This window comes from Amblyomma maculatum, chromosome 1 (assembly GCF_055883805.1).
Source record: "Amblyomma maculatum isolate TAMU_Amacu chromosome 1, ASM5588380v1, whole genome shotgun sequence".
Classification (NCBI taxonomy): Eukaryota; Metazoa; Arthropoda; class Arachnida; order Ixodida; family Ixodidae; genus Amblyomma; species Amblyomma maculatum.
This window is the reverse complement of record NC_139344.1, coordinates 426,131,836-426,203,924: the sequence shown is the minus strand read 5'-3', so window position 1 is coordinate 426,203,924 and position 72,089 is coordinate 426,131,836. Positions and strand designations below refer to the sequence as shown.

Here is a 72,089-nt window from a genome sequence, read left to right as displayed (position 1 = left end):
CTTGTAACTCCTCACTCGTCTGGTAGCCCCGTGGCTCACACACCCCGTTAAATAAAAGGAGTGGCATGGCTAGGGGTCCATACAGAGAAGTTGATTATTCCATTTGCCTTGTCGCTTACTACAGTCCTGTTGCAATATTCACGAAACGCTCCCTTCTTCTGAGACTTCGACTATGGATATAATAAGCACATAAACCAAGTACAAGTCTGTTTTTCTGTCGATCAGTCCATCCTGCGACTTAGCTTAAAATAATGTTGCGGGAATTCAAGCAGCAAGTACTTTTTGACAGGTCATCTCTTAAAAGGTAAGAGTTTTGCTCCTGCAGATGCTCATGCTAGTCAAAAAAGACCTCGGTAATGGATGCCAAACATTGACATTTCTGGCAAACGCAATCACATAGTCACGGATATGGTGTGCCGTTGCAATCTTGAACGAAAAACGTTTTATTTTAAGAAATGTTTTACCTAACTCCTTCCATTTCAACATGTTTTCATACTATGCTTCAAAAGGGGTGAAGTAAAATCTCACTTCCTACTCCCCTGCTACTCTTTCACAACCCTACCGCAAAAAGGAAGAGCAAATATACTTACTGTGCATGGTGTTCCTACCGGATAATACCCATATTGTAGGTCCCCGTTAGGAGAGGTACACGTGTATGTACAGCCTATCTGGGGATTTTTGGAGCCCTAAAAAGTAAAACGCGCTTAGAATGTATGATTGGCAGTGAACTTCAAGGGCCCATGAAAAGCTATTTACGAAAACTAGAAAACGTTAGCCATCCCAGTAACCGTCACAGCATCGCGAAAATTTTCAAACTACTTTTATTAGCCCTGAAAATATAAGCCATCGAAAATAAGGCTCCTTCTCCCCCTCTGAACTTAACCCACGCTGGCGTGAAAGAGAAGTAAACAAGTCGCGACGGCGCGTCATGACGCCCCATCCCTCACGCGTAACTTGGGAGCGTCTAATGAGCGGGCGCGCCCAGGAGGCCCGCGTGACGTCACATGGGAGACTCGCGTAGTGCGTGGCGGGATATGTCGCTCCAAACGGTTGAGAGCGGTCACCAGGAGCACATTTTGAAAATTATTTCTTAATTGTAGACTCCAAGCAAAGCTTTCAAACTTGACTCACTTACTCATAAGGATAACCTCTATGGATTTCTTACTTTAGATTATTACCACAAGCAGTATTTCAGGGAACCTTCAAGCTAATGCACTTTTGAAGTGGCTCGTTGATATTGGACACTGCCTCTTTTTCTAGATTTAAATGCCTGAAAGCGGAAGCAAGCAATTTTTTCATGTAATTATTGATCTGTACCTACCTTTTCTCTTTGTCGGAGTTACATTTCACATTACTTTGGCTACAGCGTTGTGACTTGGCAACTCTTTTATGCCTTTATATTTATTGCATAAAGCAATTTTCACCAGATTTTGGGGCGCCGTGTAAGGTCAACCAGTGAAGCGTGCTCGCTGGCACTATTCAAAGGTGTGCGGTAGACCTAGATGCCATTTTCGGTCTCTCTGCTCTCGAAGCTCGCACTGGGTCGCTGCTAATTCCCCCTGTGTGCCTTTAACGCCGAATATTTTTTCATGAGTGACTAGCGCGTGGGAGTGTTGTCGTACTCTACTTATGCCTAGGTACCGTTAGGCTTCGGGAGTGTAAAGCTAAAGCGGAAAGGAGGGGAGGGGGGCGTTTAGGGCTTAATTTAGTTTGAAAGGAGGGGAAGGGGGCGTTTAGGGCTTAATTCAGTTTGCATTGACTTTATTTATTTATTTATTTATTTATTTATTTATTTATTTATTTATTTATTTATTTATTTATTTATTTATTTATTTATTTATTTAGAATACCCTCAGGGTACAGATGTACACGTTACAGAGGGGAGGGGCGCATACAGATATATATATAAAACAGAAGGTTAAATACAATCAGCGTAAAAATATCTGAAAAAACAAAGCACATAAACAAGAACAACGAAAAACCTAGCCGATAATTTGATGCCTCAGGCATTAGATCTTTATCGCAAGTGACCACTGAAAAGTTGTAAGCCACGTACAGACACTCGCGTGGCCCTTTTTTCTGTTTTCTTTTTTTTTTTGCATGAAAACGGAATAAATCAAACCAGCGTTTTGCTGTCCGTTACAAATGCCACTGCCTTATCGCCGCCGAGCAGCTGGAATATATCTCTCTTAAAATTATTGTGCGATGTTTCCTGAAATAACGAATACAACCCCCGATGTCGCCCAGAAAGAGACTTGCTTTGGCATACACCACCTTACGTGGGCAAACAACTCTGTGGGATTATACTGTGTTCACTACGCGGCAGCATGGTGACGTTTTGTTCTATACTTCCGGAAAGAAGTAAACCTTTAAATCTGTTCAGCTTTGAGCATTCGCGGGCCCACTTCCTCGCAGGAGGTACGTAATAAAGACGCTGTCTTGAGACGCAGTGATATAGTCGCTCGGCCACTAAGCAGGGGCATCTGGTTTTTATCGCGATCGTGGTGGCCGCGTTGTGATAAAGGTGAGAAGCAAGGCGCCCGGTTGGTGTCGAACCTCAGTAGAGGGTAACGAACCTCGTGCAATAGAACTTATTACCTGAAGTTTTCCACAACGGCGAACTTCATAGCTGACGTATCTTTGTTACGCTAAACCCCCTACAAACATAACAATATCAGATGTTCATTGTTCTCTACTCATTAGGTAAGGCATGCTGCACTGATACCAAACCAAAACCTTAACTGAGCGCAGCTTTTACAAAATTATGAAATCGCATTAGAAATTTTTCAGTGTTTTTCCTCTTTTCTTCCACTGAGAGAAATTAGAGACAACGCATTTTTCCCCAAATTTCCTGAATGGTTTTTGGAGGCCCGTCAGTTTCGCTTCCACCCGAGTTAAATATCGATTCAATTTTATATAAGGAAAGCAGCATGCAATCGAGGTAAAACTGAAGTGCTAATTTGAAACATAAAGCAACCCTTGCATCTGTAGATTTTTAATAATACTCAGTTCAGTTCAGTCGTTCAGTCGTGTCCTACTCTTCGTGACCCTATGGACCATGTCACGCCACGCTTTCTGGTCTCTCACTATCTTCCTAACATCACATACCTTAATCTGCAGTGCCTCGAGAATGCCATCTAACCATCGCAGTCGCTGCCTACCCCTTCTCCGGCGACCCTCAACCTTTCCCAACATCAAATCTTTCTCCAGCGACTCCTCTCTTCTCATCAGATGACCAAAGTAGCTGAGCTTTAACTTTAGAATTTGACTCTCCAATGAGCAGTCAGGGTTTATGGTCGGCAATATGGACTGATTTGATCTTCTGGCAGACCAAGGAACTCTCAAGAGTCTTCGCCAGCACCACAATTCAAACGCGTCAATTCTTCGGCGGTCAGCCTTTTTCACAGTCCAACTCTCGCATCCATACATTACAACTGGAAAGACCATAGCACGAGTTATACGGATCTTGGTTGGCAGACTAATGTCTCTGCTCTTTACTAGGCGGTCAAGGCTAACCATTGCTCTCTTTCCGAGAAGCAGCCGTCTCCTAATTTCATTGCTGCAGTCTCCTTCTGAGGTAATCTTGGATCCCAAGAAGAGAAAATCTCTCACAGCTTCCACTTCTTGTCTCTTGATGCTCCAGGACTTGATAGGGCAAGACGCCATGATCTTTGTCTTTTTAATGTTTAGTTTAAGCCCAAACTTCTCACTCTCTTCTTGTGCGCGCGTCAGAAGTCTCTTGAGTTCCACTTCACTTTCTGCCATTAAAGTGGTATCATCCGCATATCTAAGGTTGTTGATACGTTTTCCAGATATCTTCACTCCAGCTGAAGACTCGTCCAGACCGGCCTTCCTCATGATGCACTCTGCATATAGGTTAAATAGGCAGGGCGACAGTATGCAGCCTTGCCTCACTCCTTTCTCAATCTGAAACCAATCAGTAAGACCATGCCCAGTTCTGACTGTGGCCTCTTGTCCTTCATACAGGTTCCTGAGGAGACATGAGGTGAATTGGAACTCCCATCTCTTGGAGAGCCTGCCATAATCTGCTGTGATCTACGCAGTCAAACGCTTTCGCGTAATCAATAAAGCAGAAGTAGATGGGTTTTTGGAACTCTCTTGCTTTTTCCATGGTCCAGCCAAGGTTGGCAATTTGGTCTCTAGTTCCTCTGCCCTTGCGAAACCCAGCTTGCACGTCCGGAAGCTCCCGATCCGCATACTGCTGCAGCCTACCTTGGAGGATTTTCAACATCACCTTGCTAGCATGCGAAATAAGCGCGATCGGGCGGTAGTTGGAACAATCTTTGGCACTGCTTTTCTTTGGAATGGGGATGTAAACTGACCTCCTCCAATCCTGTGGCCACTGCAGGGTTGTCCAAATCTTCTGACCTAATGTATGCAGAATGTTAACAGCGTCATGGTTGAGGTTTTGAAGCAACTTAGCTGGAATGCCATCAATTCCGCTAGCTTTGTTCTTAGCTGGCTAAGGCCAATTCAACTTCACTTTTCAGGATGCCCGGCTCGAGATCAGTAATCACAACCGTCTTATGTTGGGTTTGCACATTCGGGTCCTTCTTGTACAGTTCTTCTGTGTATTCCTGCCACCTCTTCTTTATCTCTGAGGCTTCAGTGAGGTCCTTGCCTCGTTTGTCCTTTATCACGCCCAGCTTAGTACAGAAGCTTCCTTTGATATCTTTGATTGTCTTATACAGAGCTCTTGTGTTCCTTAATTGACTGTGGTCCTCAACTGCTTGGCACTGTTTGTGCAGGAAGGCATTCTTATCTCTCCTTGCTATTTTCTGAAAATTCGCATTGAGCACCTTGTATCTTTCTCTTTCCCCCATAACTTTTGCCATCCTTCTTTCCTCAGCTATTTGCAAAGCCACTTCAGATAACCAGTTTGCTTTCTTGCATTTCTTTTGCTTTGGAACTACCTTAGTAGCAACCTCTTGTATTATATCACGAACATCAGTCCACATCTCTTCGGGCTCTCTGTCTTCTAGATATAATTCTTGAAATCGATTCCTCACTTCCACAGCATATTCTAAAGGAATTTGATCCAGATCATACCCGAAAGGCTTTCTAGTTTTCGGCGTTTTCCTCAATCGAAGCTTAATTTTGGCAACAAGAAGCTGATGATCGGCCCCAGGCCTTGTTTTTACTGCTTGTATAGCGCTTCTCCATCTCTGCCGGCAAAGAATATATTCGATCTGATTCCTGTACAGAGCGTCCATGTGACAAGGCGCCTCTTGTGCTGTTGAAAATGAGTATTCGCTATGGTCAGGTTGTTTTCTTGACAAAACTCTACTAGCCTCTGCCCAGCTTCATTTGGGTCGCCAAGACAGAACTTGCCTATAATTCCGGATATTTCTTCACTCCCGACCTTAGCATTCCAGTCTCCTATGAGATAAACGGACGTCTGATGATGGGGTGCGGTCTAAAAGGCATGGTAGGTCCGCATAAAATCTCTCAACGTCAGCTTCTTCAGCAGTAGTGGTCTGTGCATAGACTTGGATAACTGTTATGTTGAAAGGGTGACCTTGGATCCGAAGTGAAATCATTCGGTCGTTTTTGGGGTTGTACCCCAGCACTGCTTTGCCCATTCTTCTGTTTACTATGAGAGCGACCCCACTCCCTCTCTTGGATTCTTGCCCACAATAAAAGACATAATGGTCGCCGGAGTTAAATTCTCCCATTCCGGTCCACTTGAGCTCACTGATATCCAAGATATCAATGTTCAATCTGTCCATTTCTCGCTTGACGACATCCAGTTTACCTTGCTTCATAGATCTTACATTCCATGTTGCTATGTGATATATCTCTTTGCAACATCGGACTTTCCGGTCACTTCCCGACACATCCACAACTGAGCGTGCTTTTGGCTTTGGCAGCAGTACGCGTTACACCACACGGAAAGACTGGGAATTAATTCTCACAATTTTTTATTGCCGAACCCTCGCACACGAAAAAGAGGAAAGTTTTAATTTGACCTCCGTCGAAATGCAGTCACATATAGAAGTAGGTTCGAAACTCCGAACTTCCACTTTGAAACTGAATGCTATTGTTGTTAAGCGCTCACAGCAGGGCGAAAGCACTCGCAACCAAGATTTCTTATTAGAGCCTACTTACATTTTGAGGCAGCTTCCGATGATCACATCCCCGTGAAATTGGTGGTAACTGACATTCACCTTTTAGGCATGTACCAACTTTCCACGTTGCCTCCCGGTCATATCCCAGGACTAATATCTGCTTAGGGCGGGAAGTAAAGCATAAAATCTTGCTGAATAATGCTACAATTCATTTAGTATATTGCGAAAACGTTTCCGGAAATCATCATTCCTACAATGTGCATGAGTAGCTAAACGAACAAAGAAAAGTCGTATTCGTTTGTGGCACTTAACTGTGTTTCTGCCGTTATGTGGGAAGCCAATTCAGCGTGAAAATTAAGGTTCAATTTAATCATATTGATAGGTGCTAATTACCTTTTTTTTCACAACGATTACAGGGAAAGCAGCCCAGTAGTTGTTCTATTCCAAGTGGATAAAAATCACCACTCTCTCTTCATATTACACTATTTGAGGGCTGCCTGTTGTTGCCGTCGCGTATTTTTGTTGAACGAATTCTCAGTGCAGGAAATTGTTATACTAAAGCATAAGGTACTATGAGATATCTGCTTCTATACAGCGTTCTAAGACTGCTTTTTATATCGTTAGTGTGCACATAACTTCAAAGGCGTCACAATAAATGCATTTTCATTATATTATATACTACAGTCTTATTAGGTCAAATCATATTTTTATATGAGTGCTTCCAGCAGCATCCCTGAACCAATCATCTAAAAGTATGTTACTTTAATGTAGCAAAGCATTTCTTCCTGACTTCTACCCTGCAGGGTGGAATGGGTCGCTGCATTCAATGCGCTTTAAGGAGTGCCTTATCTGCGTCATTCGAAAGCCGCACAGTGAAGGCATTGTTTAAAATATACATTATCATGTCGGCTCGACTTCAAACGCCAATTATGGTAATGTCTGCAATAATACAGAATTAAAAACCCGCTTTTCATCATCATACATGCCTAAGAACCAATATTTCCGTTAATAAACTAGAGATAACTCAAACGACATACGTGACACTTGGTGCTGCTTCTGTATTCGCAGTACTTTCCGTTTTCTAATTTAGAAGTGCAGTTTTCCACATAGGTTACCTGAAATGCAAACAAGAGCTTCTCTCTCTCGTTGTGACATGATACCCAAAAGGAAACTTTTATACACATTAGTGATATTACATCAGCCACCCAGCATAAGTCGGTAGTGCTCTGTCCGCGAAAATGGCTCTAAGCATTGGGAAGAGAGTGCAAACGTTTAAACTTTACAATGAACGTTATTGCTTAAACCTTATACATGTCCCATTTACCTAGTCGATTCTTAATAATGGCTGGCTCTAAAATTCGATAACAACGAAAGTCAAGCGCAAGATGAATAGAAACGGGAAAGTGCTTGGCTTGCATCGTGCTCCCGGAAGTTCTAAGCATAGCCCCGAATTTCTGCTTTATTACACAGTTTCCCTACATTCTGCACCTTTTTACTCTTGTCTCAATGTAAGTGACTTGCTTGACTGCCTAAGAGTGTACATAGCGACGTTTACGCTTCGTTCAATAAAGCATGTTTATTTATCTCAAGTGTTTATTGCTGGGACCGGTCTTCTTTCACTTCAGTCCTCGAAGTGCCGACTGAAATAAAAATGTGTCATTTAACGAATTTATATTCCAAAATCTAGACAAATAGTATTTAAGGCAGGCGAGGGAAAGCATTAGCACGCATCTGCCAGCCGTCTTGACTACCCCAGGAAATGTTTGTTTTAGACTTAGTTAATTTGTAATTGTGATCCGCAAAGTTAGAGAACGCTTTCAGAAACACCGGCCTGTTCCATCATTTGCCATAAAGAAAGCGTCACAAATTTATTTTTTTCTGAGCTCCAAGAAAAGCTCACGATACAAAAAAAAAACATTACTGACAATCGGGTTCCTGCACCATGATTGTGCTGCTCTCAATCGTGGTTTAGTTGCACGAAATCAGGTGCAGCCGTGGCTCCGCGCCCTCGTCAAAGCGGCAAGCCAATACGTCGGCGATGGTTTCTTCGGCCGCGTCTGACACACGGCGCACGTGACGGTACAATTAAGTTGCAACGGGTGCGGCCAGATCGCGGAAATCATCGCCATCTACCAGCCTACCACTAAAATGATAAAATAAAATAAAATGTCCAAATTGTCCTTCATATCTACCGCCTTCTTCATTAGAAAATTTTCAGGACAGCAAACATATACCCAGCTTTTCCAATGTGCAGCTCGGGCTGGTAAGGCTACTTTCTGGATTATGGCAGACGACACGAGTAGCTAAGGCCGGAGATAAATCTACACTTTACTGGGCCTGGGAAATGCGCTCAAAGCGTATTTAACCGTGTTGAAATTCAGTAAATTAGAGAGACTGGGCTTTGTATATTCAACTAGAAAGAAAACCATAGAAATGTAATGTCACCGCTTTCTTTTTTCCTTTACACTTATTTAGCATTTGCTTAAGTTTTGTGAATCTATCCGCCAAATTTTTGTTTTGCTTTGGTATCGCAGTTTCTCGGTAGCTGCGATTGGATAAGTGTTATTAATTTTCACGTATGGCAGCTTTTGTTAGGTCATTTCATGAGAGTCGTGAAAAAAGGACAGCAGTAAAAATGACCCACAAGTGAAAGTTGGCAAAGGAGAATCATTTTTTGCTTACCACTTGTCTCCCATTTGCTGTAATTGTAAGTGGTAGAAGGCACTCAGGTGTTGAATTGGGAGGCTCTGTCTTGAGTGCGACTGGCGGCACACCAAGCACTTCAATACCGGAGGAGTAGAATGCAAGACAGCAATGTAGCCTTGCTCTCGTCATTTACGCGCGATGAGACTGTACTTTTCTAATAATTAGTACACCAAAGTTATCAGGGGGAGAGAAAATAAAATAATTTCATTAGCACGCACAAGCGTTCTGGCTAAGGCAGCAATTGTAATTTCTCGCTAACGAGCATGCTCCACCATTATACCGTTCACAACCGCGTATTCTGCCCATGGAACACATTGCATCTCTTGTAGGCGCTAGGTGCATACACACCACCTGCAAAGGCTCAGAGCAATGACCTTGCAGTTAAGTACAAGGCCACTGGTTCGAATGTAAGCCTAAATTGAAGAGGCGGGAAATCCAACAGACGCCTGAGTGCTGCATGATGCCGCGGAAACACACATAATCCCCAAAGGGATAACATCCCCTCGGCGCTCACTCTCATGTACCTGATAGTCAGTCTGCTGTTTAGAGTAATTAAGAGTCGCATACCGCTTATGGTATAGCATACGCCCTTTACCAGAGCAATCAGTGTACTGTACTCAAATCAATTCAAAAGGCATTCTTCGTGTCCTTTAGAGGTCTAGCCCTCGACCTGGCGATGGTTATTTCTGTCAGTGAAATGTGTTTGTTCGAGTATTAATTTGTGATTATAAATAATATAAAATATTATAAAGCTTTCGAAAGAAAGAGCATGTCAATGTGCAGCAACATCATATAACGATCAGCTCACTATAAGTCACATACAAGGTATTACTGAAGGTGACGGCTAATAGAATGAGAGCATCCTGGGCGTCGATTCAACAAAACAACCAGGCTGGCTAGACTTCTGGACAGTATAAATCACTTTACCGCCATACATAAGGCGCAATATAATTGGGCAGTATATAAACGAAGGCGTATACATAGACTTTGTAAAGAAAGAGTAACCAGTTCATTCAAGCATATATAAGAGTCGCTGAAGATATCTAAAGAAGCTTAATAGCTACAATAGCCCCCTTAACAGAGCAGTGCTATTCCCTGCTTGTTTAGGGACGTATTCAAGGACCTAGATTGGAATCACTTGGAGACAAACTTAAAGAAGAATTCTTTAGCAATTGCGATTTGCTGATGACAGGGCCCGATAAGTAACTCAGAAGAAAAGTTGCAGCCTGGCATGCGGGACCTGAATATGGGTATAGCTAACTGACCGATTTACAATATGGTGTCACGCGTGACGAAGCTGCAATAAGGCATTAAACGCCGTAGGCTGACCCCAATTCGGATGTTGGCACTGCTACGTAGACGACCGTAGGAGTTTGCGAGCTTTTATGTCACTGACCAATGACGGCTTTTGTAACACTGAATAGCATTTCTAAAATACGCATACTTACAACCTCTTACAATGTTACCCCTCATGTAAAACCCCGCACTCCTGGGGTCATTGAGGTATTGAAAATAAATAAATAAATAGATATTTTATTAAAATTAAAACGCAAACAGAGGAGTTTTACAAGGCCTGATTAAAATGTACTAAAAAAAAGTGATCATAAGAACTGCATTTATTATTTCTATCGAAGAAATTAGAGAAGCAGTGTGCTAACGCATGCCCTGCAACGTAGTCAAACTCAATCCCTGCCACTTTCTTTACGACTATCTTCAATGCGACAGTAGTGAAGGCGTGTTTGCAATCAAGCGATCTCCATTGGAATCAGAAAAAGACGCACTTATCGGTCATTGCTAAGAAATAAATAGTGATGCGGTCATCTTCAGCGACCCTTCATGTACAGAGCTTGAAGGCATCTCCTATGTTATTTCACTAACATTTCATAAGATTTCTTTTTCTGACCTTATCGTCGTACTGTGTCTGAACCTCAATCGTATGCCACCGGAAAAAGTGTCACGAATAACTTTAACTACAAAATACGGCAAACTCCGGCAAAAGTAATCAATGCCTTGGAGATTCACGCACAATGATCAAATTTTCAGAAGGATTTGATTTATTTCATCTTAAATATTTAAAGCCGCGTGTAAGTGACTGAAACAACACCTAGAAACGAATACAAGACTCATATAGGCTTTCTGTCCTCGCCCGCCACATCCTTGATGTGAAATAAACATAAGTGATTGATTGATAACTGAGTGCTCGACTCAGGCAGAATGCTAAATATATTTTTGGAAAAATTCAAAAATCTTTGATGGAAGGTCCAGGCGCATATTTAAGCGGATGCGACCTAAATGCAAAAAACAGCGAACACGCGTCAGGCTTGCTTTGTTAGAGTATCGCCATTTTATTTCATGCCTTTTTAGAGACTTCTGGCGGACTATGTCGAACAAGCAACAGTAAAACCGTCTTTGCGATAAACAGAGCCGTGTTAAAAATGAATACATAAATATCTGAGCACATTCAAAAGCATTGCATTTTTGCAAGTATCAATCTGACGATAAAATAAATAACCAAAGATGCCAGTTTTTGAGCTAGCTGACGAACTTTAAATGAGGCATCTAAAGTTTCGGCAAAAAATAAAAACAGAAATACATCACTAATTGTACTACTCTTTGTTGTTAAAAACAAGAACTTACCTGTTGTGATCAGCGCGCTTTCTAACACTGTCAAAATTGTATGAGCCATGCCTTGTGTCCCTATACAGACGACAAAGAAAAGAATCTGTGATTTCAATGGAACTTTATACCATAATTTATTATATCTTCAGAGTTGGTGTTTGGGTTTATTAGCTCATACGAGAGAATACAATCTAGGTACAAAATGCATTTACCGCCGTTCACGGTAAATTCAGTTAATCGCTCTTCAAGCTTAAAGATGCGCATGAAGATTTATTTATTTATTTCAGATACTGTCAAGCCCCATTGGGATTTTTACAGGATGGGCATATACTTGAATAATGACTACAATAATGGCGATACAAAAGGGTACAAATACATGAATACAGAAAAACAAACAGGTAGCAGGTGATAAATAATGTCATACACAGCATATCTAGGTAATAATGCAGTTAAACAAGGTAAATAATGTAGTAATACGATAGCTTTCAGTTAGAGTATTGTAATTGGTTTGTTATATTTGGTTCGAAATTGTTTACGTGTTGTGTAGTAGTTCTTCTAGAAGGGTTACAAATTTCGGCAATGATGTGCTGTTGGTGATGTGGGAATCCAAACCGTTCCATTCGGTAGTTGCACGTGGAAAAAATGAATATCTAAAGCACTCGGTACGGAAAGAATATTCTTTGAGAGTTTGTGGGTGTTTATGGCGGGAAGGTCTGCATTTATCTAAGGATATCTAAGATAAACTGATCTGTAGCATCAATTTCTTTTTCTGAATGTTAGGAAGGGGAGAGGAACGTGGCGAACTTAACCGTTGAAGGGGATGCTTTATTTTTAAATGAAGAGTTTCTCATCGTTACATCCTCTCGATGTGCGTGTCCAAACGTGCAGCGTTTTGAGTGGCAAATTAAATATATCATTCCTCTGCTTTAGTGGATGTACTGGATGTTTCAGTATGATCTTTATCTGGCGGCATATGTCTTATTACAAACGAGCCAATTGATTAAAGAAGCTCGAAGTTCCGTCGCCGTGCCTCAATGATTAGGGTACTCGACTGCTGAACCCAAAAACGCTGAACCCAGCCGCGACGGTGGCTTTTAGAAAGATAGAGGGGGAGTCTAATTCACCTGTGTGCTACGTGATGTTCGTGCACTGTACATAACACCGGATGGCTGAAATTTCCGTAGCATTCCACTGCGGTATCCATCATCGGAAAAAAATTCTTTGAGACGTTGGACGCGGAGATCCGGGTGTTTAGCATAACTGCTCAGAACTGCGCAGAATGTCACTCCCGACCTCTCAAGGGTTATCAGCGCATGTTCTCTCACATATGCTCGACCAGACATCTCTTGCGAAGTAGCGCACGCCTGCGCAGTTTTATATCCTTATGTACACTATTTACTACAAATCCATCATATAGCAAAGTTTCAATCTTAGTTTCCTTCATATATAACCCCCAGGATTGCGCTGGGCCAAGTGTTCTCATCCTCGTTCTCTTCCTTAGCTTGTCACTTATCTATCATCTAGCATTCGCAGTGGTCACTTTGTAAGCCAGATATAGCCACAGGCCAAAACAACTAAAGAGGTTTCAATTACTAAAACGAAAGAATATTCCGGCCCCCGCTGCTCTGTATTTCAAACTCGTGCACCACAGAAGGATTCATAATTGAACCAACGAGAGTAACATTTATTGATAACATTGCTTTGCTTTTGGGAAGCGAAAGTATGCGGTTCCTAGAAAACGTAAACAGTAATATTTAGACTCTGGCCTATTCCACAGGCTTCTCCGTAATCTAAAAACGTTCTCTGATACGCACCAGCAACCCAAAAGGAAGGCGTTGTCGTAGAGCCTCGTGACGCACTGCGCCTTAATGTCGTATACTGAACGAGCCGACTATAGTGCATATAGATGCGTATCACAGCGCTGCAGGTTTGCAGAAAATGTCGTACAGTGACATCCATCAGCCGTAAGTTCAAATCACGTCAGAGGTTCTCCTGGTGTTGAACAACTGCAACATGAATAAAAATTGAAAATGAAAAAATACCGACATCTCTCGACAAGATGTAAAGCGCTCCGGGCACAGACATTATACCGTAAATTTATCAATTAGGTTTATGGTCAAACTGCGCAATACAGTGAAGGCCGCGAACGCAAAATGTTTCCATTGTCGAAGCAACCTTTGAATAGTAGAACTACAGAGCTGTTAATATTTCAGTAACGTTAAAATCCCTGTCGGTAAAAATTGGTTTTGCGCTGCACTTCGCATTTTAGCGCATCAATAAGCGTGAGCTGCGTGACATTTGCAGCATAAAATTGTGTAGGGGCAGAAGGCTGTGTTTATTGGCTGCAAGATAGGCAGAGGCGTTGGTTCCTGCCCAGCTATTTGCCAGACCATCCGCGTAGCAACCGTATAAAGTGGTTAGCGCTCGCGCCTCGGCTAGTTTGACCAAGAGTCCTGGGTTGCGGCCTCTGCCCCTTCCGCCCGCCCTACATTCCGGCCCACAAGGCAGGTGGCACGTTTTTGCGCGACTGCCGCCACGGCCTGGCGGCGGTGGGCAAAAAAGGCGTGCGCCGAACCACTTACGCGACCACGTAGCTTCTGGCACGTGGTTGTTGTGTGATCGCGGGAACGAGGTGGGGTCAAGCAAAAATGACGATAACCTAGCAGAGGGTGCCGAAGTGATACTTCCGCGTTGGCTACAAACGATTATAACAGCCTCCGTGAATAAGTTGTCTTTTTAAAAGTTAGTTTGCACGAAGCGAAGAAAAGAAGTTTACGGTCGCGCAATTACTATTGCCCGTCAGCAATGACACCGCCTTAGAATATTTTACTTCGGATATTCCTGCAATAATGATTATGTGATCGGAGAAACTGTACCGCCACTAACGAGATTTTTTCACGATTGCGAGATTGGCGCATACATGGCATTTGCAGCCATGCGTTGACATTTCGGCTTGTAAGTGCGTACGTGCTAGTGTCCCCGCTCTCTTGCTTTTGGATGTGTGCGAGTGTCCTCATGCTCTTGCTTTTTGGCACGTGCAAATGTCCCTATCCTCTTGCTTTTGGGTACGTGAAAGTGTCCCCTTGCTCTTGCTTTTGGGTGGGTGCAAATGTCCCCATACTCTTGCTGCTGTGTACGTGCATGCTCTTGCTTTTGGGTACGTGCGTGCTCTTGCTTGTGGGTACGTGCAAATGTCTCCATGCTCTCGCTTTCGGGTGCGTGCAAATTTCCCATACTCTTGCTGATGTGTACGTGGATGCTCTTGCTTTTGGGTACGTGCATGCTCTTGCGTGTGGGTAAGTGAAAGTGTCCCCATGCTCTCGCTTCAGGACCAACGCGCTCAGATGCAGGTTGAAGACTATGGCCCAGAGCACTAGCGAACAGCTGTTTAACACGCGGGATGCTCCGCTGTGGCGATGGCATGGTTCTTACTGCGAATGCACAACTTCACACGGATAAAGCAAACAACAACCTTGTGGCTTGCATGACCATAAGCCAAACTAGCATACCAACATCCCACCAATCGGTAAGCCATGTATAGCATAGCGTACCCCTGCCATTACAAGGTCACCTTGATAACATTTGAACTTTGACATTAACATTTGACCTTTTAGTGCATCGAGGTCAGCTATTATATGTGATCCCATTGAGATCAACTGATTAACAGCTGTCATGCGGTAAAGTGATAACATATGCTTTCATAAGGCTACTAGGTTCAACTGGGCTAAAACAATATCACATTTTTTTCTGAGCACATAAACATACAGATAGTCACGAAAATGTTCGCTAAAAGCGAGAATTTTCTCACAGACATCCTGTGTACTCAACTGCAGTCATTCCAGTGGATGAACGAAGTGGATAAATCATGTACATTTTGGTTAAGATCAAAATATTATAACTCATTGCCCTGAACAAAATATCTGTAGCAATATTTTTTTCTGCATACCTTCTTTATCATCACTACGAAAAACGTGCCACCGGCACTAGCAGCGGCTGTGGCCCACATTTGGGCACACTTTCCTGCCGTAGTACTCTGATTTTGTTTTGACTATTGCCATATTATCAGTGTATGGTTGCGCTCCATAGGCAAAAGGAGAAAACTAGCACAGAAGCAAAACTGTCGCTGGATCTGACGACGACGCACAGACTTCGCAAAGTAGACCCTTGTCTATGCGCTGCGTTGTTCTTTTCTCTGTTCTTGCATATGGCACGGGCCGTCCTTATCAAAAAAGCTGCATGTTTTGTTTCTCGGTTGCGTAGTGTAGCCGCTCATTTCACTCTCAAATCTACGAATTTGGCTACGTTAAGGAGAACCCATAACCTTTCCTCTGAAGCTCTTTTGACCTTTAGGGAAGTAATTAGGGCTCCGATATACTACTTATAAACATACCACGAAGCCTATCTTTTTTTGGCAAAACAGTGCGTACTGCACAAGACTGCTGAATTGGGCGAGTTGGTGCATTTGCATTTTAGGAAACGTAGTGCAAAGAAGACAAGGACAAAATGAGGGATACACACATACGCGCTTGTGTGTATCCCTCATTTTGTCCTTGTCTTCTTTGCGCTACGTTTCCTAAAATACAGTACGTACTATCGGGAGCAAAACTTTAGGTTGCGCGTGCTCTCCAAAAAGAAACTCTTTTTACTTTGTCCTACAAATTAATCGTTTCGAATTGTTATCCGTGGTCAGAATGTCCAAGTCCATGATATATTAACACCTTTCAGGTCACTGGCTTACGTGAAAGCGTTGAAAAAATCTACCGAGGACGTTTAAAAATACTTGCGCCCTATGAATGCGAAAACATTTGTTCTCATCGTGAGCTCGTTTGTGAGGAGCATTGATATCTAGATAGTGTGAGCACTGTGTGGCGCTTGATATTCCACACGACTGAACGTGCTGCTTCATCTTCATCCTGCTCCCTCTTGTAGATACCCATCGTCATCGCGGAGTGTGGTTGGCTGCAGTGTGAGACCAAGGCTTCAGCTCTGCGATAAAACCTGATCCCCCAAATCCGACCTTCGCGTTACCTTACACGTGATGGAGGTGCGCCTTGATTTTCCCGCAGCGTCATCACCTGCATCCACCTGGAGCTTCGTTCTGGCCGCCGTTTGACCCGACCACCATCGCCATGACCCAAGAGGGCCACTCCGCTGTTCTGGCTTCTACTCGACCCCAGCTCCCCTCGCCACTTGGACTGTCAGTAGCCGTTAACGCGCACCCGCAGATGTTCGCCGGTCTCCGCGGCGACGACGCAGATGGCTGGCTTGACAGCTACGACCGGGTCAGTGCTTTCAACCGGTGGGACGATTCTCTTAAACTAACTAATGTGTCCTTTTATTTCACGGATGTGGCCAAAACGTGGTTCCTAAATCATGAATCGACGATTCCAGACTGGGCTACCTTTACACAAAAGTTACGCCAGATTTTCTGCGCTCCTACTGTTCGCACGGAGTCCGCCAAGAAGAAGCTAAAAGCCCGACTTCAGCGGTTCAATGAGACCTATACCTCTTATATAGAAGATGTTCTTCACTTTGTCGGCGCATAAATGACACCATGCCAGAGGCCGAGCGGGTTCGGCACATCCTTAAAGGTATTGGGCCACTCGCCTATAACGTCATGGCCGTGCAGAACCCTACCACGATCGACGCCATCATATCGACTTGTCAACGCCTTGACGAACTACTGTCAATACGCCTGCAGCCTGATCCCACTTCATTTGGTTTCACTGCCGACACTCACCTCCGTGCGCTTATTCGTGGACTAATTCGTAAAGAGCTCTCGGTTCAAGGTAATTTGTGCCGCCCTGCATCTGAGCCACATCCTTCAGGTGCCGGACTGCGAAGCATTGTCAGAGAAGAGCTGGCCTGAATGACCTCGCCTCTCCGCCAAGCTTCTCTGACGACCCCCCGCCTATCGGAAAATTGACCACCGCAGTTTTAGGAGGGAAAACTGCACTCTTCGACCATCCCAAAAATCCTCCGGAACGTCCTTATAATATTATTTTAGTTCGGGTTGAATGTTTATCTGTTGAGGCTTTGGTTGGCACGGGCGCCGCTGTTTCTGTGATACACACTGACTTGTGCTCCCGCTTGCGAAAAGTCAAAAACGCCCTACGATGCACCTGAACTCCGTGGAGCTAATGGTGCAATAATTCGGCCTTTTGCTAAGTGTACTGTGCGAGTTTTTGTTGACGGTGTCCGCCACCATATACAATTTGCCGTGATGTCACCGTGCGCTCACCCAATTATTTTAGGCTTGGATTTTTTGACTGCCGCATCAGCCAGCATTTCGTGTCGTGACAGGGTAATTTACATGAACGAGAGCGATCCGTCTTCTGAACCTCCCGAGCCCCGTCATCGCCTGCTTGCCGCTACTGTCTCAGTGTTGCCCCCTGGATGCCAACAACTTGTCGCGCTTACTTGTACTGACATTGATAACGGAGATGTGCTAATCGTGCCTTCTGATTGCCATCTAACCCGTGGAATCGCACTGCCACCAAGTCTTGTTCGGTTTGAGCATGGCACAGCGCTTGTCGCTGCTTCGAACACTTCCCCACAGCCTATTGTGCTGACTAAAATGACATGTTTTCCTTGTGCCCTGGACATTCACCCGGTGTCCCTCACCACCCTTACCGCCCCTCTTCCTCACCGCCCCCTCTTCCTTTCTCTGTGTTCTCTGTGGCACCATCAATCCTGACCTTCCTGCGACTCACCGCCAAGCTTTGCAGGAATTACTTCGAAAACACCAAGCCTCCTTTGATGTCACCTCTCCGACCTTGGGCCGAACTTCTTCTGCACAGCACCGCATTATTACGGAAGGTAGAATCGAGCGCGATTTGAAGGTTTCGCGCGAGCGTCGACCGGGTACATGAACAGCGCCATGGCCCAGAATTCTCTGCCGAGGCGAGGGAGGTATCAAGCCAGCTTTCCTCACTCTTTTTGCTGTTCCTTTAGTAGTCGTCACTCCCTGCTGGGACATCACTTTCATTTTTTTTTCGTTTGGTTCTACGAACAAGCAGTTATCGTTGTGAGCACGACGTATTCTTCGGTATTATCTGAAATTGGACACTTTATCGCAACAAATGGAAAGCTTAGAACAGAGACAAATGGCGGTGAGTATGTCGCGGGGGTGATGGTTGTTGCATGGAACAGCGAACGAAGGAAAGAAGAGTGCGAAATCATGATTTTTCATATTCCAAACACGGCCGCCAGGTGCCTGGAGTGCAAGGCTGGTCGATGCTCGCGCGATAACCTTCGAATCGTGCTCGACTGTATTTATATTGTTAGCAGCCGCCCTTATCGTATTTCCTTATCAGAACGTAAAATCATAGAAGATAATGTGCATGATATGCTCCGACGAGACATTATTCGGCCCTCAGCTAGCCCCTGGTCATCACCTGTCATCTTGATCAAAAAAAAAAAGGATGGGTCCGTGCGTTTTTGCGTTGATTACCGCGCACTTACCAACGTCACTCGCCAAGATGTTTACCCTCCGCCACGAATTGACGACTCCCTCGACTGTCTTCAGGCCGCCGAATATTTCTCAACGTTGGATTTGTGTTCCGGTTACTGGCAGATTGCGATGCACGAAGCCGACAAAGAAAAAACCGCATTCGCCTCTCCCGATGGGCTTTACGAATTCAATGTCATGCCTTTTGGACTTTGTAATGCCCCCGCTACGTTTGAGCGCATGATTGACACTGTTCTTAGAGGACTTAAGTGGAAAACATGCTTGTGCTACTTGGACGACATAGTTATTTTCTCTGCGACTTTTTCTGGTCATTTTTGCCGCCTTGATCAAGTATTAGGTTTCTTAAAGAGTTCAGTTCAGTTCAGTCGTTCAGTAGTGTCCGACTCTTCGTAACTCTATGGACGATGTCACGCCACGCTTTCCGGTCTCTCACTATCTTCCTAACATCACATAACTTCATCTGCAGTGCCTCGAGGATGCCATCTAAAAATCGCGTTCGCTGCCTACCCCTTCTCCGGCGACCCTCAACCTTTCCCAACATCGAATCTTTCTCCAGCGACTCCTCTCTTCTCATCAGATGACCAAAGTATCTGAGCTTTAACTTTAGAATTTGACCCTCCAATGAGCAGTCAGGGTTTATGGTCGACAATATCGACTGATTTGATCTTCTGGCAGTCCAAGGAACTCTCAAGAGTCTCCGCCAGCACCAGAATTCAAACGCGTCAATTCTTCGGCGGTCAACCTTCCTCACAGTCCAACTCTCGCATCCATACATCACAACTGGAAAGACCATAGCACGAGTTATACGGATCTTGGTTGGCAGACTAATGTCTCCGCTCTTTACTAGGTGGTCAAGGCTAACCATTGCTCTCTTTCCCAGAAGCAGGCGTCTCCTAATTTCACGGCTGCAGTCTCCTTGCGAGGTAATCTTGGAGCCCAAGAAGAGAAAATCTGTCACACCTTCCACTTCTTGTCCATTGATGCTCCAGAACTTGATAGGGCAAGACGCCATGATCTTTGTCTTTTTAATGCTCAGTTTAAGCCCAAACTTCTCACTCTCTTCTTGTACGCGCATCAGAAGTCTCTTGAGTTCCACTTCACTTTCTGCGATTAAAGTGGCATCATCCGCATATCTAAGGTTGTTGATACGTTTTCCAGCAATCTTCGCTCCAGCTGTAGACTCGTCCGGGCCGGCCTGACTCATGATGCGCTCTGCATATAGGTTAAATAGGCAGGGCGACAGTATGCAGCCTTGGCTCACTCCTTTCTCACTTGGAAACCAATCACTAAGACCATGCCCAGTTCTGACTGCTGCCTCTTCATACAGGTTCCTGAGGAGACAGATGAGATGAATTGGAACTCCCATCCGTTGGAGAACTTGCCACAATCTGCTGTGATCTACGCAGTCAAACGCTTTCGCATAATCAATACACCAGAAGTAGATGGGTTTCTGGGACTCTCTTGCTTTTTCTATTATCCAGCGAAGGTTGGCAATTTGGTCACTAGTTCCTCTGCCCTTGCGAAACCCAGCTTGCACGTCCGGAAGCTCCCGATCCACATACTGCTGCAGCCTACCTTGGAGGATTTTCAACATAACCTTGCTAGCATGCCAAATAAGCGCGATCGTGCGGTAGTTGGAACAATCTTTGGCACTGCCTTTCTTTGGAATGGGGGTGTAAACTGACCTCCTCCAATCCTGTGGCCACTGCAGGGTTGTCCAAATCTTCTGACATAATGTATGCAGAATGTTAACAGCGTCATGCTAGAGGTTTTGAAGCAACTTAGCTGGAATGCCATCAATTCCACCAGCTTTGTTCTTAGCAAGCTGGCTAAGGCCCATTCAACTTCACTCTTCAGAATGCCCGGCTCGAGATCGGTAATCACAACCATCTTATGTTGGGTTTGCACATTCGGGTCCTTCTTGTACAGTTCTTCTGTGTATTCCTGCCACCTCTTCTTTATCTCTCTGGCTTCAGTGAGGCCCTTGCCTCGTTTGTCCTTTATCACGCCCAGCTTAGCAGAGAAGCTTCCTTTGATATCTTTTATTGTCTTATACGGAGCTTTTGTGTTCCTCAATTGGCTGTTGTCCTCAACTGCTTGGCACTGTATGTTATGGAATGCATTCTTATCTCTCCTTGCTATTTTCTGAAAATCCGCATTGAGAACCTTGTATCTTTCTTTTTCCCCCATAACTTTTGCCATCCTCCTTTCCTCAGCTATTTGCAAAGCCTCTTCAGATAACCAGTTTGCTTTCTTGCATTTCTTTTGCTTTGGAACTACCTTAGTAGCAACTTCTTGTATTATATCACGAACATCAGTCCACATGTCTTCGGGCTCTCTGTCTTCTAGATCTAATTCTTGAAATCGATTGCTCACTTCCACAGCATATTCTAATGGAATTTGATCCAGATCATACCTGAAAGCCCTTCTAGTTTTCTGGGTTTTCCTCAATCGAAGTTTAATTGATCGGTGCAACAATCGGCCCCAGGCCTTTTTACTGCTTGTATAGCGCTTCTCCATCTCTGCCGGCAAAGAATATAATCGATCTGATTCCTGTACAGACCGTCCGGTGAAGTCCATGTGTACAGGCGCCTCTTGTGCTGTTTAAAATGAGTATTCGCTATGGTCAGGTTGTTTTCTTGACAAAACTCTACTAGCCTCTGCCCCGCTTCATTTAGCTCGCCAAGACCGAACTTGCCTATAATTCCGGATATTTCTTCACTCCCGACCATAGCATTCCAGTACCCTATGAGAAAAACGACGTCAGATGATGGGGTGTGGTCTAAAATGCATTGTATGTCCGCACAAAATCTCTCAATGTCAGCTTCTTCAGCAGTAGTGGTCGGTGCATAGACTTGGATAACTGTTATGTTGAAAGGGTGACCTTGGATCCGAAGTGAAATCATTCGGTCGTTTTTGGGGTTGTATCCTAGCACTGCTTTGTCCATTCTTCTGTTTACTATGAGAGCGACACCATTCCTTTTCTTGGATTCGTGCCCACAATAAAAAACATAATGGTCGCCGGAGTTAAATTCTCCCATTCCGGTCCACTTGAGCTCGCTGATACCCAAGATATCAATGTTCAATCTGTCCATTTCTCGCTTGAAGATATCCAGTTTACCTTGCGTCATAATCTTACATGCCATATTGTTATGTGATATATCTCCTTGCCACATCGGACTTTCCGGTCGCTTCCCGACACATCCACAACTGAGCGTCCTTTTGGCTTTAGCCCAGCCGCTTCATTCGTTCTGGAGCTACTAGGAATCGCCCTTTGTTCATCCCCAGTAACATGTGGGACGCCTTCCAACCTGGGGGGCTCATCTTCCGGCGCCATATCATTAATGATATTGTGACTGGCCATAGGGTTTTCTTGGCAGGAAATACTGGAGTGGGTTGCCATTACCTTTTCCAGTGAATCACATTTTGTCAGAACTCTCTGCCGTGACCTGTCTGTCTTGGGTGGCCCTACACAGCAGAGCTCACGACTTCATCGAGTTTCGCAAGCCCCCTCCGCCACGACAAGGCAGTGATCCATGAAGGGGTAAAGAGTTAGGGATTCTAAATCAGCTGTAATTTTCTAAACTTTTCATTTTCACTCATAAAGAAGCTCAGCAACCTAGTGTTTGGCGTATGATGGCCTTAGTTGCCTATGTGCCAAAACAAGCAACCCAACCTAACCCTATTAACGTGCCTGGCATCCGCTGATCTCCAGCTGAACATAGAAAAATGTAATTTCACCAAGAAAGAAATCAATATCCTGAGCCACCTCGTCGGCCGCGATAGCATTCGACCCGACCCTGACAAGCTTGCTGCGGTTTTAAACTTTGCACGCCCTCAGCGGACTAAAGATCTACGCAGTTTCTTGGCCTATCTTCATACTTTCGCCGTTTCATTCGCAATTTCGCTACGATTGCTGCACCGCTCCACAATCTCATTACCGACCGTACTACTTTCAATTGGTCCAGAAGAATGCGACAAAGCTTTTCAAACCCTGAGGATTCCCTCACTTCAGCCCCTGTTCTCGCTCACTTCGTCGACACTGCTGCTACCATTCTCCACACCGATTCCAGCAGCCTCGGTATCGGCGCCGTACTTCTACAACGTGATACCGCTTCTCGGGAAAAGGTAATTGCGTTTGCCAGTCGAACTCTAACACCAGCGGAACGCAACTACTCCATCACTGAGCAAGAGTGCCTCGCCGTCGTTTGGGCAGTTCAGAAATTCCGGCTCTACCTCTACGACCGCCATTTCACGATTGTTGCCGATCACCACGCTCTGTGTTGGTTCAGTTCAGTTCAGCCGTTCAGTCGTGTCCGACTCTTCGTGACCCTATTGACCATGTCACGCCACGCTTTCCGGTCTCTCACTATCTTCCTAACATCACATAACTTCATCTGCAGTGCATCGAGGATGCCATCTAGCCATCACGTTCGCTGCCTACCCCTTCTCCGGCGACCCTCAACCTTTCCCAACATCAAATCTTTCTCCAGCGACTCCTCTCTTCTCATCAGATGACCAAAGTAGCTGAGCTTTAACTTTAGAATTTGACCCTCCAATGAGCAATCAGGGTTTATGGTCGACAATATTGACTGATTTGATCTTCTGGCAGTCCAAGGAACTCTCAAGAGTCTTCGCCAGCACCACAATTCAAACACGTCAATTCTTCGGCGGTCAGCCTTTTTCACAGTCCAACTCTCGCATCCATACATCACAACTGGAAATACCATAGCACGAGTTATACGGATCTTGGTTGGCAGACTAAGGTCTCTGCTCTTTACTAGGCGGCCAAGGCTAACCATTGCTCTTTTTCCCAGAAGCAGGCGTCTCCTAATTTCATGGCTGCACTCTCCTTCCGAGGTAATCTTGGAGCCCAAGAAGAGAAGATCTGTCACAGCTTCCACTTCTTGTCCCTTGATGCTCCAGGACTTGATAGGGCAAGACGCCATGATCTTTGTATTTTTAATGTTCAGTTTAAGCCCAAACTTCACACTCTCTTCTTGTACGCGCATCAGAAGTCTCTTGAGTTCCGCTTCACGTTCTGCCATTAAAGTGGTATCATCCGCACATCTAAGAATGCGACAAAGCTTTTGAAACCCTGAGGAATTCCCTCACTTCGGCCCCTGTTCTCGCTCACTTCGTCGACACTGCTGCTACCATTCTCCACACCGATTCCAGCAGCCTCGGTATCGACGCCGTACTTCTACAACGCGATACCGTTTCTCGGTTGTTGGTTATCAACCCTCAAAAGTTTGACTGGACGCCTAGGCCGTTGGATTCTGCGTTTGCAGGAATACCACTTCGATGTCACATGTAAATCGGGTCGCAAACACCGAGATGCCGATGTTCTTTCCCGTTGCCCGCTCCCAGAATCACCACCTAGTGCTTCTTCGCGCCTTCCTGCGTGAACCCTTAACGTCCCAATGTCGTCCAGAGCTCCAAACATCACCTGTGCTACTCCTGCCGCTGCTCCAGATTGCTACGACATTATTTCCCACCAGCGAGCAGATCCCTACTGTCTTTCCCTAATCGACCTTCTCAGCGGTGCTTCTCACCCTCCTACCGCTAGGATGCGCAGGCAACTCCAAAAGTTCAAACTTGACAACGGCGTGCCCTCCCGTTATATTTATTGCTCTGAAGGCACCCGTTGGAGAACACTTAGCCTTCATGCTTAAGGACCGTGAACGATACGGTTATAGGGCTCCCAGGGTCCCTTTGTCGCTTTTTTCCGTGTCCGAGACGTCAATATTCTGAATGACATTGCAAGGTTTCCGGCGGCTGAGGATAACCTTTCTCCCAGGTACAGGCTCTAAACTGGACCTGTTTGAATCAATTTGTGCTCCTAACAGTATTTGTGACGCCGGCGGGAGTCCTAGCCGGGCACGGACAAACCTCTTTAGGACCGGCAGCTACAAATTTATACGAATTATATGAATTTCTTTTTTTCCCAGAAAACCCGGTTTCTTTGGAGAGGCGATTTTTTCCTTGCCAAAAGGCACAAAAAAAAAGCAACAACGGCAATTTATGCAGTGCTTGCTTGTTTTGGCGAGTGGGGTGGTTCTGTTGCACAGCAAGCGATATTTTCATGCTACTAAAAAATGTCATTCTGGCAGACCAACATATATTTCTCAATTTCGAACGCGTGTGCTTCGTTACTCCGTAAGACTGATTGTTTATTGTGGAATCGTGTCGTCAAAGTCAACGCCTTGGTTTATAAACCTTCGGAGACTGCTTTTCAGAGGTTAATGGAGTCTCAGTAGGACGCCTTTAAGTTCGTTCGGTTTAGGCACCCATTTTCTCATTTTTGTTTTGACGTTAGGTTCACAAATATACGAGGTGGAAACAATTTACTAGGCGAGAATAAAACGGCGCGATATTTTGGGTATTAAGAGCTAGCGCACTTTTCTCCAAGCATTATCTTTCTGCAAATTCTATAGTAATTATACTCTGGTCAATGCGGGGACAAATTTGCGGAGGGAAAACTATAATTGGTAATTTTTTAAGCGTGGCCACCGAAACAGTGTCGAGATAGATTTCCTACCGACACCTTTTATATGAGGTAAAAGATACGGATAAAGCGAGGTTGAAACACATGGCAGCCTGTGTTTGCTACTCTCTCGATTTCTGAATACACCTGCTGGCCATACGAAATACCTTCGAAGTGAAGAAATCATAAGGATACGAGGGACATTAACGGAGCATGCGCAGCAGTTTTTCTACGTTCGAAACATTGCGTTCAGTCTACCGTCAATATAAATTGACGAGACACATGCAATTTCGGGACCAAAGGCAACAATTGAGCCGAACATGTTTTATACTTTCCACGAATTCTCAAACATTTCCACTGATGCCCACTAGACTACACTAGGCAACAAATTTCCTTAGAGTATTCGCAATTAAAAAGCAAATTAAAACGTGAAGAGTGTAAAAACAATAAGTTGTGAAAAATGATATTGGGTTACGGAATGGATGCTTCAGGCGCAGGTTTTCTTGCGTGGCAGGTTCTCTCAGGTGCATATATAATGTAGGCCGCCTGTCTTTATCAATATTATCATTTGGTGACTGCCAAACTCTACAAAATAGTGCTATTTAAAGGACTCTTCAGACGCTTCTATACTCCCAGAGAGCACAGCCAGACTTCGACGTGAAGTTTACTATACAGCCACTGGAATCCCTAAAGCTTATTTGCTTGTAGGTTTCTAACTCGAGGTTCCATTTATGCGGGTAGAGAGCACAGAGTACTCATGTTCGAGAAAATTTGACCAGCAATAACAGTGACAGTATTTTAATGTATGAGTATATAGGGCTCCAGATATTGTATAGAGGTGCAGGGTCGATATAATTGATAGGGAAAAAAACGTACTCTTAATAAATACAAATGGGTGATAAAAAAAAATAAACGTAGCTTTAACGCAGGAGCCTCACTTAGCTGAAAATGAAATAATCTGATCGCACGCTCTATTTTGGTTAAGTATTGAACCTACGAAAAAGGAATACTAAAATGTGCAAGCATTCTCTGGGCCGTACTTAACATTGGGCTTGTATTGGTCGGGCATTAGCTCCTGCAAAGGTCGGTTGGTCGAAAGCGCAAAAGGCAGTAGTGGATGACAACTTCACCTTTAAAATTCATCTCTCATGTCACCCAATCTTTGCAATGGACATAAAGCAGCCTGACAAACAAAACACACGCTTATACAAAACTTTCATTTCAGTGACCTATGCTGCACATAAATCTCGCGACATTATAAAGTTCATTGCCCTGTCATAAATTTCATCGCATTTGGTAAATGCCTAAGCAGTTCGTGCATTTGGCTCTTGATATTTCTTTCTACAAAAATAAACTATTCGCGCACTCTTTTGTCGTTTTAATCTTAATGTTTTATGAAGTGTGCTGAGAGATCTACAAGAATTAAATTCTGCATTAGCAATGGCTATCAGAATATTCAGGCAGCGTCACCAAACCTATTTATGTTAGCTATAATGCCATATCCAATATACGTTTCTGCCAACTATGTCGAATATTTTTGGAAATGTACCATTTTGATCTGGTAGTGCGATTTTAAACGCTGAGAAAAATACTACCCATTGGAGAGCGTAACTCGATGTTTTAATAATCTCACACTACTGTGGCTACGTTTTCTCCACGAGAGGAAACTATCTCCATAAAATCATTAACTGTCAATGCATGCAATGACGTGTTTATTTCTGTAGCCTATCGCAAACAGAGGGGGTGGAGGGGGAGGAATGAAGTTGTATCTAAAACTCGTAAGCCACCTCCCCAAAGCACAGCAGTATTTTCATTGGAGTCGTGTGTTTATGCATGTGGCCTGGAAGGTCTTTGTTTGAAGGTTTGCCACCCCCCGTCAGCCTCACTTCTCATTGCATGTGGCGAGCACCTGATTGGTGAACAGCATCAACATCTGATTCTTCTGTGGACACGGACGTAGTCCGTACTGCCAGACATAAGCCACTGCGCAAAGCGTCCCAGAGAAAGCCACAGCTTTTCTCGAAATCAAGGAGAAGGGTTTGGTTTGGTTTGGGTTTGGGAGAAGGGGTTGTGCCTGAAAGAAGGCTTCTCCTCATTCTCGGCCCGATCTCATGGATGCGCAATTTAAGCGCCAGTAGTCCACAATGGCGTCAAAGTACCTGGGTGTGCATCTAAACGCACTCAGGCAGAATAAAGCGATTGAAAAGATCACCTATCGCCTGTAGAGCGCTGCATGTGCACACATTTCTCGCAGATGATCTGTGAATGTTTGATCAGGCTGTAGCATGTAATTTGTTTGCAGCAACATCATATTATATTTTGCTTACCCATTACTGTTCGATGATATTATTCGCCGCCTTCAGAGTTTATATAACTGTTCTTTTTTTGCCTTTTACATTTTCCCACCAGGCAGGGCCAGTGGATTAGGTTCATGTTTATCTGCTACGGTGTTGGCGGATTTATGTATTTAGCCGAACGTGTTTGCAGGCAGATTTTATTACGATTTGCACACATTGCGTCCTGTAGCTGCGCTGCGTGTCCTTGCATAAGGGGGCTTAAGTAAGTAATACACTTTTGTGTGCGTTTTCTGGCAGCCCGTTTTTCAGTAGAGGCCACAGTTTAAATATAACGAAAGCCTTTGTGCAAAGACGATTCCGTTGCTTTTACTTCCGCCTGTTTACAGCTCGAGGTACTTTGGGCTATAAAAAAAAAATATGTACGAAAAGTGTTACTTTAACCTTGCACTGAAGCATTCTTCTAAATGTTACGTACCGAACAAACAAAAAAGGGCACCTTTGTATTTTCAGGGAACTGCGCTTCTGTGATATATTTGAAATAATTCAACGTTGTTTCATCAAGTGTAAGGACGCATATCTGCTCTAGGAAGCCTCGCAACGGCACAGGAATCATTTTCTTTGCTGACGACACACAAGCGACACATGCAAGGAAGAAAGACCGCCGTGTGTTGCCTTCATATGAATCTGGGTTTTTAAACAGTTATGAAAATAATTTCTGCAAACTGTTACCAGTTAGCAAAACTTGAAGTTTTGAATAAGTCTTGCAATGCATCCTAAAAAAGCGAATTATTTTCACCTTCCATACCATCGGTAATTGACAACAGTACATTGTGTTGATGCACCTCTTGATATTCTATTTTCTGATTGAACTAAAGTTATAGGCAACCAGAATGATGGACCAGCGCTCTAAATTAGTTGTTTCGATGAAATCTCGTTTCTTCGAAATGATTCTCTAAATGATGACGCAAGTGCACGAACGGACCAACTTTTAACATCAGTGGCACTCTATCATGTTGAAATGTTCAGCCTTATCTCCAGCCTGGTGCTCTGTTACTCTTTTTTTTTAGATGTCTTCTGTGGTGTTTTGTAAAGCATCTGAAAATAGTGAATGTAAATGTAGCACATTTTGAGCCTAATAAACGGTCAAAATGGGCCCTTGTGGACTGCTTTCAGCGTTCACGCCTGACATTCAGACGAGCTGGGTTGGATCCCCTATGACGAGAAATTTATTTTATTCAATCGCCTATTTTAGAGCAGAAGCGCCACTTCTACCATTCCAAACATAAATGTCATCTGGCTCAGAATATTTGTACTTGCGCTGTGCAGCATTGCCGTCTTCATCAAGTTCCAACTGCAACACAATCTAGCGCAGTGCTGTGAGCATCATTGTCTTCATGAAAATTTATCAGTACCGCCCCTTTATCATAGACATTGGCCCCCTAGAAAACTGCGAGCGAGGTACGTGAGCTCAATGTCGGGCGAATTCACTAGGTGGTGCGGCGTAGAGGAAGCCACTCTCGCTAACGACAGAGACCGCAGCCTATCAGGCCGCCAGTAGCATCGAACAAAGAGAACTATAACTAGCCCTTTGCGAACACGCTTACCAACCGCAGAAGCGAGCCAAGGTCGAAGCGGCTGCAGGGACTGCGGCCGATGGCTAACGATCGTGAAACTTCATTCAAGTATAATTGAACCACTGCATTTTTTTTTTCTAATAGTATTTCTGCATTTTTCGTCCCTTGGAGAGCAACGCCTTTTCGCCCGAAAGAGGTAAGGAATTGTAGGGAACCACTCGGTAGAATTCGAACAACATTTCCCGTACCTACGATTTAATTTAAGAAATAGGCTTAACTACGAAAGTTGCCCTTGTTGAAGCACATTCTTCGGCATATCGTCAGATAAGTACTGCAACTGGAGCCTAAATACCAATTTAATTTTTTTGCGGGTGTGTAACTCTCGATGGCACCAAGGCACAATTGTTCCCTATTATTGTCCAGCTGAGGGGATGCCTTGCAATGTTAAAGGCTGCTGCGAGCTCCTTTGACCTCAGTGTACCATGTGGTCACTAGATTCGTGACACCACTAAGGCGTCCCACGAGCTTACTGCCGAGAGTATACATTATGCCGCCATTGCTTGCCGCTCGCCTTCACTGCCAATACAAGGCTGCTTTGTTTGCCAATAAGCTGGGGAATTTCCCTGCCAGCCATATTTCTATAGGTCCTATGGCGTTGATTTCCTCTGTGAAAGCATGTCTTCGGTTTGCAAGGGTGGATATAATATAATATACAATTTCGCCCCTCGAGTTTCCATATGGAGCTAAAGGGCCTTCCGCCGGAGATGTTTGACTACATCGTGAACCATAGTATACGTCAGCCGTTTATTTATTAGGAACTTTATATCTGTACAGCTTGTGCAGCGCACGTTCTTTATTTTGCTCAGCGTTCCTGCTTGACCATTTGAACCGCTTTGAGAATTACTTATTCCCAGAGCACCGAGTGTCATCAATTTTTAGACGGTGTCACATAGCCGACACAGCGTTTGTTCAATTCATTTTGTTTTATTATCATTTTTATTTCTCCAGCTACAAACACACTTCGCGAACTTTGAGCCTGCTTTTGAACGACAGTCACCATACGACATTTTGTGCGAAGCTACGCTGCTGCATTAGAAATTAAAAGATTAAATCGGTCGTTCTCAGCAATCTATTGTAAAGCCCAATGCTCAACGATTTTTCGCACTAGAGGTCTTTTTCCCGTGCTGGTGCGTATCACAAAACCTTTTGCAGTATAGAGAAAAGTGGCGAGTTGTGCTAGCAACCCAGAATTTCGCATTCTCAAAAATCAAACATCCGTATCATTCTTTTTAGATTACCTAGAGATACCGGCGAGTTATCTAGGTCTTCTGAGGCCGCAGCAGTAACAGCAGCAGTAGAAAGAGCGGAGCTTAATTGGTGGGTACTCTGCGGAAACCAAATGGAGGCTGGTAACACTGATAAAAGAAGAGGTAACTGTGGTATTTTGAGAGTAATTATGCGCAGCCGCATGGTGCTTGCTCCGTGAAACAGGTTAGTTATCGCTAGCACATTAGAAGCGCAATGTGTATAAAAGAAGAGAATAGCAGGGCGCAGTAATGCGAAACTGCATTTCTCTTGCCATGAGAACCACTCTTCAGATAGCAACCACGGAAACACTAGAGTTTTCCGGCAGTTTAAAAGTCCGAACTAGACGAATGTTTACCGTATGTGTGCGTGCAGTGTCGGGAGCCCGGAACTGCAGGTTAGCTGCCACGGCAACCGTCCAAATAGTGATATAATAAGCCACGAAAATGAAAATACCTCAGTAAACGTGGCTAAACCAGCCGTTGTGCAATGGTGAAATTCCTGGAAGCATTTTCTGCTAGGTATCTAAATCTAAAACAGTGGCATCTATCGCAGAGGTCATAATATCGCTTGAACGTCGACTGACAGGTCTATCCTCAGCAGTAGTTAGGCGTCAGGGTTACCGCTGCACAGCTGAGCCCAAGAATGCGGGGTAAGTCCTTCGAAACGCAAAACAGCATTTTGTGCGCTGAAATTTCTTTTAAAAGAGCCCCAATTAGCACGAAATAGCAGAGCCTCCACTACTGCGTTACTTATGGCACTTTTGAATTTTGAGGTCCGCATACCATATACAATTATCGTTTACCGTTCATCAGATTTTTGCGCTACCTGCCGTACCGACTGTGGCCAACCGCGCAGTATCGACATTCTGTAACTTGAAAGCTACTCGGAATACAATAAAAATAGGAATAAGCCTCGCAGCGATGTTCTTGGATAAGAAGTGTGGAATGTTCTAATGCGTGCCGTTATTTATCTGTATTTAAGCACCAGCTCAGTTTCAGCAATCTGTCACGACCGTCGGCAGCTTGTCAAAGCTCCAGCTTGGCTTCCTCCAAAAGCTTACTGCAATTCACTCCAATTTCTAAGTTCGTAAACCGGCACAGTATACAACAGTTGCACCTTACCTGTACTCACCTATGGGGCTGAAACGTGGAGGCTAACCAAAAGGGTTCTACTTAAGTTGAGGAACTCAGAGGGCTATGGAACGAAAAATGGTAGGGGTAACATTAAGAGATAAGAAGCGTGCAGAGTGGGTCAGATAAATAACTAAAGTTACTGACATTCTAGCGGAAGTTAAGAAGAAATGGGCATGGGCAGGACATGTAGTGCGAATAGAGCATAACCGATGGTCGCTTAGGGTAACAAACTGGATTCCAAGGGAAGGAAAGCCTAGCAGGGGGCGGCAGAAAGTAAGGTGGGCGGATGAGGTTGAGAAGTTCGCAGGGGTCAAGTGGATGCAGCTAGCGCAGAACCGGGTTAAGTGGAGAAATATGGGAGAGGCCTTCGCCCTCCAGTGGGTATAGTCAGGCTGATGATGATGATGATGATGATGACGAAACCGGCATGCCACCTTCGCTTCAGGCTCTACCTGCCTCATGCCGAGCGTTATTTTTAGCCTCCTCAGGATCCGTCTTTCGAATTCTTCTGGCCACCAAGCATACCCATCACAAGGCATATCATTAAACAAAGACCCCGGTCTATTACATGCATGGGGCACAACGCCAGACGACATTATCACACTAGTATCAGCCGCAGGCCATCGCACAATCCAAATTCCCCAACACACACAATAGATAATTTTTCTATGCCACGCTGGTTTCAATCACTAATCCTCAATCACCACTCACTAATCAATCAGTTAACGAGTGATACTATCCATCAAAACAAAAAGCATATCACACACACTCCATTAAAGGCATCTATCATTATTCTGGCATCTCTGTTTTGACTCGACCTTGATGTAGGCGCGCAGTTTGATGATGCGCTAGAACTCGGAGGCGCTATCTACCTTGGCGAGCATGCATCAAGTATTTATAAAGTTCCGGTGGCTGCCGCATCGTATTATAGCACCACTGCAATGTTTGTACAAGCAAGGCAGAAGAGGGACATGAGTTAAATTTATAAAGAGAGGGGAGATATGATGCATGCGAAATCCTAAAGACTGATTAGCATCTATTATATATAGACTAGAAATGCAGGCGGTGAAATTAAAAATTCAGTAATGTGTAAAACGTAACTTTTTACTTTTTCCGTCTTTTTCTTTATACTCGAAGATGCTCAGAACTAGTTTAGAAATGACAGGCGCTTAGATGATAGGCTGTTCGTGATTACGCTATGCATAAAAAAGCTGGGGAGGAACCATACCTTTGTATTTAGCCTTCTTGGACATTAACTGGGCATACGACAACCTAAACAGAAAGATGCTATTAAACCTATTAAAAGAGCAAGACCCCGGTGTTGAGATAACAGGTTTCTTACAGTAAATATACTGGGAGAATCCAGTAGAAATTACATGTTAAGAGATCAGAAGTACGAATTCAATTTATTCAGACGAGGTTGTCTTCTATCATCACGGTTGTTCCTGCTTCATATGACAACCACAAAAAGCAGGCTACAAGAAAGTAATTTGTGTTTGAATCTCTTTTTTTTTATGGAGTTTTGGTTTGAATGTGGCGTGATTGCTTGTAAAGCAGCGGTTGTCCAGTTTACCACTAGCAAACTGTAGTATAATAACTGTAGTATAATTCTGGTTGAGACGCAGGGGAATCATTATGCTTTACGTTTAGTGCAATCATATCAGGACAGATGATTTTCAACAGTTCAACCGATCAGGTTCTTAAACCGCAAGGTCATAAAATACTCATAGTGTCAGAATACCAGCATTTCGGAGTATTGGTAAACGAAGGACTGCCATAGAAGAAGTACGAATTCAGTTGGGGCAAAACGCGAAACGATGCCGAGATAATGACACATAGGGCCTTGTTTGAGTACAGCAGGTATCAGGTGTATCTGGAAAGGAATAGTGGTGCCAGCGATTACTCCTGGGAATGCGGTTATATGCCCAAGGGGTGAGGTACAGTCGAGCTAAGAAATAAATCAGTGAACTGTTGGACGATTAGATCCAGGCGTCCGAAGGAAAATCACAAACGAGGTGGCACAGCTGTGCCACCTGAGAAAATCGTCTGTAGTTTTTTCCGAAACGAGGTGGCACAGCTGTGCCACCTCGTTTCGGAAAAAGCTACAGATCATTTTTCGGATGTTACGAGAGAATTTCTGTGCGGTTTTTGACGGGAAATCTGTTGTGACAACAGAACATGCTGTAGTAACATCAGATATTTCTGTAGTTACAACAGAAAAGTGCTACAGAACTGCAGACAACAGAAATATACTACAGAAAAACTACAGAACTACAGAAAAGTACTACAGAACTACAGAAAAATCTGATGGTTACGAGCGAACTACAGAATATTTTGTCGTATTTTTGACACAGTTCTGTAGTTTTTTTCGACTGGGAGTGAAGTAAAGGTTGCGCGCCTTTCGAAGCACTGTAATTTTAGTGTAAAATATTATATGACGAATTACTGAGGAAGTTAAAGCAGTGATAGGTGGGCACCTACAGTGTTTAAAAACCTGTACATGAAAAGCGTTCACTCTCAGTGGATGAAATGAACTCGAAAACTAACCATGAAATATGTCGGACACAAGTGCAGAGAAACAACAAGCGTTAAACAATCGGAAATAAAACAGAAGGCAAAATGGATACATTTTGTGCAAACCAAGCAGAGGGTAGATTTATATCGAAATAGCAAAAGCTATCTTTGATAACTGAAGAGATCATGACCTATTTTCGAAGCTAGTTCAGGGTTCCTTATAACACGTGGCTACAAAAGGAAATTTAACCACGATGACGTATTTGTAATCCATTGTCAATTATTAGAAACAATTGAGGATCTTGTGCTTGAATGTGATGGTATCCATTTTGATGTCTATGGAGGCAGTCACTCTTTCTGAGACCTTAGGAACCAATGGTAGCAGTGGGGGGGGGGGGGGGGGGGGGTGAATTAATCTTCTGTGGAAGTTAGCAAACAGCGATTGGAATAATGGCGGCTGAAGTGCAGAATGATGACATAAGCTGAGAGAGGTAGAAATAAGAATTTAATAATTTAGAATTCGAAATAGGACATAGATTCATAACAACATTCCGGATGTATAAAGAAGAAAACGAATATTGTGGCATCTGCCACACCATCTGTTCAAAGATTCTCCTGTATTTAATCCGTCCATGCTGGGCATGTGCGCTGGCTTCCAAGATATTACCGCATCTAGCCAACATCTCGGAGGCCACACGAAACTCGGTCTCGCGTGCTTTCGCTCGTTATAACCGGCTTTCAGCTGCAAGAGTTATACCTTCGACATGTGTTTCAAAATCGCAAATTTTCGCTTTCTAAAACTAGAGATTGGAATTGCCGTAAAAACTCCTTCTCTGCACTGAATAGGAAGAGTTTTGAAAATTATCTTCCCATCCTATCACTCGGGTCTCTTTTCGTTTTATTTCCTTCTGCTTCTTTGCCACTTAATACTAACGGTCTATATTCTTTAAAAACGTCTGCAACCCAACGACGAGCCCAAGAGCCACCAAATCTTTTTACAACTTTACTGAGTTGGTTCTTTACAAGCCGCGTGTAGGAGATGTTTACGAAGAAAAAAAAAGCACGTTTAGGGCCCAGTTAAAGCTGAGAAATGTTCCACAAGTTCAGATTAGTCTGAAGCCAAAAGTTTATTTGCCTGTCTTCTTTATGTTGTCTTTTGTCTCCAGTTAAAAGTTGGTGTCTCGTCTGAGAGGTGCCCTTGATAATGTTTGAGATCCATTTTTGTTCGAGAAGCAATTTTAAATCTGGTGAAATAAAGGTTAAAGGCTTTGTACATTAAAGGATTGCCACAGTTCAATGTAAATGCAACATTATTTTACTAAAGAGCATCGCATACCGAAAATGCACCCTCACTAGCACAAAAATGAGCCTGTTTTCAGTGTCAGTGCTTTATACTCTCCTTTCATGCATTGCACACTGTTGAACATTTTTACAGGGATTGCTCAAAATGAAATCAGAAATAATGACGGCGATTATAAGCACACTCCTTGCCATGTGTACTTCTGTTTCGTGCACTTCTGTATATGTGAAAGTACGTAAGTAGCTTACACTTACACTTCAGAAATAGTTTTCTCAAGCAAAAAAGTCATTATTTATGAGTTACATAAACTGACAAGAAATGTGCCGCTTCATTTTGCGTGTTTATGTGGCTAAAAGATGTTTTGTGCATTTCTTATCAAAGCTAACGTTTATTTTAGACATTGTACCTTCAAAACGGCCGTTTTACTTTTGCATACCAATTTTTATTAAGATACAGAATAGGTTAAGCAAGATGCCGCTATTTCAAAGCTGCGAACACGTAACAGGTCTGTATTTGTTTTTACGCTGGACGCGGCTCTACTTTCTACTAATGGAAAAAAAGGGCTTAACTAATACAACAGCCTAAGCAGTTCATGTATAGTCACAAAAAAAAACATGCAACTCCCGAAGCAGCCATTAGTTTAACAGCTAATGAAAGCATCATGGCAGTGAGCAAGTCAATAATTGAAAAGACGAAGGCCGTGTTCTTTCAGTACTTTATGAAAGTCGACGTTTAAGTCAGCAATTAATTGTTGTCGCTGGTGGTTCCTTTCTCAACGCTCTCGACAAATCGATGAGGTCATTGTTGCCCTGAAGTCAGTTTTTACATCCACTGCGTTGCTTGAGCTCACCCACCGGAAGACGGACATTTTTTGCCGCCATAATCTCCTTAAGCGATAAATATTCAGCAGTTCCCCAAAGGGCGCATTCACCTTATCAATGATAAATACTAGCTTTATTTATGTATAGGTTCCTTGAAGGTGTGATCGGGACTTTTCCAGCATTTAATTCCAATACGTGAGCTCTACGGAAAACAAGGAACAGTTCTTACTGGTATGCTCATTTACTGAATTGAATTCCGCAGCTCATTACCTATAGGAATATATAGATTTATAAGACATTTATATCTAGTCGATTCTATTAGGAATATTTGTTGTGGAGCGCTCTCAGCGTCATTCTGCAGTTCAACCAATTATAGATATACAGCCGCTTTAAATGGAAACAACATGGTTTTCTATTCTTCTACATCTGTATATGGCACTCGGTGGCCGGGAAAAACAGGGCAGGAAGAAGTGGCGATGAGTCTTAAGACATGATGATCATAAAATATAGTTTATTGAACGCACAAGTAAAATTGCGTGGAAGACACTGAGTGGGCATATTTTAAGATCCGTCGGGATTGAGCTGTATCTTGCCTGAAGGTGCTGGCTAAACTTGTCTCCTCCCAATATTCATTAGTCGAAACACCTGTATTACACAACCTAAACAACCTTCAGTTCCTTCGACAAGCCAACACCATCTAGTGCAGCTCAGTCATTGTCATGGAGTCAGCACACTGGGTTCGTGTCCTTGGGGATACACTGCATGTTGCCATATTTGGAGCACCTGCCAAACATTTTCATGTTCTTTGCTTAATATGTTGTACTGTAGTGCTAATGCCTTCTGTGTGAGTACTTGATGCTGAAGCACATGAGGATAGGTTTGAGCCCATTGTTAAAGGTTTCTTGTCTATGATGAGTGGCTGGATCGATATATGACGTGCTCTGACTGCTGTGACGGCACCGTCAGTCTACTTTAAAGCGGTCAGACTGCACACATCAGACAGCCCGGAACATTATCGGTTTCATTTACAAAAAAACCGGGAGGTACGGGAATGTAGAACCAAGAGGACAAACACTGCGCTTATTTACAGCCTCAAATGAGGATGTTCTGCGTGACTCAAAGGCTAATAAACTGTTTGATATGAAGCATGGTAGCTTTTTCTGTTTGCTGGCACAGTGAGGCTCCCAACGAGCTACGATATTTGAATATCATGGATGTTTTTTAAATTTTGGTTTGGTTTCTGGATTTTAATGTCCCAAAGCGACTCAGGCTATGTGGAAGGAAGTGGTGGAGGGCTCCAGAAATTTTGACCGCCTGTAGTCTTTAACGAGGATGTACATCGCACAGCGCCTTTCTTTTCGCCTCCATAAATAAGTGGCCGCAGCGACCAGGGTTCGATCCTACGTTCCTGAGTGCAGTATATAGTCAAGCGCCCTAACCGCAGCACCGCCGCAGCTGGGCTTGATATCACTTCCCCAATGGCGGGGAGCACGCTTTTGTACATGCTTTGGATTTATCTTTAAGCTGGGTATGGTAGGTAGAGTATAGATTAGCTCGACAGTCATTTCCTTCTTCTATATTACATTGGCGCTGCCTGTAAAACGTTTTTTTTTTTTTTGCGTATATATTCTTCTTGTAAAAATTTTTGTGCTGCAACAATAATACCTCGAGAGAGCGCGAGGTAATTTGTGTCCTTCTGTGGGTAAAATAAGGCGCCAAACCACCGCGAATAAAGCATTTATTTGGATATATTGCCGCAAATCCTCGGCGTTACTTAAAATGGCAATTACATCTTTGCTCGCTTCTGAACAATGCGTCAAGAATTGAAAAGCACGTTATTCACGCAAGAAAGAAAACTCATTTTTACAGCTTAATTGGCGTTCGGCACAAATGTTTTTTTGCTGGCAGTTACAAGCCTATGAACATTCAGCGCTTAACTTGTTCTCCCTGAACTTTTCAGAAAACACCTGATGACAGTTGCATATGCCAAGCACCAGGGGGAGAAATCATGCCCTTTCCGGATGGCACACCATGCATCGTGCGTATAACATACAGCCAAGATCCTTATTGGTGCAAGTATATAATTTCGCTTGACGCTTTACCAGATAGCAGCCCTTCTTTACTAACGGTGCCCTAGTCCCGCTTTTTCCTGTCCTTTGGTGAAACGTACTCCATGCGGCAATCTATTACCATTTTCGTAAAAAGAGCCCTCTCAAGCCAGCCTCTCTTTAAGACCCCTGTACTCTCGTACACCATAAAACAAGGAAATGTGGAGAGTGAAGTACTTTAAATTGGAGAGGCGATGCGCTCCCCAAAACAAGGTTGAGGCCCTCGTCTTTCGTATACAGGCAACTGTTACAATATGGATTCGCAGGCAAAAGGATCGTATACTCGAGAGCTTCATGTACAACCTGACCAAAAAAAATTAAAGAATGCACTTATTCTTATGCCAAATATAACTTTTGTACTACAGTTCACCACAGCTAGGCTTTTCAAACCACTATATCGTTGTTACAGGTATTTTAGGCATATGAAGTCTTTCACCTCAAAACACTGCTTTGAATCGAGCGTTGAGCGTTGTCGGCACTGAAAGGAAATTTAAGACACATTGAATTTTACCTGTTTAAACAGGGCACTATGTCCTAACCGCAAAGGTTGATTGGTTGGTTTGTGGGGTTTAACGTCCCAAAGCAACTCAGGCTATGAGAGACGCCGTAGTGGAGGACTCCGGAAATTTCGACCACTTGGGATTCTTTAACGTGCACTGACATCGCACAGCACACGGGCGCCTTGCTTTTCGCCTCCATCGAAAAGCTGCCGGTCCGCCCACTCTAATCTAAACTCAGTCAAAGGAGAACGATAGGCAAAGCACTTATATCGCCATCAGCAGCCGATTATAAGGATGCTCTCTATGACAATGGTTAGGCTCACACTGCATTGGTTTTTGTGATAAATTAAAATAAAATCTGTTTGGTCATCTCGTCGTAAATTATGATGCTAGGGAACATAAGTAACAGCTGTCGAGCTTAAAGGTTTCGCCTCTGATGCTGCCTCTGATGCGTATATCCCACTGCAGTTTCCTATATGTATGGTTTCTCAAAACACTGCTAGTCTCAGCCCTTGTCTAAGGATTCCAAATGATATAAACAAAATTCCATTTGAGCAATCAAGAACTAAATAGGAAACATACACAGATCATATACAGTAAATACACAGACCATTAACAGTATTAAGAGACGCACACTATATTGAACAATTAACAGTATTAAGAGACGCACACTATATTGTATAAACTTCTCATAGTCCTACTATGTTGAAGCGTTGTCAAATATGAAAATTGTATGTATGGCAGACAGTTTCTGCAAGTGCTGTATGGCATCACAGATTCTTACATAGAGGCACAAAATAACAAATGTTAACAGCATGCTGCGCAGCAGTCGCATCCACTCAGTACCCACTCATCAAAGGGCACCCCTGTATGCAGAGATGCCAAATTAAAGGGCTCTGTCAACTGACTGTTCACCGAAACTACAAACAAACATCGGATATGAAGCATTCAATCCATCAAGACATAAATCAATAAGAACTTAAATATTGATTGTAGAATTGCCGCAGCCAGAATCCCAATCCATAAAAACGCACTAATGGTACACCATTATTTACACGAAATCGAGAACCATTTGAGCTGCAATAAAGTCGCCTTGTCAGTACATGGAAAGGTGAAGCACTACATGCATACTTCTAGTATTTTGTCAAGAGTTTCTTCCATGCGTAACCGATGCGCCCGAGTTCATTACTTAGAACGACCAGACCATAGTGAGTCACTATGTTTCATATTGTTCTGCTTTTGCCTCATTTCACACTTAGCGCACGTTTTGTTTTAGTCAGAGAAGTGCGACATTGCAATCAACGGTAACTACAGAGCAACTCATCAACGGTAATGAGGTACTGGGCCATTAACAAATTTCCTTCTGGGTGCCACCAGTCTGAAATTCCGGGTTTCGCGCAATGCTCGACGAACACACACACAAAAAAAACTTGTTTTCTAAATCTCTGTTATATATATCACTATACTTTTTCGGAAGAGGCAGGCAGCGACATCATGGTTAGTGCCAACACAAGCTAAGAAATTTAATCATTTAGTAATTTGGTTATTTGATAATTCCGCCCATAATTAAACCTGAAAAAATGCTTGCGTCATATTTTGAGTACATAAGTTTGGTAGAACTGCTCAAAACGTTTAAATTAGCTCGCGATGTATCTCAACAATCTCAAGATCACAGAAGCATCAGCACACTACGTAATAGAAATATGGGGGCAAACACCATCAGCGGCTGCAATATTCGATTATTTTAGACGGACAGTAGATGTCATTCAGGGATATAAAATACCTTTAACACCTTTGAAATCTTGGCAGACCTGGCAACGAGGATATGACGGAGAATGGAACTGGAAGCAAGGTACATGCCAGAGTGGCCTTTGCGTATTGACGGAAATACCGTTTGGCTGCTTACATCAAACCGTCCCCGATGTGGTGAGTGAAAGCCAGCCGTATCCGCCTCTTTCGTTCTCTACTGAAACAAATCGAGAAAGTTTTGACGAGTGCGATTTCAAATAATTTGACGAGTGCGATTTCACCTTCTTCACCAGCAGCCTTAGTATGCACGCTTCACAGCAAATATATTTGTTTGTTTATTTATTTCTAAACGCTGCTGCCCGATTCAGGGGCTATAACAGGAGTGGGCACATAAAATGGTATACAACGCGTATATCAAGGTCAAATAACAACAAATAAACACAACACACAATATCTTGAGATTCTACGACTCAATTGCCGGCGCAAAAACGGAAGTTGGAAGTGAACGAATGTTTCCATGTAGTGAGTTCCAACTTTACACAATGCGAGGAAACTATTTGAAAGCGTTAGTACGTGCAAAATAGTTGATTGGTGGTTTGGTGGTTTGTTGGGTTTAACGTCCCAAAGCGACTCAGGCTATGAGAGATGCCGTAATGGAAGACTCCGGAAATTTCGACCAACTGGGGTTCTTTAACGTGCACTGATATCGCACAGCACACGAGCTCCTTGCTTTTAGCCCTGAGTAAAAAGCGGCCGCCGAGACCGGGATTCAATCCCGCATCCTTGGGCACAGTAGTCGAGCGCCGTATCCACTGCACCTCTCCTTGGACATTGAGATTATGATTACTCCTAGTTGCTTACGGTTCTCAAAATTAAATATGCTGCCCATCTGAAAGACAATTGGCAGAAGATACTATAGAATGGAGGAGTTTTAGCGACTCAAATTTACGGCGGGATGAGAGTTGTTTTAGATTTAGGGAAGACATTGCATATGAGGGTGAAAGAGAGAGAGAGAGAAAAACAACTTTATTTGCCCCAGATGTCGTGAATTAGGGCAGGTGGCAAGTGAAAATCGTAGCTGCGGCAAAGAACCCTTACAGCTTTCATTTTTACAGATTCGATTTGATCCATTTCTCGGTGTTTATATGGAGTCCAGATTTTTGAATTATATTCAAGAATAGGCCGGATTAACATTTTTTACATGAGCAGTTTGGCCTCATATGAGCAGCCTTTGCGGTGATTTTTAGGTAACTTACATTTTTATAGCTTTAAAAATGATACAATCAATGTGCTTTCACTACCACATATTCTGAGTAAAGATGACACCAATGCAATTGCATTCATGTACTTTATGCAGTGATTAATGATTGTAACAAGAAAGTGACAGGCGGTGGACGAAGGACATGGCATCAGTTTTGCTGAATTAAATATTCCTCTGCCATGTATGGCTACAGTCAGAGAATGTAACAAAGGTTCACTCAGAAGGAGGGGATTATGTGAAGTCTTAATAATGTGGTACAATATTCAATCATCGGGATATAGACGGATCTTTGATGATATACCTTTTAGGCATATCATTAACAGAGTAAAAATAGCTGAAGACCAAGGACGGAGCCTTCAATAACTCTTGAGGTTACATCCACTACCAAAAAATCGACGGAATTGTAGCGAACAGACTGGAAGTGATGTAGGAGGAAATTGGCAATCCAATTAACGAGTTAAGTATTCTTGGGAGGAATTTTCAGTCTACATAACAATTTGGTGTAAAGAACCGTATCAAAGGCTTGAGATAAATCGATGAATATGGCGTCAGTTTGGTTCCCGGCACCTATGTTGAGAAGAAAGAAGTCAGGTGCAAATTTGGTTAACTGCGTAACTTTGCTAAAACCACTACTAATCCCATGTCAAGCCCTTGACACCCTTGACAGAAGAATATTTGTTTTAAGGAACTCCATAATACGTTTATAAATGATGTGTTCTAAGATTTTGCATGAATTTGCTGTTAAAGGGAGGGGCGTATATATTAGAAAGAATTTGTTTGGTGCCGGATTCATAAAGTGCAAGCACAGTATCGAGTTTCCATGAGAAAGGAACAATGCAAGTGGGAAGAGTTTTTTTTTTTTTTTAATTTAGTGAGATAACGCGATGACCAAAGGGAATAACGTACAAGGAAAGTGTTTGGAATACCGGCCTCTCCAGAACATTTTATTGTATCAAGGCATAAGGTCAGGTTGGAAATGCCCTGAGCACTAACGCAGATATCAGAAATTGATCGGCCATGATTAGGAAGACTGAAAAATTGAAATTTGTCATTATCACATGCAAAACAAATTTAAAGTACCCATTAAATATCTCAGGTATTTGAGCAGAGTCAGTACCAATGTTGTCGTCAATAGCAGAAGAGGAGGAGGTAGTATTTGAGGGTAGAATAGAGCTTAAGAATTTACAAAGGTGATTTCTTAGCAGGGCTGGCAGCCGAATGCGGAAGTAGAAGTATTTAGTCGAGTGCACATTATTACCGCGCTCATTTTTTTGCAGCTTGAAAGCTAGAAACACAGTCAGGATTAATATTGTGTACCATGCGCCTCAGCTGCGAAACACTGCGTAACAAGTGCAAAATTTAATGATTAATCCAGGGGAGAGTAGGATTTCTTTTTTGTTTTAATGCAAGATTCAACCTTCTTTTCAAAATGTTCAACAAGATCATTAACGTTGCTATCGCGGCTAAGTGTGCAAAAGGAGTCGAGACACCACCACTTTGTCGATTTTGGAGTAGTCGTCAGCATGTTATAAATCCGGAAATGATGTAATGGTGTACTGCGGTTTACTAGAGAAGCGGGGCAGGGTGCGAACTGGTTTATGATTCGACCTGCCATCAACAACCCCACACTTAAATATGGTTTGCGTTAAGTTGCGGCTTATAAAAATAAATCTACCAAATAATTTTATCTGGTGGGTGACAAAACTTTTTGGGTGAATCCAAAATACTGTAACATCGCTATCAACTGATTCGCTGTGAGGCGCCGCGCTCGGAATAGGACATCGAGAGCAGGTCAATACTAGGCACATTGAAATCACACATGAAAATGATGTTTGCTAGAGGAAGGCTGTGTAAGAACTGGCCAATAGTGTGCAAAGTATCACGAAATGAACCATGGGGGACGTAAACAATACCAATAATAACAGTCCATTTTTTTTAAATAAATAATGCACCAAACTGACTCAATGTTGTAAGGCGCAGGTGGTATCGAAACTTTAAGATATGAGCGAAGAAGTACGGCTACACCAGCAGCTCTGCTCTACTACCAGCCGGCACGTATCACACCATAACCAGATGTGGCAAATTAAGAGACATATGTTAAGCTTTAGCCAGGTATCAGTGATGTCAATAATGTGGACGTCATGGGAGGATGCAACTACAAGAAGGTCAGAAAGTTTATAACACATTCTTAAAGCGTCAAGACTTAGGAGATGGAGACTGGTTGAAGGGAAAGGTAGCCGTCAACGGGACAACTGAGGAAGCTCAGCAGATTAGGACACCACATGGCAAGGGTCCCGTTTCAGGCTACCTGAGGCTTCATCCCATCTGTACCTGACACCGTCAATGAAAAATAAGAATTCCTTAGCTCCTCAATGCCAGGATATATATAGCGAGAGCTACTTTCCTCTAATTTCAGCATGTTACCCAGGCTGTTGTCGAGATTATATTGATTAGCAATGAAGAGCATTCGTCGTCACAAACAATTTTTTTCATGTGCAGAAAGACTGCCTGGTGATCAGTATAGTAAAATGAGGCCACATTCCTTCACACATACTGCTTATGTGTCCAAACGTATTCTTCACGAAGTCTGCTTCAAATGTTCGAGTCGCAGATGAACTTCCTGGTAGCCGATTGACATGATCAGTTACACGAGGGGCCGTTACATCCTCTTCGGTTGCTGTCGTCGGTTCCCCTTGATTTTCCGATTGCTCCATCTGAGCTGCTATGCGCCGCCTATTACGCTATGCATTCTGCGTCTCCATTTGGTGAAAACTTCTCTCTGTTCAGGCGTCTGTTCTGCTCGCTTGGCCTTTCGGTATTGATTTTTTCTGGGCTGAACGGCCAGTCGCGAGTTGAATTCAGCCTTTTCTATCTATACCAACGCTGAGCAGTAACGCGACAGCCCTTCTCTAAACGAAACAACTGTGCTTCGACCGCCGTGTCGCGCCTCCGTTTATACAAGTTGGGCATGCCAAGTTTTGCGCATAGCTAGCACCTGGCATCCGCGTGACGTCACATGCAGCAGCGGCGGCCGCATCTGGTCGGTCGGTCGGTCGGTCGGTCGGTCGGTCGGTCGGTCGGTCGGTCGGTCGGTCGGCCGGCCGGCCGGCCGGCTGGCTGGCTGGCTGGCTGGCTGGCTGGCTGGCTGGCTGGCTGGCTGGCTGGCTGGCTGGCTGGCTGGCTGGCTGGCTGGCTGGCCGGCTGGCTGGCTGGCTCGCTCGCTGGCTGGCTGGCTGGACAACTTTTATTTCCATCGGAAATGAGCGTGCTCTTCCCCGCCTCCAAATCGCGTGCCGGGGAAGACAAGGAGTCGTGCAACCATAGATTAGAGGCTGGCAGGTAGCCCTTAGCTTATTGCAGCCTCTTCCGCCAGATGGAGGGTGCGGTGCTGGATCGCAGGGTCCGCTCTTCGCAGCAGTGTATCCCAAGTTTCTCTACTGCAGCGGAGCTCTGATTCTTCTTCTTCTTCCTTAATATTTGGCACATACCCACGAAGGGGGATTGGCCAGGGTTCAGTGTGGACTGCCAAATGTCCTGCACGAACTGAATTAGTGTATTAGAGTAATTGACAACTAAGCAAAAACGTAAGATTTAGGATCCCAAAAGTTTTTGAAAAAAAAATGAAGCAAAAATTTTGAATTTTGTAAATTAGGAGTACAATTAGCAAGGGAATCTCTGATGTCACGCCCCTAGCACCTCTTCTTCCTCTCCGCGGTGCATTCCACACATTCCAGAGCGTTTCCACAGCGAAATTCTAGACTGGTATTCGAATGTAGCTCTCACCACAAAAGCGGGGTCACACGGATGCTTGTCTTTGAAGCCACTGAAACGAAGAGGCATTCGGCATTTTATTATTGCGTAAGCATTGTATGGCTATGTAGGCAGGTTTCGCATGGGCATGACTTTTTCGGCGCTGTAAAATAGGAACTATGTCGGAGCAGTGACAAAACTGTTGATATGGTTTAATTAAGTAAATAATCAGAGCTAATAACAAGAATAAATGATTCACGAAAAAGAAAAAGCGCTATGTCTACCACACTTGTTCTGTGGAGACCTTAACCGCGCCATAAAAAAATTGGAGTAAAAGCGGAAAGCGCGAAAGGGGTGCCGTAATTGAGGGCTTCGGAATACTTTCGACGGCCTGAAGATCTTTACAGTGCACTGATATCGCACAGCACACAGACACCTCTTCGTTTCACCCTTATCGAAAAATTAATTAGTGCCAGCTATATGGTTTAGAGGAAAGGAAAGGGCAAGCATCTGTCACTCGCGGAAGAGGAACTAGTTGGCATACCAAAGAAAAAATGGCACCATCGAATATCGCAGAAATGAGGATATGCAAGGGACAAAATGGTTAGTGTGGGGGGATTGGGTAGTAAATTAGAGACAATTAGGTGATTACAGAAAAGAAATAACCCAGTATCTATCACTCGCTGAATCCCGCTGACTCTTCTAATGGACAACACAGCAACAGTTTGACTTACACATTTCTCAAGTGCAGATTCTGCAGTGATCTCGGAATTTTTTTTTTTCGAAAGGCTGCTAGATTCGCAGAGAAATACTCAGTGTGATGTACATTTTTTTCCTTATCGCTCCACGTAGCTGTGTGCACCGTCAGGTGCCACCATATTAGACCTGCAAATTTCCTAATCTCATTCGTCCACCTAACTTTCGGCCTCCCCTGCTGTTCTTACCTTCAAAATCTGGTCCGTTACCCTCACGACCGGCGGTTATATTGCTTTCTCGTGCATCTGCTGCCTGATTCTGAATAGAATGTGAATAACTAGCGATTGTTTCCTGACCGCTTCACGCTTCCTGCCTCTCAACGACACCCTATCATTTTTCGATCCATGTTTAATATGGTTTAGTTTATAGATTTAATGTCTCAAATTCAGTCAGGTCATCATGAATGTTAGGTCAGGTCATCATGAATGTTAGGTCAGCTCTCCGGATAATTTCGACCCCCTCCCGTCCTTAACATGTACTCACATCATGCGCTCTGCTCCTACGCGAAAGCTATATATAGACACCCACAAAAAGGTCTAAAAGCCTCTGTTTATTTTTGTACAATTGTTCCGCACAAAAGTCTGGAAACGGCGCTGCCTCCCCGAAGCACGAAGACATAGAGCATTGTACCCGGCGCTGCAGAACCTGCGTCTCCTGCTTTAGACTTAGTTGTCCAGCCAGTTATAAACAGACGGAGAGGCGCGTTTTCTGCGGCGCTGGCTCACAAGGTATTTCGTTGTAAGAGGGAGCAGACTGCGAATTCCAATGGTTCGATAGGCACCCTCCTCTGCCGCCTCCCCTCATTCACCTTTGGGCCATTGTGAGACATGTCACCTGTGTTCTGTCCAATACATGCCACACTAGGGCAGTGAGATGGCTCTTGAGGATTTTGTTTCCTGTGGAAAAATGTATGTTGCATTTCTTTGTTGTATCCCGGTTGATGCAAGTAGCATAGATGCGCAGGCAAAACCTTCTGCTGATTCAGAATGTAAATGCAGTGTATTTTGCAGCATATGTATGTTTTATGTGAATGGAAGTCAATAAACTTCTCTTTGTAGCATTTTCAATTTAAACGATTGTACAACACGAATTTGTCTGGGAGTAGATAGATATATGAATTTATTGAAAGGATAGGCAGAGAGGTTGGTCGGAATGATTAAAATCTGGCCTGCTACTCTGCACTGGGAAAGGGGGGGAAGAAAAAAGATCATGACGGGTGACGATGTCGAAGAGGGCTTATGAAAATATATACAGGCACGGCAGCTTGCTTTACAAGCGCGAATCAAGTCCGCTGGAGCACAAAAAACGGCAATGAGCCTGCACTGACCAGACCCTCTTTCCCTTGTCTCGCCGAGCGCCCAGAAGCAGTTCCTCCGACAAAGGCCTTTTGTCCAAACGCTTCAAGGAAACGGCTTGCACATTTCGTTAACGCGCATACACTGGGAACACCAATATTATATGGTCCGCAATCTCGGTAATGCCACAAGTTGAACATTCCGGCGAGTCCACCTGTCCAAAATGCACGTACCTGCGCAAAGCCACTTTTAAACGCAGTTTATGTAACAAGCATGCATAATGGTGCGAAATGTCACGCAGAACATAAAATGTCAATATTGGATTCAGCCTTCTTAGATGAATGTGTCGGGCGTCTGACTGGACACAGTAAGCTGCCGTAGCATTCTTCGTACAGTTCGTAAGAAGACACGTCGTATCCGCTCTTAAATAAAGGCACAGCTATTTCCAGGTCATTTCTGAGGACAATTTTTGTCTGGGAGCAGCCGTTAATAAATACGAGGAAAAAAAGAGCTAAATTTTATGCGTGGTATATTTTCGCTGTCCGTGTTTAAGTCCAGCTGTGGCAGGTGCTCAACAGGGCAAAAAAAAAACACTTGTCAAGTCCTTTCTTAGGCTGTAGACTTGACTATTTATACCACATTAGTTCGATTTATGCCAACTTTCACGAATTTTCGTCCGTGCTCAAGAAAGCAGCAACGTGCATCACGCTGATTTCAAGCAAAGGCAAAGGCGCGGAAGGGAAGGGAAGGACAAAGACATATATGAGTCGTCCTTTGAGCAGCCCCGACTGAATTCTCTTCCTTACCACTACTTAGGCAATTAACTTCAACAGCGTCATCTTAAATGTGAACATGAGTGCATTCTTCAAGCCGACAACGCCATTAGTTGCGCTCCTGACGAACCTGATCCTATTGACATATTTTTGCGTCATTTCACTGATATCTGAGTTAGACATAGGGCGATTTTACAAGTAAATCGTACCGCCACCGAAGCACTGCTATCCAGTGTAGTTCAGAGATACCCAAAATGAAGGTGTCATGATGGTGACATTCGTTAGATGCCAATTCATTATCAACTTTCACGCCTGTGTGCAAATGGTCTGTCATAGACTGTTGAAGATGTTGCGAATATCACTGGTTGCAATATGCTGCCTCGATTGTTACATCCCAGGGAGCGAGATTATGCGCGCTTCTAAAGCAAGAGTATGCAGCATCTTGGTTGGTCACCAGTTAATTTTTCTGATAAAGCTTCTTTATATTTTGGAACCGAATTTGCGGTAAGAAATGTACATCTAATTTATACATTTTTTTTAGAATAAGTATTGAAGTCAACGCTTTCAAAAATTGGGTTTATTCTGAGGCAACAAGAAACCACTAGAAGGCTCTACATAGATGTTGCAGCGAAGTATTTCGCAAATGAATGCCCTCAGTGGCACTTACAAGGTGGATACAATTCCCGAGGAAAGACGCCTGACGCTACATTCATAAGACAGTAGGCACAAAGACTGGCTGCCGCAGAAGCAGCCACTCCGCCTCTAGGCTTGCAACCGGTGCTCCTCCACTGCCGGCCAAGATGGACGACAAATCTCCGCCTTGTTCCGGGAACATCGCGACGGGCTGCGTTGGGCCGTCGTAAAAACGGCATCTGCCGGCAGCGTGTCGTAGTCGTGGTAGAAGGATACCATGGTAGCGAAAGTCCCACAGACGCCTGCGTGACGACCACGATGGTGACGACTGAGCAAGGCTTTAATTTTGTTGCGCCCCCTGCGAACCCTGATGCAAAACAATCAACGAAGTAGCACTGGGGAGGGGGGGGGAGGTTACTTTTATATTTTGACGAAAAACAAGACCAACGACGACGAGGGCAGAACGGTGCTCAGATAAGGTGGCAAAATGGTTTGGTCTGATTGGTTTGGTGTCTGGGGTTTAACGTCCCAAAGCAACTCAGGCTATAAGAGACGCCGTAGTGGAGGACTCCGGAAATTTTGACCACCTGGGGTTCTTTAAAGTGCACTGACATCGCACAGCACACGGGCACCTTGCTTTTCGCCTCCATTCAAAAGCAGTCGCTGAGCCCCGATTCGATCCCGTATCCTTGGGCCCTGTAGTCGAGTGCCTAACCACTGCGCCACCCAGGTGGAAACCAATTATTCAGTATTGTTGTTATTGGCTCTAATTATTCACTTAAATAAAGCACATCGACCATATTGTCACTTGCACAGCTTTCCTTGACGCTCGATCTGATGGTAATATTCGTTTTCCGATATACCAACCATCTCTTATTTTACAGCGCCGACAAAGTCATGTACACCCTTCCTTGATGCTCTATCATATGGTACCATTCCTTTTCGGCTGTGGAGATGATTTAGAGGCGCAACGGCGATGTCGTGTTAACGCAGGAACGGGCGCCAAAGAAGTCCGCTCTAAAATTCTGAGGACACTTTGGAATCTACACACTAGAAATGCGAAAGCCTAAGCGTTGCTAGTAAACACGGTTTATCACATTTGCTCTCATCATCATTATGAACTAAATGCACCGTCATTATCATTGCTAATGTCATCATTGTCATTTTAACTAATTGCAGCGTCGTCGTCATCGCTACTGTAACCATCACGGCAGACAAGGAGAATTATGATGTGCGTTTCATGATCTTGGGCATTGCGCAATTGATTAAAGCACTCGGCTGGGGATCCAAGGGAGCGAGGCTCGATTCCCGGTAGAGAAAGGATTTATTTATCTATTTATGAAGCTGGTTACGAAGGGCAACAGCGATGCCGCAAAACGCAGGAACGGGCGCCAAATAGCTGCGCTGTAAAAGGCCTTCAAGTGTATTCTGAGAACCCATGAATATCAATCACCTGACTTCAATGATTTCATTAAGGGCTTGAATGAGTGATGTTGTGTTAGATCAACATCCACACTTTATTATGTCGCCATTACATACATGCGCTACGACAATGCAGACTTGAACTGTAGGAAGGCGACCACATTTCGTTTGCCTTACATGGACCTCATGTAATCCTCGTGATAACAAAATGGCCTTAGCATATAGCGTCGGCGAATGAGAGGTGCTGAGCTTATTAAAGAACCAGACAATTGTGAGCAAGGAAACTACCATCAATGTCAAAAAACGCGAATGCGATAACTATAACGCTAGCGTTAAAATACGTAGCTATAAGAGCGTAGGTCAGAAATTTAAACGGAGTTCGTTACTACGTCTGCGAAGTGAAAGTCAACTGCGATACAGCTACGTTATCTATGACTAAAATATCGCCTTGTTATGCGCGGTTCCATCGTTTTGCTCGCGCTTCAGTTGCCGCCAAGAGGAGTCAGTTTGGTACTACAAATTTATAGAAACTTCAACACTTATTGTCTGCCGACATCCTGCCGCCAACAAACTTGCTTTCGCCAAAAAAAAAATGGAATGTGACGAATTCGAAAAAAATTGGTTGTGGTTTAGCTCTGGTTAACCCTAGTTGAATTGCGAAAGCAACGACGGAAGCTTCTTTTGCCTGCTACATTATTGCCCCATCACGCCCTATCAGTGTAAGGTGCTACGTTATTGGAGACACTTAAGCTCATCCTTCAAGGGTACGACACGAGAGCGCAATCTACCGGCCCGCATATACAGTCACGCTTCAACCAACCAAACCGTATGGACGTGCCTGCATGTCGTAGGGGTAACAAAAATGCAAACGGTTCTGGCAGGCTGATTCTGATATCACCCTCCCAATGAAAGGAGCGACCCGAGTTGGCAGCTCCGGCCCATGGCATAGGGGTAACGTGAATTGGAATGCCATGGCAGGCTGACTTTTTTATGAGGAGGCCGTAGCTATACCTCTTCACGGTGTAGCTACGCCTCTTCACGGTGTAGCTGCAGCTACCCGAGCTCTCGCTTTGGCTGTCGTAGTGTTGCTTTCTCGACAAACTACCCGTGCGCTGCCTTAAGAGGTGCGAGTGGCAGATAAGTAATGAAAGTAGGGCACATCATCATGTCATTCTCTGCACAGCTCAACCGGTCGACCAACAGACGTTGAAAAGTGTGTGAAAGAGGTGTATTGTTGGCCTTGCCACTGTAGCTTTCTTTGTGTTTTGAATTTAAAGGTTTCAGCAGGATTTAAACGTCTCAGCAGGTATTTACTGAAATGTTATTTGTACAAGCAAAGTGAACCCCACATTCACATAAGAGCAAGAATGGGTCTATCCGCAAACAAAATTGACTGATTGGTACAGCAGAGTGCAACGGGGTGGGGCAGAGAAGGGATTTCGTAGCCCATATTGGGGGGGGGGGGGGGGGGGGGGAGGTTAATCGTGGAACCATGAGACAAAAATGTCGTATAACAGGTACACACTGAGGGATAATTGTAGATGATCGATGATCCCCAAAGGGAGCCGCCGACGAGTGCTTTTAACGCTGTCGAGTCGAACATATTAACGTACGGCTTAATTGTTCCTCAATGACTTTCCTTGCATCTGTAGCGCGTAGATTTAGAGCCTGTATTTCTCTGTTTCGTTTTCAGGAGACCAAACTCCCATTTGGTTGTGCGTTTATATGCACCAATCCAAATACAGATAAAGCAGAGTTCGGGTATTATCCCCCTCAGACACCATGCAATGTAAGTTTGCAAAACTTTTCGATGTCGACCATTCAACATTTTCCTATATTTATATCTTGTTCGCGAACGTATGTTACTCGTGATGAGTTTCTGCCTTTATTATTCGTAAAAAATTGTTCGCTAACGAATAAAGCTTAGTGGTTGTTCTAAGGATTCGTATGAGGAACTGCTAACTGATGTTGCAAGGCCTAGGAAGTGCACAATTACTTACGATACGCACCACCGCAATGGGTATTGACAGGAAATGCGTACGTTTATTGCAGACAGGAACATTTGACCTGAACATGACAGTGAATTAGGTAGGCTAATAAAAATAGGATTCTGCGAATTTCGCAGCGGTTACCAGGACAGTAATAGCAGCTACCCCTCAAAAAGAACATTCACAATGGCTGTATCTTGCCACCACTTGCCAATGGAGCAGACATGTGGAGGCTAGCGAAACGAGTTAAACTTCATTTGGGAATTATGCAGTAGCTCTGGGAATGATGCGATAGATGTAGCGTTCGGACACATTTAAATAGCAGAATGGAGCATAGAAAAAAGCATCTTAATGGTAGAAATTATTTACATATGAGCAATGATATCCAGCAGAGAAATATTGGGAAGAGGGAGGCTCGTGTGGTATAAATACGAAGGAAGCAAGCAGCCACTGATATGAAAAACTAAACATGATGAATTCATTGTTCCGCTTCTTTTTCATTCTGTCTATGAATACATGTCAGATAAAGGACTCACAACCGTTAGGTCGCGAGCCTTGTCTATCTGCTTCAGTTTCGGTTTCATTCAAATCTTGTTTTTGTTTCGTGGATTACATTCATGTCTCACTGTTTCTTGCCCTTGCCTATGGTGTTTCTAAGGTCACATGACCGGAACCCATAAGTGCGTTAGGGGCTCTCTATATAAAAACAAGAGGCGTGTTCTCTTTCGTCGTGTGCACTTTCAATTGACACCTCGGCTTCCTTCTTCGCGGCCACTCCGTCCAGCGCAAGTATTAGTATGTATAAGGAACTAGAAAGCAACACAACCGCACACCTCTGGTGAGATCTGAGCCCACGATATGCGAATTTAGCGTAACGGGCTCTACCAAATAAACTACATGGTGACGGCTGTTCAACTTGCTATTTTATGGTATTTACGTTGCGTGTAATATAATCTTCAAAGAATTACCCAATGTCAACTTCGTGCATAGCCGAGGATTTTGTCGTCATCATTTCCTCACTTTATGTACTCCGCGCCTCTAAAACGTTCTAGTGGGTGTATTTTATTTAATTATTCACAATTAGTGCTAGCCCTTTTGGGAAGCTGTGGCAGAATTTGTTCAATATAAAAATGCTTGTTCACAACAAAAATATACAGCATTCTAACACAATAGCGACATAAACGGGCGGCATAAAGGCTTACGCCAGAGAAATACGTGTCCAGGCGAGAATACAACAAACCAAAACAAAAACAAGCACTCTGCATGAAACCAAAAAAGGCGTATTGAGCTGTGCGATGTTATCATAAGCATTTCTTACGTTACTTCACGGTTGTCTCTGAAATAAAATCATGGAAAGATTGTTGATAGAAGCATAGAAAGATATATGGCGGGTCGTATTGGACAGGTCTGCTCAGACCTTTCCCTGTATTGAAGTGAAGAAGCCCGATGATCGTTAACGAGACAATACTTGGCACAGTAAGCCACATTGCCAACTGTACTTTCACTGAAAGATGTGGGGGTGGCGAAATCTTTCATCGAGTTCATCGTTCTTTTTCGTGCTGCCCAGGAAATTTTGACGCCTCATCGTGTTTCCGCGTTCATGTTGCAACATGAATGCTGACTTTTCTCATAAGCTGTACCAGTCATTTCATAACTATCTGACACCATCCGGAAATGAAAGGGCCTAAAGTGAAGTTTCCTGGAAAACGTATCAACAACCTCAGATATGCGGATGATACCACTTTAATGGCAGAAAGTGAAGTGGAACTCAAGAGACTTCTGATGCGCATACAGGAAGAGAGTGAGAAGTTTGGGCTTAAACTGAACATTAAAAAGACAAAGATCATGGCATCTTGCCCTATCAAGTCCTGGAGCATCAAGGGACAAGAAGTGGAAGCTGTGACAGATTTTCTCTTCTTGGGCTCCAAGATTACCTCGGAAGGAGACTGCAGCCATGAAATTAGGAGACGATTGCTTCTGGGAAAGAGAGCAATGGTTAGCCTTGACCGCCTAATAAAGAGCAGAGACATTAGTCGGCCAACCAAGATCCCTACAACTCGTGCTATGGTCTTTCCAGTTGTGATGTATGGATGCGAGAGTTGGACTGTGAAAAAGGCTGACCGCCGAAGAATTGACGCGTTTGAATTGTGGTGCTGGCGAAGACTCTTGAGAGTTCCTTGGACTGCCAGAAGACCAAATCAGTCGATATTGTCGACCATAAACCCTGACTGCTCATTGGAGGGTCAAATTCTAAAGTTAAAGCTCCGCTATTTTGGTCATCTGATGAGAAGAGAGGAGTCGCTGGAGAAAGATTTGATGTTGGGAAAGGTTGAGGGTCGCCGGAGAAGGGGTAGGCAGCGAGCGCGATGGTTAGATGGCATCCTCGAGGCACTGCAGATGAAGTTATGTGATGTTGGGAAGATAGTGAGAGACCGGAAAGCGTGGCGTGACATGGTCCATAGGGTCACGAAGAGTCGGACACGACTGAACGAGTGAACTGAAATTTATCACTAACAAGTCCGAACTGAAGTGACTTCTGCATACTTGATACCCAGCTCACACTACGGGACAACATTCTGGAATATCCTCCTGAGACCGGGAATGCATTGGGTGCACAGATTTTTCTTTAACTTGCAGAATAAGTCAGCATGGTTATGAAGGTGAAAAGTGTTAAACGTTTTTTGAATAGCCCTGATAGTATCAGCTCAGTGCGATGTCCAATATATTGGACACTGGGATTCTACCCGTTCTTTTTTCACCAAACGCGTATGTATTTACATGCCGCAGGTAATGCTCTCAAACTCGTGTGCAATTTTTTTTATTAACTTCTAAGGTAAAATGGTGAAAAAGAACGTAAAAGCAAGCCTTCGTCTGCTCAAAAAAAAAAAAAAAAAAAAAAAAAACTTTCGCTTGCTTCTTCACTTTTTGTGGGCAATTTCAAAACATCTTCTGTCATTTGTGATGCAGAAGAAGGGCGGGCATTTGGTGCAAAAGAACATTGTTTTATATTACAAAATTATAAAATTTTAAATTTATAATTTATGATGCTACAATTTATAAATTTTAATTTTTAATTAAAATTATAAATTATAAAATTATAAACTTGCGTCAGCTGTCTCATCAGACATGCGAGGCCGGTCTGCTACACTACAAATAGAGGCGATTTTGTCCGCAAGCCGCTAAATAGCAACAATACTCGTCTGCTATTCATAACAAGGCCGTGGCAAAAGCGCGGTCAAAATGACCGGGTTGAGTCCCAGCGTCCAACACAGTGGACACGCGAAATCAAAGGACGCATGAATAAAAGTAAGCGCTTGAACAGTTTAAATTTCTTATTCTGCACATTCGCTGTTGTATTACCTTTAATATAAAATCAAAGATATGCTTTGAAAGCAGGTAGAAATACGAGAAAAAGGACTTACTTCGCCGACAGGTGCCATCAAACGCCGCGCCGCTGAATGTCGCCCTTTTGAAAAGTTTTGGCGGTAATTTGAACAATGCGTTTTCATCCATGTTGCATAGATGGCGCTAGCAGGTGTCCAATATATTGGACTGCAGGGTTTTATGAGGATGAATGCCTTGGCATAGGAGTACTGTCTGATTACTTAGTGTCCAATATATTGGACAAATCCCCATAGCCGGGTCTCAGGAGGATATGTTATTTTCGCCTGAATACATCAGGAATCAAGCATTCACCTGGATTTCACGGCTCCATCTTGTCATCAGCAAGGTAGAATTTGCAGTACTCAATGCTAAGCAGCACCACGAGCAAGATCCTTAACATCAAAATTTCCTGGCTTATCTTATCATTTATCGTGCGGAAAAATCCCGACAGCCCAATCTTCAATCCCATCACCATGTCAATTCAAGAAGGCACAAGCTTCGACACAGTGACTCTCATTCGAACTTGGTGAAAGAGTGAGGATTTGGGGTGCTGTTTGACGGCGTGGTCTTCGAAGCGCTTAAACACCTTCTTTTCACTTTGCGAGGTGGTTCGCCGTATCTGGGGTTTAAAATGCTTCATCTGCCAACGATAACACAATTGAATTGATTTGAAGTTTATTTGCACCAAGTACAGCATACATGATACAGGAGGCGTGAAGAAAACACGGCCACAAGGACAGCTTGACAAAGCATCACGCCACCGGCTTGGCACTTGAGGAGCAGTCATGGACTTGGCGTCTATACAATATTTACTTTGGTTACGACATTAAAGCAAGTTATATATACACATAAGAAAGAGATAAAACAATTGCAGAACATTGACACTATAAGGAAGCAGATTTCATGACAATTATAGCACAGAAATAAAAGAATGTAACATCATGATGCCACACAGCATTGTGAATTTTATAGAAATGATTTAAGACAGCGAGTTCATACATATTGCAAAAACGTTCAGGCCGAGCAAAGGCGCTTAATTAAACACTGGTATGGAATCGAACTGGAAAATGCTACGCAGAGCTTTAAAGGAGTTTCTTAAGGCCTATATTGCGACGCTCAAAACAGTTTAATAATCTCAGTTCAGTTCAGTCGTTCAGTCGTGTCCGACTCTTTGTGACCCTATTGACCATATCACGCCACGCTTTCCGGTCTCTATCTTCCTAACATCACATAACTTCATCTGCAGTGCCTCAAGGATGCCATCTAACCATCGCGTTTGCTGCCTACCCCTTCTCCGGCGACCCTCAACCTTTCCCAACATCAAATCTTTCTCCAGCGACTCCTCTCTTCTCATCAGATGACCAAAGTAGCTGAGCTTTAACTTTAGAATTTGACCCTCCAATGAGCAGTCAGGGTTTATGGTCGACAATATTGACCGATTTGATCTTCTGGCATTCCAAGGAACTCTCAAGAGTCTTCGCCAGCACCACAATTCAAACGCGTCAATTCTTCGGCGGTCAGCCTTTTTCACAGTCCAACTCTCGCATCCATACATCACAACTGGAAAGAGCATAGCACGAGTTATACGGATCTTGGTTGGCAGACTAATGTCTCTGCTCTTTACTAGGCGGTCAAGACTATCCATTGCTCTCTTTCCCAGAAGCAGGCGTCTCCTAATTTCATGGCTGCAGTCTCCTTCCGAGGTAATCTTGGAGCCCAAGAAGAGAAAATCTGTCACAGCTTCCACTTCTTGTCCCCTGATGCTCCAGGACTTGATAGGGCAAGACGCCATGATCTTTGTCTTTTTAATGTTCAGTTTAAGGCCAAACTTCTCACTCTCTTCTTGTACGCGCATCAAAAGTCTCTTGAGTTCCGCTTCACTTTCTGCCATTAAAGTGGTATCATCCGCATATCTAAGGTTGTTGATACATTTTCCAGCAATCTTCACTCCAGCTGAAGACTCGTCCAGACCGGCTTTCCTCATGATGCACTCTGCATATAGGTTAAATAGGCAGGGCGACAGTATGCAGCCTTGCCTCACTCCTTTCTCAATCGGAAACCAATCAGTAAGACCATGCCCAGTTCTGACTGTGGCCTCTTGCCCTTCATACAGGCTCCTGAGGAGAGACAGATGAGGTGAATTGGAACTCCCATCTCTTGGAGAGCTTGCCACAATCTGCTGTGATCTACACAGTCAAACGCTTTCGCATAATCAATAAAGCAGAAGTAGATGGGTTTCTGGAACTATCTTGCTTTTTCCATGATCCAGCAAAGGTTGGCAACTTGGTCTCTAGTTCCTCTGCCCTTGCGAAACCCAGCTTGCACGTCCGGAAGCTCCCGATCCACATACTGCTGCAGCCTACCTTGGAGGATTTTCAACATCACCTTGCTAGCATGCGAAATAAGCGCGATCGTGCGGTAGTTGTAACAATCTTTGGCACTGCCTTTCTTTGGAATGGGGATGTAAACTGATCTCCTCCAATCCTATGGCCACTGCAGGGTTGTCCAAATCTTCTGACATAATGCATGCAGAATGTTAACAGCGTCATGGTTGAGGTTTTGAAGCGACACAGCTGGAATGCCATCAATTCCGCTAGCTTCGTTCTTAGCAAGGCTGGCTAAGGCCCATTCAACTTCACTCTTCAGGATGCCCGGCTCGAGATCAGTGATCACAACCGTCTTATGTTGGGTTTGCACATTCGGGTCCTTCTTGTACAGTTCTTCTGTGTATTCCTGCCACCTCTTCTTTATCTCTGCGGCTTCAGGAAGGTCCTTGCCTCGTTTGTCCTTTATCACGCCCAGCTTAGCACTGAAGCTTCCTTTGATATCTTTGATTGTCTTATACAGAGCTCTTGTGTTCCTTAATTGGCTGTTGTCCTCAACTGCTTGGTACTGTATGTTCAGGAAGGCAGTCTCATCTCTTCTTGCTATTTTCTGAAAATCCGCATTGATATCACGAACATCAGTCCACATCTCTTCGGGCTCTTTGTCTTCTAGATCTAATTCTTGAAATCGATTCCTCACTTCCACAGCATATTCTAATGGAACCTGATCCAGATTATACCTGAAAGGCCTTCTAGTTTTCTGCGTTTTCCTCAATCGAAGCTTAATTTTGGCAACAAGAAGCTGATGATCGGTGCCACAATCGGCCCCAGGCCTTGTTTTTACTGCTTGTATAGCGCTTCTCCATCTTTGCCGGCAAATAATATAATCGATCTGATTCCTGTACAGACCGTCCGGTGAAGTCCATGTGTACAGGCGCCTCTTGTGCTGTTGAAAATGAGTATTCGCTATGGTCAGGTTGTTTTCTTGACAAAACTCTACTAGCCTCTGCCCAGCTTCATTTGGCTCACCAAGACCGAACTTGCCTGTAATTCCGGATATTTCTTCACTCCCTACCTTAGCATTCCAGTCTCCTATGAGAAAAACGACGTCTGATGATGGGGTGCGGTCTAAAAGGCATTGTAGGTACGCATAAAATCTCTCAACGTCAGCTTCTTCGGCAGTAGTGGTCGGTGCATAGACTTGGATAACTGTTATGTTGAAAGGGCGACCTTGGATCCAAAGTGAAATCATTCGGTCGTTTTTGGGGTTGTACCCTAGCAATGCTTTGCCCAATCTTCTGTTTACTATGAGAGCAACCCCATTCCTTCTTTTGGATTCGTGCCCACAATAAAAGACATAATGGTCGCCGGAGTTAAATTCTCCCATTCCGGTCCACTTGAGCTCGCTGATACCCAAGATATCAATGTTCAATCTGTCCATTTCTCGCTTGATGATATCCAGTTTACCTTGCGTCATAGATCTTACATTCCATGTTGCTATGTGATACATCTCCTTGCAACAACGGACTTTCCGGTCGCTTGCCGACACATCCACAACTGAGCTTCCTTTTGGCTTTAGCCCAGCCGCTTCATTCGTCCTGGAGCTACTAGGAATCGCCCTTTGTTCATCCCCAGTAACATGTGGGACGCCTTCCAATCTGGGGGCTCATCTTCCGGCGCCATATCATTAATGGTATTGTGACTGGCCATAAGGTTTTCTTGGCAGGAAATACTGGAGTGGGTTGCCATTACCTTCTCCAGTGAATCACATTTTGTCAGAACTCTCTGCCGTGACCTGTCTATCTTGGGTGGCCCTACACAGCAGAGCTCACGACTTCATCGAGTTTCGCAAGCCCCTCCGCCACGACAAGGTAGTATGTTTTCCAACATTTGTTGCCCGTATGTAGTCCTGTATGTTTTCACTTTCCAGGACTCCATATATCGTGTTGTGTAAACTGAAGTAGTTCTTTCTAATTTTCGCAATTCTTTCGAAAACAAAGAACCATTATATACTTCCTGCTTATATGCTTTACGCAGTCGGTAATTATATAGTTCATAATTCCGCAACGCATTATACTTTGCGAATAAGTGATGCGTATGGAAATAGCATGGAAGATTTTCAATATTTCGTAAGAACCATTTCTGTAGGACATGTAATTTCTCAATATTCTGCTCAGTTGTAGGTGCCCATACTAAAATACAATAGTTAAGCCTGGAAGAAAAGAGGGTGTTGTATATAAGTAGCATAACAGTAGCATGAAAAAGGGTTGCCTTGGCGACCCTTTCAATTTGATGTCTTTGACGTAGCTATAGTCAAGTCCTATTTTGATTCAGAAAACCTTGAGATCTCTTCTCTGTATATATCTTTTAACATGTTAGAGATTAACGCGCCTTTAGGGACAACGGCATCACGATGCGTGCTACCCATAGTTCCTGTGGCATCCTAGGACCAAATCACCAGTGAAGGGTAAGGTACGGGGGTCTTTCGTATGCCTAGCTGCAAGCACTTCGCGTAGGTTCTTGCTCCTACAAAGCTATTTGTCTGCAGCCTTCACTATAACCAGGTTGACCGGCAGCCACAGCTTATAGTAACAATTGTTTTCCCCTCCTGCTCATTAACGCACTCATCCCTTCTGCACTATTTTATCAGAACCGCAGAGCTATTCTTGCACCCTGCCACTGATAATTTCTTAAATCTCACACATTGAGCAAACGACCTTACCAAGTTGTAACGACCGCCTCAGACGGCGCCAGTCAAGAGTTCTTTGAAACGCGGCGGACATAACTGAAAGCTCTTTGGCAATAGGACGTCTCTCCTCTTCAACTTACAAATCAAAACTTTTCTGTGTTCGCCATCGGTATGGCGGAAGGCCCCCACCCGGCCTCGGCATTGTCCCGCACCGCACCGACTGTCCCATTCTAGTGGTGCCGAGACTCCTAATATTGGCTTCCTTAGGCAATTTAACCAGCTTACACCTTCAAACCATGATTACTGTAATTATGCTCTTAGTGGGACACATCATGAGTGCAGGCGTAATTCGGCTCGTCGCCACTTACATGGCCAGTCGCATGAAATATTCCGTCTCATCTCACGGTACAAAGGGCAAGCTGAACATCGGTATCCGCAAAGCCTTCAAGATCGCCCAGACTTTTTTTGCTACCAACGACAGACCTCTAAAATAGGTGCCCACAGCACTCTCCAGGAAAACATTCCTGCCCTCCTATCAGGACGCAGGAATGTCTATATCTGGCTCCATCTGGTCGCACTGTACAGCAGCGACTGCGACTCAGCATCAACCCTACTTCTCAAGAAAAGCACTGCAACACAATCCATTCAAGACTCCATCCAAGCAGCACCAAGCCCAACAACAATGCATCTCATCCTAAATTCATGTTTTCAGCTCCCACATTGAAAGCGCTCCACAGAATGGGTAGCATCAGCGTTGAAGTGAGATACATGGATGCTGACATGTATTTGCAGCACCGTGAAACCACTGTAAATGCTGTAAACGGCGAAGAGAGGACGTCGCAACATCATTATTGGCAACTACCAGCCAGGTACTTTCTGAAAAAGCTGCTTTCGCTCTGGAAATCACCTCAGGAAAAGAAGGAAAAGATTTTTTAATCCCCTTCTCTTACTTCCAAGTTGCCTTACGCCGCTAGGGTTCCTGTAACCTCTACACTCCTTGTGCTCTGAGGATTCTCACCAGCCGTGAGACTTCCATTGGCCAGTCTTTTCTGGGCTGCTTGCCGTGAATTTGTTTGTAGGGCACTGTAAGCTCATGCTGCATCCCGAAGCTCAGTACAGCGGCTGCCGCATAGTGCTTCTGAAACTACAGCCCGTCCCCAATTATTATTCCGATTTCCTCCCCCCGTCCCTCACCACGGAGAGAAGTTCCGACTGGCGCTCGGCTACGGGTGGCGATTTTATTGCGAATGAATACCACGCCAGGTCTAACCACTCGTCGCTGTGTGCCGTGTCCGTGTCTGTGGTCCCCGAGCCGGCGCTGCGCCTAACAGAACAAGAAGTAAATACTTTCGCTCCATATTCGGTTCAGCAGCGTTTTTCTGGAAAATATCCCCATCGCAGCGACCGCATCCTACGCAAAGGAATGCAACAGCTTCAGCATGGTATTCTTTTGGGCTAATTGTCGGTAGTTAATTTTATTTCAGGAGTATTAATACCTGCTTTTTTGGATTTCAGAGAAGTGATATCTTCGAGCAACCGTTCCAAAAAAGTTCGCCCGCAGTGGCTTTTTAACCCAGATAGAGGCAGAGAAATCGTCTTCGCTGGTTACTGCGTCGGATCACTGCGCCGAATCACTGCGCGATCGAGCTTTTACACAAAATAGTACACAATGGCTGAGTTGCAAAGCCTTAGCTTCTTTACAGTCAGCGCATAATATTACAAAATGTGCAATCTGGTCACATTGTCCACCACACCGATAAAGTATATAAGGTACACACTGCTGAGGTTTCGAAACAATTATCTTTCGGACAGAATCCCTAAAGTACTTTCGGATAGTTCTACACGAAGAAGGCATGGGGAACAGACATTTGGTGTAAACACACGCTAGACAAACGCAACTGTATGGTCCTAACAAGGGAAACTCTATTCCTATTTTATACTAATATAAGGTTTAAAATGAAATCTAGGCAAAATTCGCTGTAACAGGAAAACATCATTACAGCAATCTATAAACACATGCTCAACAGTATCCGGTTGAATTCAAAAACTATATTTCACATCCCATGGTACAAATATACTCTTTTCCGTCGCCACATCTTCTCAGGCAGAACGCATGATTCCAGGTGAAGACCGTTTTCACACCCGGCATCCGGTTTATTCCCGTACTAAGCTGGCATCATTTCATGCTCCGATTCATATGTCACCGACTTCAGCTGCTCCGAAAGAGTTGCACTTGAGACCTTTATTGCAACACCTTCATCGTAATAAAGCCTTAAATATCCGTTGAATTATTGGGTAAACATGGAAAGACACGGCAAAGCAAGGCTAGGCGGAGCAGTCAAAGACTAAACAAGTGACCAATTTTGCTCCTGTGTGTACAGGCGTGATTTATCAAGCATAATCGCTGTTTGATATTAGGAGAGTAGGCGGCGTGAATTTAACTTTGGGATACGGCTAGACACAGAGAATACAACGCCATTGTAGTATGCATAATGAATGCTCTAATTAAGATTCCCTAATGATCTTATAGCGCCCGCCGACGCTGTAAAGCGGAGGTGCTGAGATCAGCGCTACCCCCCCCCCCCCCCAGCCCGTGTTAGAAAAAAATAAAGATGTACAGCGCGTGCTCGGAGCGCAAGCACGGCACGAGCTGTTCAGAATTAGAAGCCTGCCACGCTGGTCATCTTTCTCTGGTGCTCCGCTGCGACCCTGTAAATTCGCAACAATCTAAAGTTATTGGGAACCAGCTCGGCAAGAACAAGTTTTATGAAGAATGGGGTCACCCCATGATAATTTTCAAAGAAGAAAATGGAAGAATCGAATTCAGATATTAGAAGATTAGCTCGCGTCAGACTTTGACCCGCCGGGGTGGCACGGACGTGGTGCACTGGCACTGCGACTCCGCCCCGGCGGGAATAAGCCAGATTGCATGAGTCCCGTGGCTGGGAAAAGCCCGCTCCCCGAAACAACCCCCCTCCCCCCCCCTCCCTCTGTGATGCGGGAGGACGTGCCTGGGATTGAGGTCTCTACTCTGACAGGAGGACTGCACCTGGTGCATCCTCATTTCCATCTGACAAGGCAAGTTATCCGGAACCCTCAATTGCGGCTTCGTGGCGCAGTTAAATCAGAATCGCTGCGGAAAGTTGAATTCTGCGCATCGCCTACCCGTGAATCCCGGCGGAATGATGATGCGGGTTTGTGCCATGACATGCGCTATGAAGTCGAGAATTGGATGAAAGCTCGTCTGGGCGATGATAAACATACTGAGAGAGAAAAATAAATTTTATGCGCCAACCAATCTAATTTATTTTCTTCTAAGCAACTTATCGTGGTTCGTCCCCTTTAGCATAAATAAATTCAGCTATACTCGATAGTTGTTCGTCACTATCCGCTCAGCGTCACATACTCGGAAACAGTGAATGCATGGATCTTGTGCCCACATTCATCTATTGGTCATCCTGAAAAACTGGTAGAACAAATTATTATAGACGCGAACTAAAAACACGCAATGTCACAGCAGGGCTCTCTTGCCAGACCAGTTCTCGTAGTGCTTCGAATTACAAATAAACCACACAAAACATACAGGTGCAACTTCTATTATAGCGATTTAATGACTCTACCGGGTGGTTCTTTTTTTTTTTTTTTTTCAGCGCTACGTGAACGACACTTATGTACAGGGGAAATGTCTGAAAGTGGGAGAAGAAACGCTGTGCAGGTAAAAAGCGGGCAACATACATGATCAAAACAAATCTCATAAACAGTCAAGCTCTGTTTTTAAGGCTGTGCATTGAACATTAAATTTATGTTGGAATAAACGCATTTCTGCCGTGCACGTTGTTCTCACGATGATTTAAAACCTGGGAGGTTTTTTTTTTCCTATGGTAGTCATGTTCGACATGTTTCAAACCCCACCTTTTTCACGTAGAAGATCGCTTGTGCTACGTGATAGCGTGTGGTTCCGTGTCGCGTAAAGCCGGCGTTACTGTCGTAAGCGTTGTAGGCAGTGAGCGAAAGAACTTTATTTATCGACACCGTCATGCCGCCATAGCCACATGTTCTAAAGCTGGGATTTCAAAAACAGCAATGCTCATTTTAAGCGCGAAGTAACAAGTTCAATGAAAATGATTCAAACATGACATGTGCATGCCATACCTCTGGATGGCCGTATATTTATTTATTTGTGACCAAATTATTAAGTGTTTGGCTCCGTTCAAAGTACATTTTCATGCTGAAGGCGTGACTCGATCACATACGGTCTTTGGTTTTCAGGCCAGATGGGATACCGACGGGCTACAAAAGGCATTTTTGTAGGGTTTGTGAACAGGCGTGATATCTTTGTCATGTTGTTTCGTGTAACATAGGGATGTCTTGTCACTGTATGCTAATGGTTGTGTGTGTAATTGGACAGGACTACAGGTCACTACTATGTCATACCTTAAGGCGGAGCTTGAGTCTCGCTTTTTTTCTCTTGCTATAATCGGTAAAGTCTAAATTTGCAAGAGCCAACGAGATTTTACCCACCTCGGCAATTGTAAACGCATTGATGTGTTGTGACGTACACGGGAGGCCATCCTTTTATCACTTCATTAAAATATAGCATCGTAATTACCTTTTTAAAAGAAAATTGCAATATTCAAATGCAGCCTTCATAAAAAAAATAGCGTGAACCTAAGCTCCATCATTAAGAGTGCGTTTTTTTTTTTATACATCGCTACTTAGCATCGTCAAGAACTTACTTTTCATTCTGATCATTTTCACTCTTTTGAACCCCCTCCTTTTCCAAATTCAATGTATAAGCATTAAGTGGGTATGTTTTCAATGTCATGTCGCCAGGATTACTTTCGAACGAAACGAGTGATAAGACACAAATGTTTGCACTAGATAGGGGATAAAAATATCTCGCTGGGAAGAAATTTGGTGCATGCAGAGAAATTAGTTCATTCATTAAAGCCAAATATATCGATCTCTGTCGTCGGGTATGTTTTTGAGGTCATGTTACTAGAAGTTTGTCGGCAGGATTACGTTCGAATGAAGCGAGTTATAAGAAAATGAATGGCTGATCTAGATAAAGGATATTGTCACGTGGTGGTGACAAGTCGATGACACAAATGAAGAATAGGCGATTGCACTAAAGAAACTCTTTATTGGGCTGACTTGCGCCCGCAAAAGAACTAAGCAACTCGGCGGCGGCGATAGCAACAAACGTGCTCGCCGATCGTCGAACAAAGAATGCCCATCACACTCGTCCACGCTCAATTTAAAGGCTGCACAGAACAATCTAGATAACGTCGCAAACACCTACCAGCACGGGCTGGAACATTGTGGAAAGACACCCGAGTGGCCGGAACCTTCGAGACAGATCTCGGTGCATCTTGCGCTACAATGAAACCGATAAAGGTGTGACTCGCGACATTGAGCACTAACAAACAAAGACTACGGAACTGATACGCGGTCCAGAATCAGAGTGATAAGCCCGTATGCCGGCGGCTGGTAAAAAACAACAAATACAGTTTTGAAGGTTTCGCGGCACTACTCCCCCCTTAAAAAAACATCTCCTCGATGTTCCAAAACAAAGAAACTTAAACATAAACACTGCAAAGTTTAAACACTGCATATTCTTTAACGCGCGTAATATGGCTTCAGTCGTACAACCTGTACAATTTCTTAGCGTTCGCGCCACCGTTGTGATGCTGACGGTTCGTCGGGAATGACTTTATAGTCTAGTGGTCCGACGCGGCGAAGGATTTTGTATGGCCCAAAGTATCGACGCAACAACTTTTCACTTAATCCGCGACGGCGAATTGGTGTCCAAACCCACACTTAGTCTCCTGGATTGTACTCTGCGTGGCGTCGTCGTAAATTGTATCGTCGGCTGTCGGTGCGCTGTTGGTCTTGAATACGCAGCCGTGCGAGACGTCGGGCTTCCTCTGTCCGCTGCAGGTAGGCGGCGACGTCAAGGTTGTCCTCGCTGGTTACGTGCGGCAGCATTGCGTCGAGCGTCGTCGTTGGCTCCCTGCCGTACACAAGCTTAAACGGGGTCGCTCTGGTCGTCTCCTGGACTGCCGTGTTATACGCGAAGATCACGTACGGCAAGATGGCGTCCCAGGTCTTGTGTTCAGCGTCGACGTACATGGCGATCATGTCCGCGATAGTTTTATTCAGGCGCTCCGTAAGGCCATTGGTCGACGTGGTACGCAGTTGTTCGTCGATAGCTTGTATGACTGTATTCCAGGATGGCTTGCGTCAACTCTGCCGTAAACACCGTTCCTCTGTCCGTGATGAGCACTTCTGGGGCGCCATGTCGCAAGAAAATTTGTGCGACAAAAAATTTGGCGACTTCTGCCGCGGTACCATTTGGTAGTGCTCTTGCTTCGGCGTAACGGGTAAGGTAGTCAGTGGCCATGATGATCCACTTGTTACCCATAGACGAAGATGGGAAGGGGCCGAGGAGATCCATCCCAATTTGTTGAAAAGGCAGGATTGGTGGCGGAATCGGGTTTAGTAGTCCTGCTGGTCTGATCGGCGGCGTCTTGCGTCGTTGGCACGCATGACACGTCTTCACGTAGTGGGCAACTTCGGCAGGCAGTCGCGGCCAGTAATACTTCTCCTGGATTCGACGCAAGGTGCGCGCAAATCCGAGATGGTCTGCTGTGGGCTCATCGTGCAACACCTGCAGAATTTCCTGCCGGAGGTTTTTAGGCACTACAAGAAGCTGCGCGGTCTTTATGGTTGCAAATTTCTTCTTCACTAGGAGGCCATTGCTTAACGCGAACGATGATAAATGTCGCCTGAACACACCAGGAGGGGAAGTGGTCTTTCCTTCTAAGTAATCGGCTAGCGCTTTCAGCTGAGGGTCTGATCGCTCTTGTTCTGCGAAACTGCTGGCGCTTACCGGTCCCAAAAAGGCGTCGTCGTCATCGTCCTTCGGGGGAGCGTCAACGGGAGCGCGTGATAGGCAGTCTGCGTCGGAGTGCTTCCGGCCCGACTTATAGACTACAGGCAAGTCAAATTCTTGAAGTCGTAGGCTCCATCTGGCAAGGCGGCCGGAGGGATCTTTCAAATTAGCCAGCCAGCAGAGCGCATGATGGTCGCTAACAACCTTGAATGCTCGGCCGTATATGTATGAACGAAACTTAGAAGTAGCCCAGATGATCGCAAGGCACTCCTTCTCGGTCGTCAAGTAATTGACTTCGGCTTTTGTGAGGGACCTGCTAGCGTAGGCGATTACTTTTTTCTGTCCGGCACTCTTCTGAACGAGAATGGCTCCTAGGCCCACACTGCTCGCGTCGGTGTGAATTTCGGTCTCGGCGTTTTCATCAAAGTGGCCAAGTACAGGAGGGCATTGCAGGCGGCGCTTAAGTTCGTCGAAGGCTTCTCCTTGCGGCGCTTTCCATTTAAAAGGTCCGTCAGCCTTTGTAAGCTGCGTCAACGGTTCGGCGATCCGCGAAACGTTTCTGACAAATCGTCGATAATAAGTGCACAGCCCAAGGAATCGGCGCACAGCTTTCTTTTCGGCAGGCGATGCGAATTGTGCGATTGCAGCTGTTTTCTCCGGGTCTGGGCGAATACCGTCCTTGCTAACGATGTGACCTAGGAACCGGAGTTCTTCGTAGGCGAAGTGACACTTCTCTGCTTTTAGCGTTAGTCCCGATGACTTGATGGCTTCCAGCACTGCCTGTAGTCGTTTTAGGTGGTCTTCAAATTTTGACAAAAAGACAACAACCTCGTCAAAATATACCAAACAAATTTGCCACTTCAAGCCTGCCAGGACTGCGTCCATTACTCGTTGAAATGTGGCTGGTTCGCAGCAGAGGCCAAATGGTATCACCTTGAACTCAAAAAGACCGTCCGGTGTGATGAATGCGGTCTTCTCGCGATCTCTTTCGTCGACCTCAATTTGCCAGTATCCGCTTTTCAGGTCCATCGATGAGAAGTACCTTGCATTGCAGAGCCGGTCGAGAGTGTCGTCGATGCGGGGAAGCGGGTAGACATCCTTCTTCATTATGCTATTCAAGCGGCTGTAATCAACGCAGAAGCAAAGTGTGCCATCTTTCTTCTTCACCAAAACGACTGGTGCCGCCCTGGGGCTGTTCGATGGCTGGAATACGTCATCCCGCAGCATTTCCTCAACTTGATCGCGAATGACCTGGCGTTCTCTCGGCGATACACGATAAGGGCTTTGGCGCAGAGGTCGGGCGTGTTCGTCCGTTATTATGCGGTGCTTGGCCAGTGGTGTTTGTCGTACCTTCGATGACGATGAGAAGCACACCCCGTAGCTTCGAAGCAGACTGAGAATCTGGTCTTTCCTGTTGTGGGTCAATGCCGGGTTGATGTCAAATGTGGGCTGACGGAATAGGTCCGGTGCGTCTTCCAGCGTTTGGTCGTGGAAGGCGAATACATCTTTGAGGTCCGCTAATTCGTCGAGAAAAGCGATCATCGTGCCCTTGTTGAGATGCTGGTATTCTTCAGTGAAGTTTGTTACCAGAACCCGAGCTTGACCTCTCCGGTATTTCGTGATGCCTCTTGCGATGCCGACACCTCATTCTAAGAGCAATTGGATATTTCCTTCGACGATGCCTTCAGCGGTTTCGATGTTTGCGCTACTTTCGCAGACTGCGATGCTTGATCGGGGCGGGATGGTCAATCTTCATCGAGGACGTTTAGAGGGATGTGTTGCATCGACATCGTCGTAGCAGGAATGGGTTTGTCTGCAGAGAGCTTGATGAGCTTGGATCGCAGGCCGATGATAGCCCTATGTTCATTTAGGAAGTCCATGCCTAAAATCACGTCGCGGGAGCACTGCTGCAAGACCACAAAGCTGGTGGGGTAAGTACGCCCATTTACGGTTATTCTTGCAGTGCATCGTCCCGATGGAGTAATCAGGTTGCCACCTGCGGTGCGAATCAGCGGGCCATCCCATGCGGTGGTAACTTTTCTGGGCTGAGAGGCTAACGGTTCACTAATGACTGAATAGTCAGCTCCGGTGTCTACTAGGGCAGTGACTCTGCGACCGTCGATATCTACTTCAAGGTCACTTGTTCGCGTCCTCGCATTGCACGTGGGCCTTAGGCTCCGTCGTTTCTTCAGGTCATGGCCGGGGCATACCATTGTTACTTCGCTGGGCGGCGGTGTATGCTTACAGTCTGGTCGTGTTGTCGTCGATGACGTCGTGTGGAGCGGCGGTGAAATGGCTGCGTCGTCGTTAGTGGTCGTCGGCGGCGGAGGATGTTCGTCTTTTCGCCGTTGAGCAACCTAACCTCCAAAGGTTGCTCTTTTAGTTTCCCCTGCGCGGGCTTGGGGACCTTCCGCGCATACTCTCATCATAGGTACGGCCTGGCGACGCAAAGCGGGCCCTGTACGACGATGGAGATCTGAACCGACGGCTTAGTGGCGCAATCTCACCGCTACGTTGATAGTTGTCAATTTCTTGTGGTCGTTCGCCTGGGCGTGGTTGTAGAGCGTCGACTGCAAATCCGCGGAGACCGATTCGTCGGTACGGGCAGTGGCGCAGAATTTGGCCGGCCTCACCGCAGTGGAAGCATAATGGCCGGTTGTTTGCAGTCCTCCAAGTGTTGCACTTCCTGGGGTTTGGGGATCGTTGGTAGGCTTGGCGGGCGGGGGCCAAGGGGCGGTTTTCGGGCACAGGACGGTAGCGGCGAGGGCTCGGAAAGTCATCACGTCGGGGCGGAGGTCGACGTAATGCACCAGCGTAGTTCATCGCTGTTGCCTCTTGTGCTGGAACAGTCGCAGCCGTCGCTTGAGGAACGCCCAGCGCCTGCTGGACTTCTTCACGGACGACGTCCGCGAGCGTCGCCACTTGCGGTTGTTGCGATGATGGCACCAGTCGGCGGAGCTCCTCTCGCACGATCTCTCGGATGAGGTCCCGAAGGTTCTCTCCGCTTGTAGATGCGCTGAGGTAGTGGATTGAGCAGTCCGGCTGAAGTGGTCGCTCGTAGTGGCGCATCCGGGTGGCCAACGTCTTCTCAATAGTAGATGCCTCCGTTTCAAATTCCGCCGCAGTTCTTGGCGGATTTCGCGCAAGACCCGCAAAGAGCGACTCTTTAACGCCTCGCAATAAAAGTTTGACTTGCTGACCTTCGGTCATAATAGGGTCGGCGCGGCGAAAGAGGCGCTTCATCTCCTCAACATACGCCAGGACAGGCTCGTTAGGGAGTTGAAGTCTTGACTGAAGGAGGGCCTGGGCTCTTTACTTTCGGACGACGCTTGAAAAGGCAGTCAAAAACGCTTCCTTGAAAATGTCCCAATCCTTCATAGCTGCCTCATGATTTTCGAAGCAAACTCGGGCATGTCCTTGAAGAACAAAGACCTGCCTGAGTTTTGCAGCGTCGTTCCAGCCGTTGAATTCTGCCACATGGTCGAAAAGATCCATCCAGTCTCCCGCATCTTGATCCGATCGTCCATGGAAGCAGGGGAGCTCACCGGTTGGACGAAAACAACCGTTGCTGTAGGCTGGGCCATTGTCAGCGTCGATGCCTTCCGAGATTGAATGGGGTCAGGCAGCAGACCGTGTTTGGGTTGTAGGCCTTGGAGTCGGCGGCTGGCTCGGTGACCTCTAGGCTGGTCTTCGAGGGCGACAGGAATAAGGCTGAGGTCTTCGCTTGAAGGGTCAAGGGCAGCACCTCCACCAAATGTCACGTGGTGGTGACAAGTCGATGACACAAATGAAGGGGTCGATGATTGCACTAAAGAAACTCTTTATTTGGGCTGACTTGCGCCCGCAAAAGAACTTAGCAACTCGGCGGCAGCGATAGCAACAAACGTGCTTGTCAATCGTCGAACAAAGAATGCCCATCACACTCGTCAACGCTCAATTTAAAAGCTGCACGGAACAATCTAGATAACGTTGCAAACAGCTACCAGCACGGGCTGGAACATTGGGGAAAGACACCCGAGTGGCCGGAACCTTCGAGACAGATCTCTGTGCATCGTGCGCTACAATGAAACTGATAAAGGTGTCACTCGCGACATCGAGCACCAAGAAACAAAGACTACGGAACTGATACGCGGTTCAGAATCATAGTGATAAGCCCGTATGCCGGCGGCTGTTAAAAAACAACAAATACAGTTTTGAAGGTTTCGCGGCAATATTAAAATCTCGCTGGGTAAATAATTGCTGC

The 72,089-nt window shown here is 44.7% G+C and overlaps 1 protein-coding gene and 1 long non-coding RNA gene across 4 annotated transcripts in view; one reads left to right on the top strand and one right to left on the bottom strand.

The window, feature by feature from the left end:
- The window catches only part of LOC146209298 (uncharacterized), an 18,426-nt gene extending 5,046 nt beyond the window's left edge, over positions 1-13,380 (bottom strand). The window contains exons 1-6 of one of the 3 annotated variants that reach the window (XR_014706193.1): positions 13,229-13,380; positions 11,433-11,492; positions 8,772-8,949; positions 7,127-7,204; positions 6,130-6,246; positions 591-686 (exon numbers count right to left, since the gene is read on the bottom strand). This is a non-coding gene — a long non-coding RNA (uncharacterized LOC146209298). Of the gene's footprint in view, positions 1-590; positions 687-6,129; positions 6,247-7,126; positions 7,223-8,771; positions 8,950-11,432; positions 11,493-13,228 lie in introns of all 3 variants that reach the window. The other 2 variants (XR_014706194.1, XR_014706192.1) reach the window with 2 other exon arrangements.
- A 16,979-nt stretch (positions 13,381-30,359) lies between these two features.
- On the top strand, positions 30,360-64,783 carry LOC146209297 (uncharacterized). The gene is made up of 6 exons (XM_084587381.1): positions 30,360-30,430; positions 35,634-35,729; positions 38,280-38,357; positions 40,737-40,853; positions 52,260-52,355; positions 64,602-64,783. Exons 2-6 carry the CDS (start codon positions 35,646-35,648, stop codon positions 64,668-64,670), a joined length of 444 nt encoding a protein of 147 aa, XP_084443507.1. The 5' UTR covers positions 30,360-30,430; positions 35,634-35,645; the 3' UTR covers positions 64,671-64,783.
- The last annotated feature ends 7,306 nt before the right edge of the window (positions 64,784-72,089 follow it).

What these genes read in the sequence shown, in the direction of transcription:
- LOC146209297 (XM_084587381.1), top strand. Translation starts at nt 35,646, where the DNA reads ATGAAATCAGAAATAATGACGGCGATTATAAGCACACTCCTTGCCATG. An exon ending in CGGATGGCACACCATGCATC is followed by an intron (nt 38,358 to 40,736) that starts GTGCGTATAACA and finishes AAATCTTGGCAG; the next exon opens with ACCTGGCAACGAGGATATGA. An exon ending in CCCCTCAGACACCATGCAAT is followed by an intron (nt 52,356 to 64,601) that starts GTAAGTTTGCAA and finishes TTTTTTTTTCAG; the next exon opens with CGCTACGTGAACGACACTTA.